Source organism: Akebia trifoliata, chromosome 11 (genome assembly GCF_017979445.1).
Source record: "Akebia trifoliata isolate Shusen 1 chromosome 11, ASM1797944v1, whole genome shotgun sequence".
NCBI lineage: Eukaryota > Viridiplantae > Streptophyta > Magnoliopsida > Ranunculales > Lardizabalaceae > Akebia > Akebia trifoliata.
Genome location: NC_141385.1, coordinates 25,486,997 through 25,559,085, shown reverse-complemented (window position 1 = coordinate 25,559,085; position 72,089 = coordinate 25,486,997). Strand labels below are relative to the sequence as shown.

At 36.8% G+C, this 72,089-nt stretch overlaps 1 protein-coding gene across 10 annotated transcripts; it reads right to left on the bottom strand.

Annotated features, from left to right (window-relative positions):
* Positions 1–12,906: 12,906 nt before the first annotated feature.
* On the bottom strand, positions 12,907–71,613 carry LOC147391166 (tRNA-specific adenosine deaminase TAD2-like). 10 transcript variants are annotated; one of them, XR_015182586.1, is made up of 11 exons: positions 55,460–55,821; positions 55,063–55,158; positions 53,477–53,561; positions 46,253–46,357; positions 33,036–33,073; positions 31,007–31,118; positions 21,623–21,782; positions 21,435–21,531; positions 20,565–20,751; positions 14,467–14,570; positions 13,152–13,187 (listed from the first exon to the last, which is right to left on the bottom strand). XR_015182586.1 is itself a non-coding variant. In XM_086457619.1 (10 exons), the coding sequence occupies exons 4-10, from the start codon at positions 46,316–46,318 to the stop codon at positions 13,156–13,158; spliced, it is 609 nt and encodes a 202-aa protein (XP_086313745.1). In that variant the 5' UTR covers positions 53,477–53,561; positions 55,063–55,158; positions 55,460–55,820; the 3' UTR covers positions 12,907–13,155. The 10 variants fall into 10 exon arrangements, 2 of the variants coding, with proteins under 2 accessions (XP_086313745.1, XP_086313747.1); XR_015182585.1 differs by having other exon boundaries at positions 46,253–46,318; XR_015182588.1 differs by having other exon boundaries at positions 53,477–53,505.
* Positions 71,614–72,089: the final 476 nt, after the last annotated feature.

Genomic DNA, 72,089 nt, shown 5'->3' with positions numbered 1-72,089 from the left:
CTTATGATTGAGTTATAAAAAGGCTAGAGACTAGAAATTGCTCATTAACATGTTTTAGGTAGATCCACCTCCAATGGTGTTTTAATTCATAAGTTTACTTGCTTTTAATTTCATTTACTTTAGTTTATTTTCTAGCAATTTTACATCTTCTTATAAGTTCAAAAATACAAAGAAAAACAATTTTAATTCCTTTTAGTTAATTTGAATTTTATTTTCTTAGCTTAGCTCTATTCCTCCTTTCTCTTGGGTTCGATCCCCTACTTGCCCCACAAGTAAGGTAAAACTAAGATTATTATTAACTCCGGTGAGAAGAACAACGATAGTCTCATCAATGACTCATTTTATCCAACTTTTGATTCAAGGTAAGGGAGTTCATTTTATGGAGTAGGGAAGGTGTTAAGCACCCTACTCCATCCACCATTGGTGGTAACCTCGAACTCAGTCCATCTTGAAAATAAAAATAAAATAAAAAAAATAATCAGAAAATCAGATATGTGCCCTCAAGTATGAGGGGTTTTGATATTGGTTCAACCCATTGAGGGCACCCTTATTGAAAAATGGACCCTTTGATGGTTCAAATCATGGTGGTGTGTGTGAAGGTGTGTAGAAAATGATAAGTAGAAGAGAGTTAGAGGGGTGTTCTTTTGTCCAAATCCACCTTACTCCTTTGTTGACTTTCTTTGCCTTTTCTTGATGAATCCCTTTGACCTTCTTGGATTTGCTTGAGAAGAAGTTGAGAATTGAGGGTAATGGAGGTGAGTTGAGAGTTGAGAGTTTGAGAGTTAAGTAGAGAGGTTTTTTTTATAGAGTATTTTTCTCAAATTTTCATTAGGTAATGAGAGTTGAAAATGAGGGGGGTTTTATAGAGTTTGGGAGTTATTTTTAAGGGTAAGATGGGGTGAAATGAAGAGAAATGATAGAATGGTGTGGGGTTTAAAAAAAGGTAAGGATAAATTAGAGATAATTGAAGGGCATTTGTGTAAGAATGGTAAATGGGTTGTTTTACAATCCAAATGAGTTGGATCTTTCAACCTATTTGGGTTGAGTATTAGATGGAATAAATTAAATGAGAATGGTTGAGAGGATGAGATTGTGTAAGAGAATAATTAATTGGTGAAGTGAGTTGAGGGAATGGGATTTTAATTAAAATAAGGGTGGTTAATGATATTTTGGAAGGGTGTGGGAGATGATGCCATGTGGCAAATGGGGAGGTGATGAGATTGGTTGATTGGTGATGGTGGTCGTTTGATTAAAGAGAAAGGTATGGGTTAGTTTAGTAATGATGGTGGGAGGTATGAGTTGAGGTGATTTTGTTGGAGTGTTTTAAGGGAAAGTGTTGGGTTGAGATGTAGGAGACATGGGTGGTGATGTGGGTGGTTGATGATGTTAGAGAATGGTGATGGGGGTAGGTGATTAGATGAGGGAGGTGAGAGGGGGTGATGACATGGGTCATTTTTTTATAATAGATTGTGATTGGTTGATGTGGGTAATGGGTTGTGGTTTAGATAATAAATTGGGTATGAATAATGTCTTGTGGGCTTTGTAGTGTTGGGCTTGGGTTGTAGGTTATTTTGGCTTTGATGGGACTTGTTTTGGGTTGGATTTTTTTAGGATGAGTAGGTTTTAGGGTTTAGGTGATATGAGATTAATTTTAGGTTAGGGGGTAAGGTGAGAAATTGGTTCTTGGAGAATTGAGGGTTCATGGGCATTGAATGGGCTTAGGGTGTTTACGGACTCGGAGGCGGAGCGGTGGAAGTAGATGAGGGGTAGGCATCCCAAGTCTCACATTTTTTAATTTTTTAATTTTTTAATTTTTTAATTTTTTTGAGATTTTGCAATCATCGGTTTGATCAGAAATGCCACATGTTGGCAAATTGGGCCTTTTAGGCCCATGAGAGCGTTTATCGAGCATTTGGGTATTCTTGGATACATCGGCGGAGCGGTGAGGATTGGTCAAGTGTAGGATAGCTCAAACCCTTTTGGTGGGTCCCTTAGGTCATTGGGAGGTCTTAGGGGTCTCGGTTCAAGCAAAATGTCATTTTTAATGTTTTGGGCCCTGGAGGCCTGTTGGCCAATTTTGTCGAAAAATCTGTATTTTGAGTGGAGTGGGATAAATGGGAGCATGTTGAGTCATTTTCATGTGGGTCCATTAGACCCTTAGGAGGTCTTAGGGGCTTCGATTTGATAGAAATGCCACATTTTAAAGATTCGGGCCTTCAAGGCCCATTGGCCAAGTTTATTGGGGCCCTTTCGAGTGAGGGCTCGTTCAAATTGGGGTTTCTACACATATCATTTGGATTTAAGTTGAATATAAGGGTAGATCCGTATCCAACTGGATCTACTCGGGTCAAGGGACATCAGCCCATGTCCAACCAAATTTTTTATTCCGCTATTCTCAAAGGAACCAACCTATTAAATTTGTATTCAGATCACTTGAATTTTGGATAAAATTAGACCCATTTTGTGCCCTAATATTAACCAATTTGTAGTTTTGATAATTCTAAGAATGCATTGATTGTTTAAATAACCTTAGTTTTAGAGAACATAAATTTTGTATGGATCCTATAGATTCTTTTATTTATTTATTTTTAACTCAATTATGTTAAAGTAACACTTTAGAGAATACGAGAGAGTTGGAAGACACTTAGGGCCTATTTAGATGCAGGAACCAAAAGTACTTAAAATAAAAGTACTCTCTTAAGTATTGTCAAAAGTACTATCTATAGGAGTTGAATAAGTACTGTGCATTTGGAAACCAGTTATGAGAAGTGTTGTCAGAAGTACTTCTGACGAAGTTTTGTATTTGAGAATTATTTGAATTCTGGAAAATGACCAGAATACTTTTATAAGTACCAACTACTATTTTTCGTACTATATCTCTACTAATTATGCCCTAAAATACATGTTACGAGTTATTAACCATAAAAAATCCTATATTATCATTTTGAACTCAAATTATAATTAACTGTTTTACAAAATTTCGATAAAAACTCCCTTAGAAATTGAATATATGAAAAAAAAAATTGTAGAAATATTACATGTAACAACAACTATAATAAAAATACATGTTGCAACAACTAACATGATGTTCAACAATTATAATAAAAATAAAATGTATCTGTTGAAGTATGGCTCAAAATCAATTAGCAGTCCAGGTGTATGTGTTTTTGGGTTAGTCCAAGGTAATTTGGGTTGGGCTTGTAACTTATATAAGTGGCCCACTTATTTGGTGCTTCTAAAAGAGGTTTTATTTTCTTTTGTTGCAATTCCAAGTCTAAGTCTTTACTAAATCAGAGAGTAGAGAAAGAACGAAAATTCAAGAGAAGAGAGGTTGAAAGGTTTGGGAAGCTTGAGATCTAGAACAAGGTGAGGCTAAGTGATAGATGTGACTTATTGTATCGATTTGTCCCATTTTCTTCATAGTGAAATCGAGTTTCAACATTCATACTTCCGTGGATGTAACCTTTGGGTGAACCACATAAAATCTCGTATTGTTTCTTATTCTTTCTTTGTATGGTTGTTTATCTTATTTGCATTTACTACTATTAGTTAGGTATGTGCCATTATCAAACGAGATTTTAGAAGGTGTAACATACAAGGTGTTGGGTGAAATACCTAATAGGTATTTGATCAAATTACTAAGTGAGCTTCACAAAGGTGTTCATGTACATAACAAGTGGTATCAACGCCTGGGTTATCTAGGGGGTATGCAATAACGGAGAAGGGTAAAATGATGTTCAAAAATTTCGGTTGGATAAAGTTTTAGGTAAAGCCATTTGGTGGAAAATCAAACTTTACATTATGGTAAAAGAAGACAAGGAATATTCTTATCCAGCACTTTGTAATTGTATTTGGGACATTGAAGGGAAGTCGGATAACATATCCAATGAAATATGAGAGGTGTTGGATTTAAAGGCTATTAGTTCCATTGAGTTGTATGTTTTTGATGAAATCATATACAACGTCATGAAAGAAAAGACCATAAAAAGAATATGGGATAAACTTGAAAAGCTTTACATTGGGAAGACTTTGTCTAACAAGTTACTTTTTAAGGATCAATTCTATGGCCTAAGAATAGAGGAAGGACAAGACATTAAGGAGCACTTATGCATGTTCAATAGATGTTTTAGTGATTTTTTGAAGGTAAATGTCAAGTTTTTAAAAGAAGACAAATCATTGCTTTTGTTGAGATCACTTCCTAATTCCTTCAAATACTTTCAGACTACACTTATGTTTAGGAAGGATACTTTCAAGTTTGAAGATGTGGTTCAAGAACTTATCTCTCACTTGACTATGAATAAGTCAAGTGAGAAGGAAGTTCAAGAGGAATGACTCATTGTAAAGAGTTCAAGTGAGCGGGGTCGAACACAAGAGAAAAAAAAATCTAAAGGGAAGTATACTAAATCAAAATCTAGAAGTAAGAAAGAAGTGGAGTGCTTCTACTGCGGGAAGAATTGATAGTACAAAAGAAATTATAAGAAATATAAAATGAAAGTAAAAAAGGGAAGAAAGTCAAGTCAAGCTTCACGGCAAACATCACATAAAAAAAAGATGGGGAGTTTTTAGTGGTATCTTCGGGTAATCTCACCTCTAACTCTTGGAGTTTAAATTTCTGGTGTATTTTTCATATGTCTTCTAATCGTGATTGGTTTGACTCCTATGAACCTTATGACGGTGGAGATATTCTAATGGATAACAATGTGGTATGTAAAGTCATTGGAATAGGTACCATGAAGATAATAATGTATGATAGGGTTGTTAAAACCTTAGGTAGCGTGAGGCATGTGTCAGTATTTAATAAGAATTTGATATCCTTAGGCACACTCGACTCAAATGGGTGTTCATTCTTGACAAATGATAGAACACTTAAAGTGTTTAAGGGAGCCATGGTGATAATGAGAGGTGTGAAGTTTAGAAATAGTCTCTACAAAACACAATTCTAAGTGAAATTGTAATATCTATGAAAAAAATTCTAACAATGATGAAATTAAACTCTGGCACTTAAGGCTTGGCTATATGAGTGAAAAAGCAATGCAAGAGTTACATAAGCTACAATTGTTAAAAGGTGTTGAGACATGCATGCTAGAATTTTGTAAGTTTTGTGTAATGGGAAAACAAAGTAAAATATCATTCAAGGTTGCAAACAAAGAAATCAAGAGTCAGTGGTTGTTAGACTATATTCATTCTGATGTGTAGGGGCCCACATCTACTAAATCTAAAGGTAAAGCTCGTTACTTTGTCACTTTCATGGATGATTTTTCAAGAAGGTTCTAGTCTACTTTATGAAGGAGAAATTTGAAGTCTTTGGCAAGTTTATGAAATGGAAAGACAAAGTAGAAAATCAAATAATTGAGAAGTAACAATGGGGGTGATTGGTAATTACAAAGATAACAAAATTTTGAAGTTTTGCAAAGAAAAATGCATCACAAAGGAACTTTACCATGATGAAAAATCCTCAACAAAATGGCTTGGTCGAGAGGATGAATAAAACTCTCATGAAAAGAGAGAGATGCATGAGGTTACATACGAGATTACCCGAACCATTTTGGGCGAAATCGGTTAACCATGCTTGTTATTTGGTTAATCGATCAACATCAAAGCTACTTGAATTTAAATGTGCCAAAGAGGTATGGATGAGAAAAGAAATTGACTCTATATTGAAGGTGTTCGGATGCAAAACATATGTTCTCAATCCTAGTGATAAGAGAAATAAATTACAATCAAAGTCACATAAGTACATCTTCCTCGGATTCGAGATGAGCATAAAGGGATTTAAGCTTTGGGATCCGGTAAACAAGAAGAAAATCTTTAGAAGTGATGTGTTATTTGATAAAAGTTCTATGCTCAAAGGAGAAGTAAAGAAATATGATGGTGAAAAGTCGGTTGTTGGTGACAAGATTATTTTTACTGAAGTTCCTATTATCACAAAGAAGACTATAAGAAAAGAACCTCAGATTCAATTTGAGGTGGGTAACACATCCCATAGGCAAGAACAACAACAAGAGAAGATTCATGATGAATCTTCTATCATAATACATAAAATGCCAATGAGGACCATCAAACCACATTAAAAGTTTAGAGGGGAGGATGATGTGCATTTTGTATTACTAGCAAGTGAAGGAGATCCAATTACATTTTAAAAAGCTATTAAGAATAAATAAATAGAAGGTTGGATGGATGCTATGATGGAGGAAAAAATCTTTTCACAAGAATTATATTTGAGAGTTAGTTCCTAAGCCTAAGGAAAGAAAACTTGTTGGTTGCAAATGAGTATTTAGGAAGAAAGAGGGAATGCATGAGAATCGGGTATTAAAGTTCAAAGAGGTTGGTTGCAAAAGAGTATTCACAAAGGGAGGGTATTGATTTGATAAAATCTTATCTCCGATAGTGAGGCACACATTCATACAGATATTGCTGCTATGGTAGCGCATTTCGACATGGAGTTGGAACAACTTGATGTGAAGACGTCTCTTCATGGGAGTTAAATGAAGTTATTTATATGGCTCAACCGGAAGGGTTTATTGAAGTCAGCAAGGAAAATCTTGTTTGTAGATTGAAGAAGTCATTATATGGGTTTAAGCAATTTCTAAGGCAATGATACAAGTGCTTTGATTCTTACATGTTGAAGATTAACTACAAAAGGTGTGCATATGATTATTGTGTTTACTCCTATGTGTTTGATGAAGTTACAATTATTCTTTTGATGTTGTATGTTGATGATATGCTCAACATGCAAGAATATGATGAAGGTTTATGAACTCAAAACACTATTGAGTAGGGGGTTCAACATGAACGATCTTGGGACGGCTACCAAGATTCTTGGGATGGAGATAATGAGAGATAGAAAATTGAGAAGTTGTGGCTGTCTCAAAAGAAGTACATTTACAAGGTGCTTGAGAAGTTTAGTATGCTTGATGCTAAACCAGTTTCTACTCCTTTAACTTGACACTTTGCTTTGAATGCAAAACAATGTCCTTCCATCGATGTCGACATAGAAGAGATGATGAAGGTTCCATATGCAAGTGTCGTTGGGTATCTCATGTATGTTATGGTATACACAAGACTCGATCTTTCTCAAATTGTTAGTGTGGTTTCAAAATACATTGCAAATCCAGGTAAAAAGCATTGGAAAGTAATCAAGTAGATTTTTCATTATTTGAAAGGCACAAAAAATAAAATAAAATTGAGAATAGTATTTGCAAGAGAACATGGGGTTGCTAATGTGGTTGGTTATGTGGATTTCGATTATGTTGGAGATCTTGACAAGAGGAGTTCCACCGCGGGTTATGTCTTTACATTAGCTGGAGGTTCAGTTTCTTGGAGATCAATGATACAAACTACAAGTGCATTGTCCACTATCGAAGCGAAATATATGGCTATAGTAGAAGCATCCAAGGAGGCTACATGGTTGAATGGCTTAGTAAACGAGTTGGGCTTGAAGCAAGAATCAGTGAAATTCAAATGTGACAGTAAAAGTGTTATTTGCCTGGCCAAGAATCAAGTGTTCCATGCTAGAATGAATCACATTGATGTTAGATTCCATCGGATTCAAGATTGGGTCAACTCAAGGGAAATCAATGTTGAAAAGGTTCATACAGATGAGAATGCTTCAGATATTCTCACTAAGCCGCTTTCAAGGGACAAGTTCAAGCATTGCTTGAACTTGCTCAATCTCATTACTTGTTAAGATTAGAGGCCACCTCCTCACTTGAGCTGTATGGAGAAGTAAGGTTTCTCATCAAGGTGGAAATGTTATAAACACATCGAGGTTCCAAAGTTTCCGAAGGTTGAAAAGTTTTTTCGCCAATATAAAAATTGTTGAAGTATGACTCAAAATCAATTAGGCCCGGTCCAAGTGTGTGTGTGTGTGTGTGGTTTGGTTGGGATTGTAACTTGTGTAAGCGGCTCACTTATGTGGTGCTTCTAAAATGGGTTTTATTTTCTTTTGTTACAACTTCAAGTCTAAATCTTTTCTCAAGGAGAGAGTAGAGAAAGTAGGAAAAGTCAAAAGAGGACAGATTGAGATGTTTGAAAAGATTGAGATCTAGAAGAAGGTGAAGCTAAGTGATAGAGGTAACTCCTTGTATCGATTTGCTTCATTTTCTTCACAGTGAAATCGAGCTCCAATACTTATATCTCCTTGAACGTAACTTTTGGGTGAACCACGTAAAATATCGTGTTGTGGGTACTGTGTTCTTACTTTTTTTTTTTTTTTGTGGTTGTCTATCTTCTTTGCATTTGTTATTATTAGTTGGGTTTATCTTTCATTGTCATTATCAAGCAAGGTTTTGGAAGGTGTGGCATATAAGGTGTTTGGTGAAATACCCAATAAGTGTTTGATCAAATTACTGAGCGAGCTTTACAAATGTGTTCACACACACAACAATATCAACATACATTTTATTTGGATGAAATTAGTTTTTTAGAGAATGGGATAAGAGAGGCAGAAGTGAACACCTCCATTCTATCTTTGTTGTTGACTACGTGAAAGAAGTTTAATGGGAGAGAAGACTCTAGAATTTTCTATCTAAAGTTAATATAATAAACGTGTTTTCCTCCCATGTAACTTGGGCAAACTGGTAGTATAGGCTCCCTTCTTTGTTATATTTATCTTAGAAGGTAAAATCGACATTAGACACGTGATGTAAATAAGACAAACATTGGTCACATGAATGACTTAATACGCATATCGAGGCATTGATTGATATATGTTGAATGAGATTTATTTTGTTAAGAATGTAATCTTATCTAGAAATAAAAAGTCTCCTAATTGGTTAGAAAGTATCTATTTCTAGATAAGGGTAGATTTGTAAAAAATCATGGATTGTTTTACTTTCCTTTTAGGGTTTGACTTATTTATTTATTTATATAAAGAGAGCTATTAGGTAGAAGAAGGGGGCTCTGAGTAAGAGAGAAAAAAAGTAAAGGAGGTTAGGTTTTGTAAATTTTGTATTTGCTTCAAAAATGGTGGAATGGCTCTACGGAGCCTGGGGACGAAGTCCAAATTTGGGACGAATCCTGTGAACAAATCTTGTTTCTTGTTTTATCTTTCATTTTACCTATTCTTTTATGATTTTTGTGTGATTTTGATCATTCGTGTGCATCAATAACAGTGAAAATTGATTGTTAAGGGTAAATCTTGAGAAATCGACGGCATCCGAGATTTTATCTCTACAAATTGATGTTGTCCGTGAGAATTAAACAAAGAACCACGATAAGCCATATGGGAGGGTTTTTGATCGGATTTTGTCAAGGGACAAATCACGATCAAATTGGGGGACTGTTGACGCAGTCGTGCATGGTTGAAGTCTGTAGAAAGATCAAAAGGGGGGTGGGCTGCTCCTGGTTCATGGTTGCTTCCCTCTAACGGAAGGGGAATATGATCTGGAAAATAAATAAAAAGGGTATTTAGGCAATACAACCAGATTCAAAAAAAGGTGTTAATGGCGGTCCAAAGACAGTACATAGAGTTGTTGTTTCATAAAAGAGAAATCAACAAACAAGATGGCCAGACACTCCCATTGACGAGTTGGTGAGTCAGGACTAGGAACTCATAGATTGGGTTGATGAAACCCCCACATCAGATCAGTTTTATCTATTCATCTCTTTTGTTAACGGTGATCGATAGCATAATACTAGTTAAAAGGGGAAGTTGGGTGTGTATGAGCATACACAAAAACGTTTTTGTGTTTGTAGCCCATTTCAAACTTGCCAGCAAAATGAAGGTAAACTTTAATTAAAAAGATTATCTTGAAATGTAATTCAACCACAGCAATTCTTGATGAGCATAAAAGCTTCACTGTAGGTGGTAAAGCCTAAAAGAGTTAAAAAATAAAATAAAATAAAAAAGGTGGAAAGGTTAATTAGATGTGGATATGAAAAAAAGCATATGATTCCATTGACATGATTTCGAGGGTTTAAATATAAAACAAAGGATAGGATATGATTGGTTTGTGAAACAAGCATGAGATAGTTGATATTGCCAAGGACTAATAGATAAGGGTAGGTTTACGAAAAGAACTTATGCTTTAAAGGGTTCCTAACCTTTGGGTCAAACTAAATCCATGTTGCTGTATGACAAGATAGGACACTTAATGCTGCGTTACAAAGAACATCTTTAATCAATAAGGAACATTTTTATTTAAATAAAAAGATTAATCAAGTCACAAGATTGCATTGAATCAAATTTATTACTTAAGATTTTGATCGAATAATATATCTCACTAGGTTAATTAATTGCTCGGGGCTTAATCATGTTGAGTTAATTTTTTGTTAGTTGGGTTGATTTGACAAATAAGGTTGACGGCTAATGACCACGTTATATTATATGCATATGCAATTATTTTTTGTTGGTGTTGCTTAAAATATGCAAGTTACAAGAAAAACATTTAGCAAACTAGACTCGTTGATGAAGTCTAATTCTCATTCTAAGAAAATCTCACACGATTAAGTTTATGCCTCAAGTGATAAAATCGTCCTAAATAGCGATGGGTCCAAATTGATCAAGTTTCTGTCCTGAGTGGATAGAGATTATGAGTAAAAGAACAATCATGAGTGGTTTAAGGGTCTTAAATGATTAATATTCTGAATGACAACTTTATAATAAAAGGATGAGGGCCTTGAATGACCAATGTCTCAGTTGAATACTTTGTCGTAAGTGACTAAAGATGTTGTGAGTGACCATAAGGTTCTGAGGGACCATCATCCCCTTAGAGGAAGTGAAAGGAGTAATATTTTCATAAAGTAAATTGAAGATACGAAAATAATGTAATATTCTTGTAAGTAGATCTCGGCCTTACCAATGTTCGCTTATGGGAAGGGGTTAACTGTAGAAGATAAAATTGGTATTAGACACATGGTCTTAATAAGACGAATATTGATCATATAGAAGATTTAATGTGTATCTCGAGGCATTTATTAGTATATCTTGAATTAGATTTACTTGGTTAAGATTGTAATTTTATCCAGAAATAAAGTCTCCTAATTGACTAGAAAATATCTATTTCTAAATAAGGGCATATTTGTAAAGAATCATGCATTGTTTTACTTTCCTTTTAGGGTTTGACTTTTTAATCCATACAAAGAGAGTTATTGGGTAGAAGAAAGCGGCTCTGGGTAGGAGAAAACAAAATAAAAGAGATTAAGTTTTGTAAATCTTGTATTTGTTTCAAGAATAGTGGGAATGACTCTACAGAGCTTGAGGACGTAGTACAGATTTGGGACGAACCCTGTGAGCAAATATTACTTCTTGTTTTCTCTCCCTTTTTTTCTTTTATGATTTTTTGTGTGATTTTGATCGTTCATGTGCATCAATAGTAGTGAAAACTGATTGTTAGGGATAAATCTCGAGAAATCAACGGCATCCAAGATTTTCCCTCTACATTTTTTGTTGTTTTTGTTGTTTTTGTTTTTTTTATTTATTTGACTTTGGAGATAAATATTCTTTATGAAGGAACTGATGTTTGTTTGTTTGTAATAAAAACGACTTTAAAGAACTTGGATCTCATCTTGCTTTTTAAATTTTGACAGAACTTTTAGCTGAGAGAAGATGACTAAAACCAGTTTCTTTGGATCTAAACCCATAAATTCTCAATTGGGTTTTGTTCATTCGTGTTCTTTTTTCTTGAATTGAAGTTGTTTTAGGCTTTGATGAAGGTTATTGTAAGTGGGTCTAGACTGAATTTCTCTATTGGTTTCTATCTTTTTTAGTAAGTCTGAATTGAATTGAAGTTCTTTTTACCGGTTTCATGATTTAGTGGGTAAGACTCGGTTTTCTCAGTTGTTTTCTTGTTTCTTTATGTGTAGTTGTCCGTCTATTAGGATTCAGTAGTAAAGGTGGGATTTTGGATTTATTAGAGGAACCAATTATAACTCTATGGGAAGTTAGATTTGGATTCCTAAAAAAACACACTTTCGATCTGACAATGATCAACTGTGTTGGTAACATGAAAAAGAGTTAGACGATTATCAACAACGACAGTGTTCCATGGGGAAGACAATCCATAGAGTTAAAAGCACGAACAGAGTTGGAGGATGATCAACAGCGACATGTTCTATGGGGAAGATGATCCAGTTGAGAAGATGGGTTGCAAATGATGAGACCACAGAGTTGGAAGCATGACCAACTCGCTTGATTTGATCGGGGACAAGTGGGTAAATTGCAATATTGATGAGGGGCAAACTTGTCCCAAAGCTGTTTTTTCACGGTGTTCAAGTCAATTCAAGTGCTCTCTATTTCGAGTAGTAGTTAAGGTGGTGCTTGTGAAATTAGGTTCTCCCCCTCTCCACCGCCCAAAAAGTTGCTTTTTTCCTATTGAAATTCAACCAAACGAACATGCAAGGAATCAGAAACACTTGGAGAAGTAAATCCAAATGCCACCTGGAAGGTCTAACACTTGTCCAAGGGTGGAACACCCTATCTAAGCATCCTAGTTCACTTTTTCTCTCTTCTCAAATCCAAAAACTGTGGAAGTGAAGTTTGAGAAGTTGATTCAGGATTTCTATTGAAATTATAAATTCCATTTGATTAGATGAAAATTAATTTACAAACAAAAGATGTAGAATGTGCTTTGGTCTTCGGAAATTCCGAATTAAGAGTGCAGTGCTAATTCGTAAATGGTTTTGAAGATTTGGGTCTAATCGTGCATGTAGAGGAAGGTTGGTTATTAATGTTTTGGATAAATATATTTTTTTTTTGGGTGTCGTGGGAAAGTAGGGTAGTGAGGAAGTCTTTTGGTGGTGGGGATTTGGGTTATATATATGAAATGTGCAGGTTGGGCCAAGCTGAACCTCAAAATTAAACGCACTACCGTGTGTGTGTGTGTGCAACAGGCAGCTGGGCCTCGTAAGGCAGTAAATCCTGAACTACTTTTTGTTAAATCCAATAATAAAATAGCCCTAAAAAAATTGTTTAGTACAAAAGTTAAAAGGCTTAATTATTAGTATAAAATCATAACAATTAAAATTCAATGAATAATAATCCTACACATAAATCCATATAATAAAACACAACAGTGGGCACCATTCTCTCTATCCCCCACATAAAGGGGGATTGGGATTTAATGTTACTACAAATCTCGAGGGAAACTCTATAACTCTATTCTCTCTTCTCTTCTCTTCTCTTCCTTCTCTTTAAACTTCATGGTCTTTCTTGTTCTATACTCGAACTGGCCTATGAGGCTTTGGTGCTGAAATAAACACATAATGTAGACATTTCAATCAATTAGGGATTACTAAAGAAAGAAAGAAATGAATGAAAAGCTTATCTAATGTTCATGTTTCAAAGATAGCTGGGTATGATGGGATGCACCAAGCCAAACAATCTGAAGGCCATTTCATTAATCCTAACCTTCACATTTATGGGCAGCTATTGGATTTGGTCATTACCTCTAACAATCCACTAATCACCATCTAATAAACAACATTCTTTTGAAGGTTGGCAGATTGTGAGTATTAATCACAAACCACAAACCCGCTTGCCAATAAAGATAAAATAAAAATAATAACCTTCTTTCTTTTGGAAGGCTGAATGAGGTTTGCCATATTTGAAGTGACATTTTTTGGATATTGCCCAATCCATTCAAATGAGCATATGCAAAGACAAGTACGTAAACTGGAATTGATTCACATAAAGCACACATTTTGCGTTGCACAAGTGTTTTCAGGTCAAACAGACTTATACCATTTTTTTAAGCCTAAAATGTGATCCTTTGGGTAAATAGTGCTATATAAGGAGATTTTTACTACATTCATAACTATTTTTGCTCCACTTTTCATCCTTTTATAACTTCTTTCTGTAAGAAAACCACCCTGATTGCATTTAAGAGGTATAGAGAGACACCCATAACTGTTAATAGGAATTTTGAGGTTTTAGACAAGGTGGTGAGCCCAGAGGATACATGCATTTCATCACCACCTCGGAATCGTCCCATGTAATAGTGAGGCAAAAACATGCTTATTTTGCCTCTTTACCCATTTAGTAGTCCTTTAAATAATGGCTGAAATTCATAAAGGGAAAGCACATCACATGGCGTGCTATAGGCATGCCAAGGCCAACCACTATTTAGTTTCCAATACATATCTACAGATGGCCAGGAAGACTAAAAAATATAAATGATACTAAAACGAAAAACTATAAATTGAAAAGAAAGGAACACTTTTGACAACTAACCTATTTTTACCCGTAAGGCACTTATGTCTCTTAACGTCTGGAATTGAAAATGCCAATAAGCATGATTTCCACCTCTTAACAGAACAGAAATTTACAATCATAATGGCTGGTAGATATACCAAGTGCCTTCTATTAATTCAAAGAAATCAATATCACAGATTCTGAACCAAGTGTTGCAGTAAACTAGATTTCATATGGATTTTGGTAGTTACCATAAATGTATATCCTTAAAGCTATGTAAATAGAAGTTCAAGTTCAGAACATGAATTTTAAGAGATTGCAATGCAAGCACATACCGTTGGGGTTCCCTTGCTCATAGAAACTTCGTAAAAGAGAGACAGCTTCTGATGCCATTATTCCTCCTATACATTTGAAATTCTTCCCTTCCAAAACCTCATCGCTGTCACAAGAGAGAGAACTTCAAAAGATAACTAAAAATGGAGATTAAAAATTTAATTTCTAGAGGCTTGCATGGCTACCATGACTTGAGAAATACTGGCAATAATCTAATTGCTTTTTTAGTCATAATTGTTTAGTAGTAATATATATATTTTTAATTTCTTCTTTGCAAGGGCTTTTATGTCTTTTGACTCTTTTAATTAATATAAATTCCTGTCAAGCTCTCACAAAAGAGAATTGACAGAATTCTTCTCAAAATTCTTCTTGGTACTAGCCTAGAGAATCCAACGACCCTCTTTGGGTTCACCTCTCTAGGTAGTGGGATCTTGAAGTCTCCTTCCTCCTTTTTCCTTCTTCGTTCCTCCCTCCATGAACAACTCTAGAAGTTTTTGAGACCTAATAACCTAGTAGGAACTACGTTAGAAGGTCTCCCCTTCGGGGGCTCTTTTTTTCTTGTTCATCTTTCCTTGATCGCATGTTGCAATAGGGATTCTATCTTTGGTTTTTTCTCTCCACATGCTGCAATAATATCTTCTGCGTTGTGCTTCTACCCTACGATAGGGTTTCGATCTGTCATAGTTGGTTTTTCTTGCCTGTGACTAGAGTTTCTGTTTGTAGGAATGCCTCTTATTGCCTGCGATAAGCTTCTTGGGAGCTGAGTATACCAGCAACAACTACATAACTACTGTTGAGGGTGCAACAGTAGTAGGTTTGCTAGTACAGGTGGTTTTTGAGGATCTGCAACAACATAACTGCTGTTTGGGGCCTGCGATACAGTTTCTGGACTGTTCGAGGGTGAGACAGCAGTAGGGCTACTTGTACAGTAATTTCTGGACTGTTTGAGGGTGAGACAGCAGTAGGGCTACTTGTACAGTGATTTCTGGACTGTTTTTGAGGGTGCGACAACAGTTTTTGGACTGTTCTGAGGGTGCAACAGCAATAGGTATGCTAGTACAGGTGGTTTTTGAGGATTTGCAACAGCATAACTGTTCGTTTGGGGCATGCGATACAGTTTCAGGACTGTTTGAGGGTGCGACAACAGTAAGGCTACTTATACAGACTTGCAACAGGGCTGTATGTCCTAGTGAGGGCTTGTGATACAGTTTCTAGACTACTGGTGAGGGTGTGACAGTGCCACTGCCCTCCTACCTGTGATTTTTTTTTTTTACACACTGATCTCCCTTCAAGCCAAAGTCACAAGTAATGACGACGAATCTAGAGTCTAAAGATTCTAATATGACTCTTGGGGCAAATTTCTCAACCCAGCGTATCACCACTTCTCTATTAGATGGTCGAAATTTTCAATCCTAGTTTCGGTCTGTGCGTCTTTATTTGCACAATAGAGGTAAAATCAGATAGCTTTTGGGTACCATTACTAAACAACCCCTCACTGACCCCAAATTTGAACAATGGGAAATCAACAACTACACTATTCTTGGGTGGTTATTTAATTCCATAGAATAGCGCATTTATACCATGTTTATGTATCATGAGTTTGTCATGGCCTTGTGGCCAGGAATGACTCAAGGATTTATGAAATTTATAGAGACATATCACAGGTTACCTAAGGGACTCAGAGTGTAGCTGATTACTTTGATTTTTTTCAGTCTCAGTGGGAGGAACTGTTCCATTATGAGTCTATAACTGAGTTGTTTGGAGAGGCAACTGGGTATGTGGTTAAGAGGATTTCTCGACATCAGATATATCAGTTTCTTATGGGTTTACGTCTTGAGTTTGAGACACTTCGGACCTAGGTTCTTAACACCAACCCCTTACCCTTTCTGTTTGAGACATTTGCTACCATTGACAGTGATGAGCGTCATCATCGTGTTTTCCCCTCTCAAACACCAGGTATTCTCTCTGCTCCGACTATAGATCAGATGACTTTAACAGTCAACTCAAATTTCTCCGACTCTCGGACCCCGGGATCAGAGAGTCGTGGTAGTGGCAAAGGGAATGGCCTCACTTGTAGTCATTGTGGAAAGACAGGTCATGAGAAAGCCTGTTGTTTTCAGCTCTATTCTCATTTGATACCATGATCTTCTTCAACTCTATCTTTGGGATAGTCTGCTTCTTGTGCAACTATAATGGAGTCATCATCCATTCCTCTCACCGATCCTCCTTCCTCACTTGGCACAATTGACTTGCAACAACTACAGACTCAGATTGTCATTATTGTTCGGGATCAGATTCATGTTCACACTCACCCCTCATCAACAGTGGCCTCAGTTACTACGCCTTTAGGTGCATCCTTTGCTTTCCATATCACTCAATCTGCCTCCCTCTGACCTGGGTTATTGATTTTGGTGCCTTTGATCACATGACTGATGAATCTAGTCATTTTATTTAATCTACTTTTCCTACCACTCATAAGGAGGTTTGCTTTGCTAATGGATCTCTTACACTCATCCACAACAAGGGTACCATCCGTTTATCCTCTAAGATTTCACTAGACTCTGTGTTTCATGTCCCTCATCTATCTTTTAATCTTATGTTTGTGAGTAGCATTACTAGATTTCTAAATTGCTCAGTTACCTTTTTCCTACTCACTACAGTTTTCAAGACTTAACTTTGAGCAGGATTTTTGGCAAAGGGCATGAGAGGGATGGATTGTACTTGTTTGGATCTCAGCATACTGTTGTTCCAGTTTTTGTACTTCCTTCTCCTGGGAGTTACATGTTTTCTTCTCAGACCCTAGATTGATGCATGCTTGCTTAGGACATGACAATTGTCAACACTTATGCTATTTATTTTCTACTTTAAAAACTACTTGTAGTGAACACAAATTTCAGTGCTCTGTGTGTGAACTTTCTAAACATACGATTTATATTCCTCGCATGCATCGATTTAATGCAATATTTGATTTAATTCATTCTGATGTGTGGGGACCTCCTTTATTATTGCTTTTAATAGTCATAGATACTATGTTACCTTTATTGATGACTATTCTCGCTGTGCTTGGGTTTATCTGATGCGTTTTCGTTCTGAAGTGCTTCCTACTTTTGTCAATTTTCTTAAAATGATTCAAACTCAGTACAATATTATTGTTAAATCTCTTCAATCTGATAATGGGGGAGGGGAAATATATATTTGATGAGATTCGTTCCCATCTTCACGAGCATGGTATGCTTCACCTCATGAGCATTGCTCGATGTCTTCTCCGAGGAATGCATGTTCTTAAGGCATATTGGAATATGACAGTCTTCACTGCGGCTTTCCTTATTAACCGCGTCCCTAGTCGCACCTTAAAGGGACAAGTGCCTCTTCATGTCCTTTAACATGATAGTATACTTTTCCCATTACACCTCGAGTCTTTGGGTGCATGTGCTTTGTTTAGGACAAAACTCCTAATCACACCAAATTGGATGACAAAGCTATTTGGTGTGTTTTCTTGGGTTACTCTTCTATGTCAAAAGGGTATCGATGTTATGATCTAGTTTCTCATCGGATCACTCTCTTGATGTTACTTTCTTTGAAAATGTTCCATACTTTCGTGCCACATCTTCTTTGCAGGACCCTTCTACTTTGTAAGACCCGTCTCCTAACAACTTTCTCCAGTTTTTTCTCCATCTTCGACAACACTTAAGGTCTATACTCATCACCCTTGTCCTCCTCCACCTGTGCCAACCTCCTCTTTGGATTTAGGTATATCCTTTCCTAGTTCTACACCTATACATGTTCTTACCCCTTCGATTTTTTATTTACTTTCCTATTGCTATTCACAAAAGTAAGTGGGGGTGTGTGACTGATCAACCTATTGCCCAATTTGTTTCCTATCAAGGTCTTTCTTCCTTTTATCAGGCCTATCTTGCGGCTACTGATTCTATTCGGATTCCTCAGTCTGTATTAGAGGCTTTGTGAGACCCTCAATGGACTAGAGTTATGACTACCGAAATAGATGTTTTGCAAAAAAATAGTCCATGGGAACTTGTTACCATCCCATCTAGGGAGCGTACCGTTGGGTGTAAGTGGGTCTTCACTGTGAAATATCTCGCCGATGGGATTGTTGATTGGTACAAGGCACGCCTTGTTGTTAAGGGGGATTTACACAGACTCCTGAAAAAGATTTTGATGCCACGTTTGCTTCGGTTGCCAAACTTTTCACTATTCGCCTTCTTATATCTTTTTAATAACATGTAATTCCTGCCATTACACCAACTTGATGTGAAGAATGCTTTTCTGAATGATGATTTGACTGAGGTTATTTATATGGACCTTCCTCCTGGGTTTCATCTTCAGGGGAAGTATTTTGGGAAGGTATGTCATTTCCTTAAAGTATGGCCTGAAGCAGTCCTCAAGAGCCTAGTTTCAACAATTTTCTAAAGTTATTTTATCTATGGAGTTTTCTAGATACCACTCAGATCATACTTGCTTCATGCATCGATGAATGGATGGTCATTGCACTATTGTCTTGGTTTATGTGAGAGATATTATTGTGACTGGAGATGATGCACAGTGGATTAAAAGAATTAAACCGTTATTGGGTCGTGTTTTGAGGTTAAGGACTTGGGTCTACTCAAGTACTTTTTGGGGATAGAAGTGGCCCACTCTCGCCATGGTATTTCGCTATCTCAGCGTAAAAACGCACATTAGATCTTCTTTAGGACACTGGGATACTTGGTTGTTGTCTTACTTTCTCTCCTATGGATCAATCATCGTCTTCAAGTTGATTCTAATGATCTTTTATCGGATCCTTCTTCTTATCAGAGACTTGTAGGTCGTCTGATTTATCTAACACTATACCGAAGTTGTCTTTTGCCCGATCAATGTGATCAATCAGTTCATGCATACTCCGTGTACTTCTCATCTTGATGCCGTTTATCGTATTCTTCCCTACTTGAAGTCACATCCTAGTCTTGAGCTTTTCTACTCTTTCACTGCTCAATTGCATTTGTCTTGTTTTACAGATGCTAATTATGCTAGTTCTCTCACAGATAGGAGATCCATCTCTGGTTTCTGTACTTTTTATGGTAATAATCTTATCTCGTGGAAAAGTAAGAAACAAAATGTGGTATCTCGTTCTTTTGCTGAAGCTGAATATCGTGCTATGACCCTTGATATATGTGAACTAATTTGGCTTTGATTTTTGCTGACAGAGTTGGGATTTCATGTTTTTGGTTCTTCTAGTTCGCCTTGTGATAACATGTTTGCTATTATGCTTGCTTCTGACTCAATTCTTCATGAAAGAACTAAGCACATTGAAGTTAATATTCACTTTCTCAGGGAGAAAGTTCGATCTGGTGATCTTCAAACAATCTTCGTTCCTTTTTCAGATCAACTTGCTGATATGCTTACGAAGTCTATTAGTCCGTCTATCACTTATTCTCACATTGTCAAGCTGGGTTTGATATATTCACCCCAGTTTGAGTAGTATTGAAAATAATCTAGTTGCTTTTTTAGCCATAATTGTTTAGTTGTAATAGTTTTTTATTTATTTCTTCTTTGTAAGGGTTTTTTTGTCTTTTGACTCTTTTAATTAATATAAATTCCTGCCAAGTTCTCACAAAAGAGACTTGACAGAATTATTCTAGAAATGCGAGAGAACATTTCAAACTTTTGAAAAGATACGAGGTTCATAACTTACAAACCAGAATTGGGAACTAAATGTTTACGCTACTTATTCTGACTTCTAAAAGGATTTCCCTTTTGCACAACCCAGATTGATTTTGTAGATAAAAAAGCTAATGGAAGGAAGTATTGAAAGAATTTGGTATTTAGAACTGAAAAAAAATGTCCATTTGAAAATATTGGAGAGGCCACATAATTCAAAATGTGTTTTTTTACAATGTAGGGTGTCCCAACTTCCTTTGGAAGTAGGAATAATCCCTTCGGATATGACTAGCCACCACAAACTGGTGTATCGTGTATAATCACGAGAGGAGAGACTCAATCCCATGTAACGCCCCCACCCTTGATCAAGAAACAATATCGTCTGTTATGGGTTTCCTCTCACGGCTTTAAAACGCTTTGTTACAAGGTAAGGGAGTTGGACTACCTATAGCCTAGAATTTCGAGCGTTCCGTAGTCGACGTGGGACTAACTTCACCCCCTCCCTCTTATTCCACGCCGCAGCCACGAGCCCAACCATCTGTGCTTGATCAACCACGGGTCCAACCAGTAGCGCACTGGCGAGGGTGTGATATTTCATGACCTTGGGGAGAAAACCCAAGTTGCTCCACCACCTAGTAGTAATTAGTAAGAAGCTTTGAATCAATTTACCAACTTAGGAAGCTTGCACTCTCCAACTGAAGAAAGAGGACTATGTTGTTACGAGCATTAAAAGATTTCAATTGCTTTATCATGTGTAGGAGTGATAAAATGGTATTGCAAGTGCATAACGAGACTTGCCTCTTCCCCAAGCATACTAGTCCAGATGCCCTATACAATAAAATGCTGAAGAGAAATGCCATGGAATGTTACAACACAGTTAGAAGTTCGACATGGGATATAAGAAACAGTTCATTTGTCCACATCTTAGAGTTCCCTTATCTAAAACAGTAAGTTTTGACAATATACAAGTATTAGTTTAGAAAGCATTATATATTAATGATCAAAATTTACAGTTCAATCCATTCCTTGGAACATTTTTTCAAACTTTGAGACATAATTTTTTTTCTTCAATCTCCAATTAAATTACTTGGAACCCATGAGGATTGCCTGACAGTTGCATATTCAGGATAGTACCACCTATATTTCTGGTGGTGGCCGCTTGTGTGTGAGGGGGGTGTGTGTGTGTGTGTGTGAGGGGGGGGGGGAGGGATCCATTAAACAAAAATGCTGAAAATAATATGCAACAAGAATAACTGGAAAAAAGACTAAAAAAATGAGCCAATAAATGACAAGTTCAAAGTAGCACAAAGGTTACCCAGAAAGCTGGTCAGAGCTACTTGAATGTAGTGACAAGATTGATCCACAGCCTCCAAATTTATCATTAGCACAGCCATAATATACAGCCCTTATTCCTTAAATAAGATTAAAAAAATAATAATACTAACCCAGCATCTTAATTAGAGAAATTAAAAGTCATGATGCAATAGGGTTGAATGAGCAAACCAAGAATTGATAAGGCTGCTGCACACATTATACATGGTTCACAAGTGACATAGAGATCACATCTTGAAAATTTGCTTTCAAGTTCCGTCTCTGAAGGTCCAATCTTTTGCCACTGTTCAAGCAGAACATCGATGGCTTCCATCTCAGCATGTCTTGTTGCCTGCATGTGTAAAATCAATAAATCGAAACTGCATAATAAGCTTAGCTATGAAGTAAGAGATGGAGAAAATGACACATCTGTGGATGAGGGTTTTCCAGCCATCAAACTTGTGCAGATCATCAAACAGCTACCAACCCAGTCGCAGACCACTCAGCAGGGCTATGGTGCTGTGTAGACCACCAAACAGCCACCAACCCAATCGCAGGCAGCCAAAACCGCACCTATTGCTGTCGCAAACCACCAAAGCTGCACCTATTGCTGTCGCAGAACCAGAAATACTTGCCAGATGCTGTTGCAGACAACAAACAGCACACTAGTTACTGTCGTGGATTACCAAACTGCTGTCTTGTACTGTTGCAGGCACAAAACTCCACCTCTTGTTGCTGTCGCAGATCACCAAGCAGTCCAACAAGGGTAGAAAACCCTAACGATCCTTATCGCAGGCTAGGGTAACTCTAGACAGGCCTATCGCAGGCAGAAAACTATATCGAGGGGTAGAAACACAGCACATAAACTCTATCGCAGCATGTGATCACCTGCATGATCCTTATCGCAACACACGATTAAGAGATCATGAACCAAAATAGAAAAAAAAAAACTCCCGAAAGGAAGACCTCCTAACAAAGCTCTCGCTAGGTTATTAGGTCTTCAAGATCTAGAAGGTTGATGAGAGAGAGAAAAGAATGGGAGAAGAGAAGAGAGTTCAAGGTCCCAAAAAGAGGAGTCAATGGGTCTTCTAGGGCTTTGATACCAAAAAGAATTATGGAAAAGTAATTGTCAAGTCTCAATTTGAGAGCTTGGCAGGAATTTATAATAATAAAAGAGTCAAAAGACAAAATTGCTCTTACATATAAGAAATAAAAAAAACTATTACTAGAAAACAACTATGACTAAAATAACTAGATTATTTCCAATATTTACCACACTATAGAATGAACTCTACTGAGCATGGAGAATTAAATAAGCCAATTGACGAGCTTATAGAAAAAGGGTTCATCGGAGAGAGTATGACTCCATGTTTTGTGCCTGCCCTCCTTACATCTAAAAAAGATGGTTCTTGGCAAATATGTGTGGATAGCAGGGCAATCGACAAGATCACCGTCAAGTATAGATTTCCAATACTCAGGCCTGACAATATGTTGGACATTATAGCAGGTGCCATTATCTTTTCAAAGATAGATCTTAAAAGTGGCTACCAACAAATCCGCATCTGTCTAGGGGATGAGTGGAAAATTGCCTTCAAAACAAAGGATGGCTTGCACGAGTGGTTATTCATGCCCTTTTGGGCTAACTAACGCCCCAAGTACCTTTATGAGGGTTATGACACAGGTGTTGAGAGATCCTTTAAAGGTACGTTCCTAGCGGTTTACTTTGACGACATTTTGATTTATAGCCTCTCAAAAACAACACAAGACCACTTGAAACAAGTTTATAGTGTTTTTAGGAATGAATAACTCTATGCTAACCATAAGAAGTGTTCGTTCATGTCCAATCAAGTTATTCTTAGGTTTCATAGTTTCCTCTGACAGGGGTGTCAACAGATCCCGAGAAAGTCAAAGCCATAGTGGAATGGCACAAACCATGAAACATTCATGAGGTTCGTAGCTTTCATGATCTAGCTACATTTTATAGGCGTTTCATCATAGGATTCATTTCCATTATGTCACCATTATGGATTGCATATGCAAAAGGGAATTCAAATGGACGAATGCCGCAACTAAAGCATTTAAGGAGATCAAGTCAAAGATGACTAAAACTCCTGTCATGCGTCGACCCAACTTTTCAAAAGTCTCCGAAGTAGCCTGTGATGCTTCAGGGGTAGGTATTAGTGGAGTCCTAAGCCAGGAAAATCACCCAATTGCATACTTTAGCAAGAAACTAAATGATGGAAAACAAAAATACTCCACCTAAGACAGAATTCCACACGGTAGTCCAGTCCTTGAGAGATATTGGAGACATTATCTATTGCTGCAAGAGTTCGTTTTGCTCTCAGACCATGAAACTTTAAGATATCTTAGCTCCAAGAAGAAATTAAACCCAAGTCATACCAAGTGGGTTGAGTTTCTACAAGAGTATCTTTGTACTTAAACACAAAATAGTAGTTGAGAATATACCTACGGATGCACTAAGCTGCAAGGTTGCAGTATTGCACTCCATGAGTGCAGAAGTGATTGGGTTTGAGCAAATTAGAGATAATTATTCTGTAATGTTAAAAAAATAAAAAAAATAAAAAAAAAAATTGACCAAGTCAACTAAGGTTGACTCAAGTCAAGTCAACTATTGTTGACTAGTCAAACAACTTTGACTAAGTCAAATTGACTAAGATATTTTTAAGAAATTCTAAAAGAATTAGAATTTTTGTAATATCTAGATATTTAAAATATCTAGATATATTTATATATATTTTTTTTAAATATCAAATAAGATATTAGCTAAATTTTTGTTTGATTGTTTCATTTTTACACAAAGAAAGAAGAGAAAAGTAAGAAGAAAGAAAGAAGAGAAAGAAAAGAAGGAAGAGAAAGAAAAGAAGGAAAGGAAAAGAAAGAGAAATAAAGAAAAAAGTAGGCCCTTACAACTATTTATAATAGTTTTAGTAAAATATATATATATATATATATATATATATATATATATATATATATATATATATATATATATTGCTGATTTTATAGTTGTAAAAATTGAATTTGTTTTGTTTTTAAAACAATTTTGATTTAGTAATTTTAAAGTTAAAGTTGTTTTGTAAATTTTTAACAACATGCATATTCTTTATACATATTTATATTATTGTTTTTTTTTATAATTTTAAAGCATGCTAGTATTTGTTATTTTGTTTAAAAAGAATTATTACATGTTTGTAATTGATTTATTCATGTTTTATACGTAATTATATATGCTAAAAACAAAATACAGCAACTATGAAAGTTGCTATTTTTGTATTAAATTGACACTATGTTTGCTAGATAGAATATAAAAAAAAATGGTTGCTTTATACGTACGTTATACGTGTTTATACGTACGTTATGCATATTTATACGTATTAAATATAAAATACAGCAACTATAAAAGTTGCTGTTTTTATATAATATATTACTATGTTTACTTTAATTGCATGCTCAAAATATTTGTTATTTTATACGTATTTTATAAGTACTTAATACGTATTTTATACGTATTTTGTACTTGTCAAAAAGAAAATACAGCAACTATATAAGTTGCTGTTTTTACACACAATACATATATTTTGTTCACATTTTTTATAAACATACATGATTTTTGAATAAGTTAAACTGGTGGACAGTTTACTTTAATCATTTTAGTGATGGATTTTCAAGAAATGTTTCTAATTAAAAGTTGGGTAGAAAAGTAATTTATTAAAATAAAAATGAGAACGAGTTCTCAATTGAATGTCGTGCTTTTAAAATACCCAGTTAGTGAGATGCTTCGGCGTATGCCGTATAAGACACGAAAATGAGAGAAAAGATGAAGTGATGCTTCAGTCATAGACTGTGTAAGACACGAATGAGTGAAATGCTTCGACTAAGGGTCGTGTAAGACACGAAAGAAAGAAAAAGAAAAGAGAGATGAGATTGTACATTTAAGAGTGGACTGGGTATTTAAAACACGTGTATGTTTTATTTTCATTACGTTTTGAAAAGAAAATAAATACTTATATGTAGTATTTTAGTGATTTATTAAAGAGATTGTGAAAACCTATAAAGAATAACATGTTGTGACATTTCCCGAATGATGTGTTATTCTAGGATAACAGTTACGTTGTTTGAGTTCTTATGTATTATGGGATGCATAAGAACACAACATCACAACAGGAATCCGGGAGTTTCTTTTCTATCTTTAATAGAGAACAAGATGTAGATAGTTGTATGATTGATAGAGAATATCGAGGATCACATGCACGTCAGATTGGCATAGATGAAGATGGCTAGTTAATGATCATTAATAGTCTAGAGTAGTCAAGAAAGAATGACCTACTTGATTTGGCCCGTTTCTTAAGGCCTTGGTCAACGGCCAACCTGAGCCGGAAAACAGTTACCCAAATTATGGCAGAGGCTGGCCATAGAATCAGGAACTAACGGTGGGGTTCCACACTGGTGAAGTATTGAAATAATCGTATTTTGACTGAGATGTTCACATCAGTCATGACCCTCAACTCTCTATTATAGTACTCTATTATTTGATGATTATATTATGAACAATTGTTTCTTCAGATTTTTAAGTGTTTTAATTTCCTACTAAATTTTATGATATCGATGTTCAATTATTTTCAACTATGTGTTGAATATCAAATATGCATGATTTATGAATTCTTAGAATGTTTAAACTACATATAGATGCTGTTATTTAGAATTGTAAGATTCCCCTATTGGGTAACTCCCCTGTTACTCACCCCTACGGCATCACAAATTTCAGGCGCACCTGGTTTAGGTGATCCTTCCGAGGAGGCTCAGTGCCAAGGCCTTATAAATGATCAGTTCAAGCTTCCAGGAGTGGAGCATGGGTATTACTAGTAATAAGTCTTAAACTAGAGTTAGGTTTAAGTCTTTAGCTATTGTTTTTGGTTATGTAATTATGAACACTATAGTATGTCATTACTGTTTTATGTATATATGTCAAGTGTTTCTGATGTTTGAGGATACGTGTCTGTTCTGTTGAGCAATGATCAGGTATGACATATAGTTATATTATTTGTTGTTCAAGTTTATGTATTGATTATCATGACATGGGTTTTATATCATGCCTCAGAATTCAACTTGGGAATCATGGGGATTCGGGTTGAGTTTTTGGGGCGTGACATATTCCATGTGCCCGAATTTCAGGGAGTTATATGCGTTATTCTTAGGAAATCAAATTAGGAGTAATAGATAGTTTGTTTTACAAGATAGATTTCTGTTCAAAGATAGTAGACTATGCATTCCCCGCACATCCTTATGAGACTCTCTTTTGGGAACTCTACACAAGTGGAATGGCCGGTCATTTTGGCTGAGACAACAAGACCATTGTTCTGGTTGAGGATCGTTTCTATTGGTCAAGTCTCAAGAGAAACGTAGCAGCTAAGATTCCCCGTGGCAAGACAAAAGAAGCAAACCACGGGTTTGTACACCTCTTTGCCATTGCCACATTCCTCGTGGCAAGACATCAACATGGATTTCTTACTAGGACTCCTAAAGACTATTCGGAAACACGATTCCATATTTGTGGTAATGGACTGTTTCTCGAAAATGGCTCTCTTCATTGCTTGTTCCAAGACCTCCAATGCATCTAACATAACAAAGATTTTCTTTAAGGAGGTAGTTCGTTTACATGGGTTGCCAACGACTTTCACCTCTGACTATGAAATACAAATGCCCCCGACTATCCTTGTTAATCATTACTCTGATCCCGAAGGCCAATGTAATAGGATCAGAATCCTATGATGTTATCCCATGCTAATGTATTTAGAGCGTATGCCTGCTTTAAGCACTCTAATTTCTTCAAAGTAACAACACTGAGGGCACGACTCGACCCGACCAACTAAGGCTAGGAGCGTATCGCCGGCAGAAGGGATGGGACGACCGGTGCACACCCAAGGGCGGACTGGCTGGCCCAACCCAAAGTCCAATTAAGACCTTTTTAGCTGCAACAACTTAAATATATGCTATTAGAGCTGGAATTACCGTTGCTGGCACCAAACTTGCCCTCCAATGGATTCTCATTAAGGGATTTAGATTGTCCTCATTCCAATTACCAGACTCGAAGAGCCTAGTATTATTATTTATTGTCACTACCTCCCCATGTTAGAATTGGGTAATTTGCGCACCTGCTGCCTTCCTTGGATGTGGTAGCCGTTTCTCAGGCTCCCTCTCCAGAATCGAACCCTAATTCTCCATCACCCGTCACCACCATAGTAGGTCACTATCTTACCATCAAAAGTTGATAGGGCAAAATTTTGAATGATGTGTCGCCAACACTAAGGCCATGCGATCCATCGAGTTATCATGAAATTTGTGGCAATAGAAAGTTTCTCGAAAATGGCTCACTTCATTGCTTGTTTCAAGACCTCTGATGCATCTAACATAATAAAGATTTTCTTTAAGGAGGTAGTTCGTTTACATGGGTTACCTAAGACCATAGTGTCTGATTGGGATGTTAGATTCATGAGTTATTTTTGGAAGACATTGTGGCACATGATAGGCACCAGGCACCAATTTTCATCAGCATAACACCCATAGAAAGATGGTCAAACTGAGTTTGTTAATGAGCATCTAGGAAATTTATTGAGGTGTTTAGTAGGAGAGCATGTTAGATAATGGGATTCATTACAATCCATAGTTTAGTTTGCATATAATAGTTCCACTTAGGACCACAAGCATGAGTCCATTTGAAGTTTTACACGAATATAAACCTAGGAAGCTTGTAGATCTTATACCCATAGCAGTATCACATAGGACTTTTGAGTTAGCAGAGACATTTGCACATCACATTCATGAATTGCATTCTAAGATTAGAAAGAAAATTACTGAGCAATGCACAATATAAATTATTTGTTGATGCACATCGTGGGTTTAAAGAATTCCAAGTAGGTGATTCAGTAATGGTTTGTATAAGGCTATAGTGATTCCCACAAGGAGTCGTGAAGAAGTTACAAGCAATGTTGCCCCATTCAAAATACTCAAACGACTTGGTCCCAATGCGTATTACATTGATCTTCCGACAAACATGTGGATTTGTCACACCTTCAATGTGGAAGACTTAGTTCACGGCCCAATGACTGAACCTAGTAATCCTTACTCGAGCCATACCCTTTATCCTACCCTAATAATCTCAATTTCACCTGACCATGCTAGACCTACTACTGATTTAGCCATTGAGCTCTCACCTGACCCCCAAATACATACCATCCCAATTTTCATAGCCTTTACCTTCAATAACTATTTTGCCTCGCATAAATGAAAAAATAGAGAATATCTTGGATCACCAAGTGGTCTCCACCAGACATCGAAGTTATAAAAAATACCTTGTTAAGTGGAGAAACAGTTTGGATTTGAATAACACATGGATTATAGAGACAGTTATAACGGATTGATCCAGACATATTGGAAAGGTATCACAATTTTATCTCACCATAAGCGAGCTCTTCTCAGTTGAGAGGAGTTGATGAGGACATCACAAGCATACCCTTCAAAGTACTCCAGAGGAGGGCAAGACATTTAGAGTCGTCGTGGATAGACAGAGTATAAACATGAAATTTATGGACGAGCACCATTTCATGAAACCTTCTCATTGGGTTATAATATTTCATGCTTTTATTTAGGTTATGTTTAGGAGAGTCTATTTTAGTGTTTAGGAATAGTATTTTGGATTATTTTCATGTTCTATTAGCATGTGGTGTTAGTATAGGTGTTTAAGGGCAATTTGATAACTTTATAGGGATTTTTTTAATGAGTTTTCATAGGCTGAAAATTCAAGACAAACAAAATTACGGGATTGGGACATAGATGGTATGTTTTGTCTTGTTTTATTTAAATTGTTTAAATTTTATTTACAACCATTGGATCTTATTATATTAGTTGGATGGTTGAAATTAGATTTACGGTTGAGAGAACATTATAAGAACATGTTTATTGCTGTAATTTTCTCTAATAATGAAAGAAATAAGATTGAGCTTTGATATTCCCAACAATGGGTGTGGTGTGAGACCATTTTGGAGAGAGTCCAACAATGGGTGTGGTGTGAAGCCATTTTGGAGAGAGTCCAAGGTAGCATTCTTCTTCTATATCGATTTCTCTATCGAGGTAGGTATTTACAGTTTTCTTAATATCTTCTTTCCCACTTTCTCTTCTAATTTTCTGTTTTCAAACTTTGTTTTATAGGCAAAAGATTTTTATTAATGAAGAAGAAAAAAGAATGCACAAGGTCTTCGAGGAGGACCACCGAAAAAACAACAAAGATGAAAACAACAAGGAAGAAAACTAATCCACAATCAAACTACAAACATGATCCCATCTAACAAAAAAAATAAAAAAATCCCAAAAAAAGACCCCTCTAAAACTCTTGAACATCTTTCCCCAGAAGAAAATGAGCCTTAGCCAATCCATTTTATACCCCAAAACCCCATTGAAATTCCTTCATCCATTGAAACCTAATCCTAATACCGAAAAACCCCCCTACCTAATCCTCCCTACTCGAACCGCATTGTTCCAAACCACTTTGAACCCTTTTTTTCTTTTCAAGTTCTACTTGTTGTCCAGCGCTTTAATAGCCACCCAAAACCTAATCACTTTCCGTTGTTTTGCCTACAACTTCTTCAAACCTTCTTAACTCGTTACCCAACAAATCAACACTACTTATTTGGGTATTTTGTAGTGAAATTGAACTTAGAAATTTATTTTGAGCATCTAACTAAAACCCTAGGCTAGAGGAAGACGTGTCTTCCAATGGAACAAATTGTTAGTACTTGAACTACTATTATTGTGGGATTGTGATGAACCTTGGGACTATTTTTTTATTGTCACTTGGATTCTCTTGCATCTATGAATGTATGAGCTCATGATTTATGTTTACATTGCTTACATTAATTAAGTCTGATATCAGATTCATCATCTTATGGTAACATTCATAGTCCTGCATTAGGGTGGACCCAACATTTATGAGTTAATGGACTAGTAAGAGTGTCACATGGCATGTAAAAGACAGGGAGTAGCAACTCCCATGTGCTCGATATCCACACTCTTTCATTAATTGGGTCAAGGTCGAGTGTTCAAGTAGGCAACTCATTTTTTTTCCAAATCGAAGGAAGCATGTTGAATATACCTCATTATGGAAGAGCATGCTCACTAACTATATTATGATTTGAATATCAAGTAAAGTTCAGGGCCCATTTCAAACTATATAGTGGCAAATCTTGAAAGTACCATTTAATTATCTCATAGAGTTATGTGCTTCTTGTACCCTGCTACAGGCAAAACTTTCCTATAACATAGAGTTAAGCATTTCTAGTATTGGCAGCAACAAATTTTTAATCGAAATGGATACTTTAGTCAAATAGATAAGCCTAAGTAGATCTCCGAAGAAACAAAAAAATAAACGAGAGAAGTATTGCAAATAGTTATTTGGCATGATAGAAAGCAGAACAAAGGAGATGGACATCGAAAGTACAAACAAAATGATTACTAAAACGAAGAGAGAAAATGATATAATTAATTATCTGGCTTATTAACTACCAAAATAGTCTTCCATGAAGATAAACAAGAGGTACCGGATCGTACATTCCGTGTCTCAGTAGTTCGGTTTTTCCCCCAAGCAATGACCTTATCATCCTCAACAATCACACAACTGGCCAATGAAATTTAAAGGTTAAATGTGGAATAAGCCAACATCACATTTTTCTCATATCGAACTAAGAAAAACATCAAAAACAGAAGATTAGACATATTCTTAAACACTGATCCTCAAATTAGTATATTGCTCCCATTAAGGCATGCATTGTAACTTATAAACAAACTCTCACCAAAACCCCCACATAAAAAAGAAAGAAAGAAAAACATGGTTACTTTTATAATTTACCAATAGAACTTCACGGATTCACCATCGCCAAGTTTTAAAATCTCATCTCGAGGCAATGCTTTGGTCAAGAGAAAACTGAAAGGTCTCCACTGAAACGTTTCAAAACATTCTATGTTTCGGGGGTCCATGTCTTGTTCCAGTCCTGATTGAAACTGGAATGTTCAAACAAAAGATGTTGAAACGGAACAAAAGTTTGAACCGATCATCACCACTCTAGCATTATCCCAACCATTTTATATGAGTTACACAAATCACGTTTCACCATTCCATTCTATTCATGGTCATGTCCTTAAATATATGCATCCAAATCCTCTTAGCACCTCAAAACAAGTCCTTTTCATTTTTCCATTTTTGTGTGTTCCCCTCCTTTTTAGAGCCCCCGACTACCGAACAATGGCTTCAATGATAATCATTGTACAAAACCAAACCATCCAAATATTCTCCCCTATTATGCCATCTATTGGTTATATTCTAGTTTCCTCCTGCACTCATATCTGAATTTATTTTCCAACATGCCATTCATCCATCTCAATATCCTCACTTTGTCAATACCCATTCTATATATATGTTTCTCAATTGCCCAATGCATGGCAAAGGGAAACCATCTCAACATAGCAAGACCACAAGTGTCAGTGGCAACTACAGACCAACTTTAGAAAACCCAAGAACAACCTTTGAGATTCTCTAGCACCTGCCTGAGGATTGGAGAAAAGTCCTCCAAACCTCCTGAGAAAAATTGCAATGGAAAAGAAAATACACACCATGGATTTGTCACTTTTTTTACACATGAAAATATATATGGCAGGATGGCCTTCTTCCCGTTAGATGATCGATGGCTAGAAGAGATGTGGTCCAAAGAACAAAATGCCACTTTGGAAGGCACAAGAGCCCAAATACATGTTGGTAAAAGGAAGGTGCGGGGATCAAGCAAATGAGCAATTACCTCATAAGGATCTTCGAGAAAACTCAATATCTTATTGGTCTACATGGGTTCACCCCTTAAGCAAGTAAGAAGCCAAGCCATGTACTACAACTTTCAGATATGGTATATGTCCTACAATTCCCTCGCTAGCCCTAAATTCCACAAAATACCAATATCATATCTAACGCAACAAATGAAACAGAAGTACCCTAAAAAATCAGATATGGTATATGTGGATGTAAAGGCATCTTCCTAGAATCTAACTTTGTTACCTAGGGCAACCATGAACTTAGATACATGGTTTGAAATCAGTAGATACTTTGAAGACAACCTTCCATAAATCCAATGGTGTGACAAAGAAACTACTTGCTATCCCACTAAATTTCACACATCCATACAAGGAGTCCATGTGGTACAAGGTTGTACCAAATGATGCATGTTACATCCTACTTGGGAAACCAAGGAAATATGATTGAGACACAACACATCAAAGAGCTAAGATCACCTGCTCATTTTAGAATAGGGAAAAAAATCACCTTCCCCCCCTTGAAGGATGAGGAATTTGAGAAAAAAGAAAACAACGGAGAAAAAATGGTACAGAATAGAAAATTTCAAATCCACAGGAGCGTGTAATAAGATTGTCTATTAATCAAAAGATGCTACGACTTAAAAACTTCAATATGATACCCTCTAATGGAAATTTTCTCAAGGATCTTGGAGGTACATAATAAGGAAGATCAGAAGGGAAATTATGATAAGCTTACCCAATAGGCACTTCAAGACTGTCCAAGGCAAGCTTTGCCTGTGAAAAAGCCAAGTGTCAAAAGCAAGAAAAACAAAACTATCTTAGCCTGAAGACAATATAGTAAAAATCAATTTAAAAAAGAAGAAAAAGGATGTCATAATAACATAACAAATATTAACTTTTGCATTTGAGTCACCTTCGACTTGTTTCCGTCAAAATAGCATTCACGCAGTTCAATTGCAAACAAACCATATGTCTGAATTGGATATGTATCAGAAGAGTTTGTGGTGGGTTCATGCTCACCACATCATGCAAAACAACCACATTTGGCCAACAGGTAGATAGGGAGTTTTTGGTGTGGTTATACCACGTTCATTGTGACCCCGAATTGATATAAATGACTAATTAGCTTGTTTATCCTACTTGTTTTTTAGCTTAAAAAAAAAACTAAAAAAAAACAGCACATTTCAACAAATATAGATCAAATTGATGATGAACCAGGCAACCACAGCTCAAACATTGACTAATACTAGCAAATCCAAATATATGTAGGTAATAACAAGTTAAATTAAAAAATACAAAAAAATTATTTCAATTAAAATACACTAGCTAATCCAAATATTGTATCTTATTCATTAGGAAATGTATTTTGGTAAGATAAGTGAGTTGAATTCATAAATTTTGAAATCAGAATTCATAATAGACTTGACCAACCTTCCATATCATGGCAGAAGCCAGCACAAACGACATGCTGATCCGTCTAAACTATAATGTTGTTGTCGATGACTAAATTAATTAGTATTTTCAATTCTGCAAATACATACTCTGGACGACTAAATACGAAATGGAAGCTGAAGTTAATGGAGAAAACGATTATTGGGACAAAAATGTTGCAGGTGTTTGTCAAAGTCTGCATGAAATGGGATAAGATTACAACTCAAAAAACCAGCTCCTAGTTTTTGAATAACCCAAATCGATATCAAGCTGATCATGTTTTAGAAATTTAAAAGGAAGTGGAGGCAAATGAACCCAGTGATGATTTTAGGGGCACATGAACTGCCAATAAATACTCAAAGGTGTTCACCAAACAACAAAAATGACTTATCCCAACGATTTGGGGTCGTCTAAACGAATGATGTAACTCTGTTCCACTCTATTCTAAACCAAGTCTTCTATTATTGTGAGCGAGTTCATGTATGCTTCCACTATCTCCATCAATGTTCATTTAGATCATCTTCTCACACTTTTAGGACCCCCTTTAACTTGAATACTTCTTCTAACAGGGGTTGAAATCAACCTTCATTGAACATGCCCAAAAATTCACCAACCCATCATGGCAGTTCACATATCAGTGGAAGCAACCACTATCTCAAAATGAAAAACTGTTATATTTGTACAATATCGTCAACACGCTGTCCCCTCTACTAATGAGGCAGCTGAACTCAGCCAGTCACAAAATGACACATGGCACAACTCTGGATAAGGTGACGAGAGATATTGGCTGCCATGCACAAGATACCACATAATCACCTCATCTTCGTACATACCAGATCAACACAGTGGCCACTTATTCAAAAAGAAAAGGTCCATCTTGTTAACCAACCTACTCCAAAAGACTGATCTGATGGAGAAGGGGAGAACTATGAATATAAGAGGGCCACAGGGCTTAATTGGGGTATGACACACCCGAGAGTGGAGGAAAATATACACTCAACACTCCTCACCCATAAGGGTGGAAAGATTCGAACCCGCGACCTATATGAACCTAGCGCTCTGATACCATGTTAACCAACCAACTACTCCAAAGACTGATCTGATGGATTAGAGAACTGTGAATATAAGAGGGTCACGGGGTTTAATTTGGGGTATGACACCCAAAAGTGGAGGAAAATATACACTCAACACATCTAATACATAGGGGCTTCTACCCCACATGTGAGAGATCAATTACTTTTTGTTTGAAGCTCCCCTATCTTAACGAACGACAAAAACATCTAAGGACCCGTGGGTTCACCCATCAGGTTTACCTAGCAAATGAAAAGTGAACACCTGTTCAGCCAGAGGTTTCAACAAGATCCAAATCAAAAGATTTGGACAAACTGGAAGGATGGCTAACAACAAAAACATGACCACAAATAGGGATGCTAACAAAAACAACTTTCTTTAGGTTCAACTATGCAAAAGGATGAGATGAAATTGACTACAAAAAAATTGCATCCTTTTGGTTCACCTAAAAGCGGACGTACTTTCTTAAGTTGACCTAGAGTTTAATGGCTAAAAATGACTGATGTTGCCAACCCCAATATGTGGCATGAAGCATAGAACAATAAAAAAGAGGTCAGTTATGGACCCCTAAAAAGCATTCATATTTTTTCTTTTAGTGCAAAAAAGTTGAGGATTTCGTTGATATTTCAATTGCATTTTTGTAAATAACTTTGTGATATTTACAATAACGCCATCAAATAATAAGAATGAAACCCCTTTCTTTTTTACACTAGACTAGAAGACAAAATAAAAATGTTGTTTTATAGGGATTTATGGAAAATACATGGTTGTCAAGATTTTTAATATCTCATTGAAGTATTGGACGTTAGCACATTCCTATCTATGTAAGAGAATGCATGTGTGGGACTTCCTTTGGGGATGGGTTATACTAGCAAAGATATTTAGGAGCCGGTGTTAGAAAAGATGAGGAAAAAACTTACCATGTCGAAAGCCAAGTTGTTGTCTAAAGGAGGGAAGATCACCCTTATTATAAGTGCATTGGCTAGCATTCCCATCTATACTTTATCCTTATTTTCCTTGCCAAGGAACGTGGAGGTGCAATTAGAAAGAATTTGCCGAGAGCTTCTGTGACATGGTAAAGACGGAGCGAGAAAACATCATCGGGTGAGATGGGACAAGTTATGTTTACCTAAGAAGAAAGGGGGTTTGGGGATACGCAAGTTTAAATTTATGAACTCGGCTTTGTTGGGAAAATGGCTTTGGAGGTTTGAGGAAGAAAAGGAAAGTCTTTGGAGGAAGGTAATTGTCGATAAGTATGGTGTGGAAGAAAATGGTTGGGCAAGTGGTTCCGTGAGAGGTGCACTGGGGTGTGGGGTGTGGAAGGGCATCCTTAGAAGACTTACGATTTTTAAGAACAGGGTGAAATGTAAGGTTGAGAGTGGGTCTAAGGTGAGATTCTGGGAAGACTGGTGGTGTGGGAATGGCCCTCTCAAGGATTCATTTCCGGATCTTTATAGGTTATCCTTGAAAAAGAATCAAGTAGTTTCTACGTTTAAGAGTTTTGAGAATGGCATGCTAAACTGGGATTTTGGGTTTAGAAGAACTTTTAATGACTGGGAGGTGGACATGTTAGGGAAGTTAACTTTTAGGGTGGAGCGTAATTATGTGCAAAACTCTTCAAAAGACAAGAAAGTGTGGGTTGGTACTCGGGATGGGAAGTTCACGGTTAAATTTTTGTATGATAGCATTGCTCTAAGAAGTACAGAGGTGTTCCCTTACGCATTGATCGGGAGGGGGGGGGGGTAAGATACCTCCTAAGATATTAGTTTTTATTTTGTTGGCGACGTTAGGGAGACTTGCAACTCTAGACCAGTTGATCAGAAGAGGTTTCATTTCACCAAATCAGTGTTGTATGTGTAGAACCCAGGCGGAGACGGTGGATCACTTATTTATCCATTGTCGGGTGGCACATCACGTTTGGTCACACTTTTTGTCCTTATTTGGATCAGTGGGTTGTTTCCCTAACTCAGTAAAGTCGACTCTGGATTCGTGGTTGGTGTGGGGTGCATCTTTCTCGTCTTCTAAAAGGATTCTATGGTTCTTGAGCCCATTTGCAATTTGTTGGGGGATTTGGAAAGACCGCAATTGTTGCATCTTTGAGGGGAAAGTCTCCACATTGGAAGGATTAGTTCTTTCTATTTTGGAGCTTTTGTTTTTTTGGAGTAAACTTCACAGGGATTTCAAAGGGGTCTTCTTTGAAGATTTTCTCGTGCGTTGGGATAGGGTTTGTTCGTTGCCGCGAGTCTAATCCGCCGGTCACTTTTATTTGTTTTCTTTAGTTGTCTTGTTTTCTTTTCTTCTGTTGGTTCTCTTTGTGTTTGGGTTGGTCACCTCGACCACCTCGCTCTCTTTTTTCAATAAATTTATCTTTATCGATCAAAAAAAAAAAAAAAGAGAGAGAATACATGTGTGATATAAGGTGTAGATATTATTCTATTTGATAGCTTCTTGTACAAACAACGATTGTATAGAATAAAAAAGAAAGTTGGAAAGTTAGAAACTATAAAAAAACCAATATTACGGGCTTCAACCCATAGCTCAATTGGTTTGACAACGTTGCAAAGCAACTTTGAGGTTGTGGGTTCAAGTCCAGCTTACCCACCAAAAAAAAAAAAACATAAATCACAACATCGATCTAACCAAGCTAATGGATGAAATCTACAAGCAAATGCTCATTTGATAAGGGAAAAAAAGGGGGCGAACTCCAAGATTTAAGCAAAAATCCTAATCTTTTAGAGAAGATTAAAAAAATCCTAATATTTTATTCAATAGTTCAGAAATGTCTACTTGTCTCATATGTAGGGAAACTAACTTGGCCTTTCTCAATATAAAGCTTTATACTTAATTTTTAATTGAAGTAAAACTTCCCTATTACTAATCCATCATATTTCCCATTTCTCGAAAGTTAAATCAATGAAGAAATCCTGAATCATGAATCTAATGGTGAATTCCGAGATCTTATTGGTCCTTTTTTTATCTCATCCAATGATCATAAATATCTTTCCGAAAATCATTACCAACACGACCATTTGGGTTGTAAGGCCTTTATTGCACATGACCAAACCATCTCAATTTTTCCTTGGTTTAGCGTCTATTGGGACTAGCTACATTTTTACAAATGCATTCACTTCTAATTTTAACTCTTTGTTCTTCCCATCATCCATCCCAACAGCCTACTACATTCAATCTACGAACATGCTTCTTGATTGTCCAACATTTAGCTCTCTAAAACATTTAGCAGGTCGTACTACCTTTTGATAAAATCTTCCTTTTAGATTGATTGAGATGCATTGATCACATACCACTCCAAAAGCACAAATCCACCACAACAATCTAGCTTTAATTCTGTGGACAACATCCTCCTCAATCTCCTCATCCTTATGAATAATAAAACCAAGAAAATAAAAAGGCCATTTTGGGGTTTTATTTTTTTGTTTTTTTGTTTTTTAATCATCAATTTAATGGGCCTTCCCTTCTATGGGGATCATTACTAAATTTGCACTACACATACTACTTTTTATATTTTTTGATATGTAAAAATTTTCAATATGAGGGTGGTCGAGAAGACCAACCAAAGAGAAAAATACAAGACTCGACACAAAACACACAATTAATTACTCTAAAGATATAATACAAAGCCAATACTGATGACTCGAGATATCTTGAAAGAGAGCATGACACAAGACAGTGAGGGAATCTGATTTGAGTGGTTTTGGCATTGGGTTATGGATTTGGGTGACAATAGGCAAAGGCGGTTTCCAACATTTCAATTGGTAATATGTTGAAATGTAAAACACAATTTTCTAATTACAACATTTTGAAATTACGATTAGAAGAAGGTTTAGGATATTTTGTTGGGGTTAAGTGATAGGATATATTGGAAATAATAATCTTTACTGTTTTTTTATTTTTCTCTTCTATTATTTCTTTGTATAGGGCATTTACTTCCATTTACTCTTTTATTAATATATATATATAGACTTAGACAATTACTTTTCCACAATTCTTCTTGGTACCAGAGCCCTAGAGGACCCCTCTTTGATTTTTTGGGATCTTGAAGTCTCTTCTCCTCACTTCTCCTCTCTTCTTCCTTCACTAACACCTTTAGATTTTAAGACCTAATAACCTAGCAGCAACTTTGTTAGAAGGTTTCCCCTTTGGGGGCTTTTTTTTTTATTCGTATTCCCTTAATCGCATGTTGTGATAGGGATTTTATCAATTTTTTCACATGTTGCAATAGATTTTTGTGTTGTGCTTTTGCTCTATAATAGGATTTTCCGCCTTTCATAGGCTGTTTGGTTCGATTTCTACCCTAAGCTAGGGTTTCTATCTGATATCAATTTGTCAAAGTACCATTGAGTGCCTTTAATAGGGTTTCTACCCTTGCTGCTACCATACGAGAGCATTGTTGGGTGGTGCGATAGGACTGTTGGGCTATGTGAAGCCTGGCGACAACAATATAGTGTTGTTGGGTGATTTGCGACAGCAGCTAGGCCTGTGTTGAACCCTGCGACAGCAACTAGGGTGGAATTTTGTGGCCTGCGACAGCAGCATGGTGCTGTTGGGTGATCTGCAACAGCAACTAGGGCTGTGTGGATCCCTACGATAGCCACTGGGGTGGTGTTTTGTGGCTTGCGACAACAATAGGGTGCTGTTGGGTGACCTGCGATAGCAACCAGAGCTGTGTGGAGTCCTTCATTCTGCTATTTGGTGATCTACAACAGCAACTCGGGCTGTGTAAGGGACTACAACAACAACTTGACCCCTTTTCTAACCCAAGATAGCAACAAGGGAGCTGCTTTGTGGTAATTTCAACTTAGCTCCTTGATAATATTTCGACTACAACAATTTTTGAGTGTTTGGGACCACAGTGATCTCCCTTCAAACCAAAGTTCTAACTACTTTGTTTGTAGTAAGCAATGACATCACATCAAGAAACAAAGGACTCCAACACCATTCTTGGAGCAAACCTCTCAGCTCAACACATTACTAGTGCCCTATCAGATGATCAGAATTTTAGTCCCGATCTCGATCAGTTAGACTTTATTTGGGGAGTAGAGGAAAATCTAGATGGTTTTTTGGGCACTACTAATAAGCCACCCCTTACTGATCCCAAAATTGAAAAATGGGAAATTGATAATTGCACTCTTCTTAGATGACTTTTTAACTCCATGGAGCAGCGCATCTACACCATGTTCATGTATCATGAGACTGTTTCTTCATTATGGTCAACCCTCACTCAGACATGTGCGCATGCTTGAAATAACTCGAGGATCTAGGAGCTTTATCGAGACATTGCCCAGGCTACCCAAAGGACTCAGAGTGTAGCTGACTACTTTGGACTCCTTCAATCTCACTGGGAAAAACTCTCTCACTATGAATCTATAGCTAAGTTATCAGCAGAGGCAGCTAGGTTTGTGGTTGCTAGACACCAGACATACCAACTTCTCATGGGTTTAAGTCCTGAGTTGGTTTAAGTCCTGAGTTCAAAACACTTCAGACACAGATCCTTAACACCACACCCTTATCCTCTTTATTTGAGACATTTGCGATCATTGATAGTGATGAAAGTCGTTGTCATGTAATTCCCTCTCAGATTCAAACTCCTAGCATTATCTCTGCTCCAGCTACAGATCAGATGACTCTAGTAGGGATCTAGAAGTCGAGGTGACCATGGTCGTGGTAAAAAGGGTGGTCTTACTTGTAGTCATTGTGGGAAGATTGGCCATGCAAAGGCCCGCTGCTTCCAACTTTATCCCCATCTATTGCAGTCTTCTACCACTCCCTCTTTGAGACAATCTGCTCCTCGTGTTGCTGCTGTTGTGGAGTCATCATCAGTTCCTCCTACTGATACTTCTGTTTTCTTTGTTACAAATCAACTCCAGACTCAAATTGTTGCTATTGTACGGGATCAGATCCATGCTCAGACTTACTCATCTTCGATTGTGACTTCAATTACAATGCCCCCAAGTACATCTTCTGCATTTTATGTTACTTAGTTTGGCTTTACTCCTCTGACTTAGGTAATTGATTCTGGTACCTCTGATCACATGATTGGCGAGTCTAGCCATTTTACCTCTTATATTTTTCTTACTACTCATAAGAAGGTTCACCTTGCTAATGGGTCCTTTATTCTTATCCACAGTAAGGGTACCATCCCCATATCCTCTGATTTTTCTCGACTCTGTGCTTCATGTTCTTAACCTATCTCTTAACTTTTTTGTTTGAGTAGTACTACCAAATCTTTAAATTGCTTCGTAACTTTTTTTCCTACTCAGTGTATTTCTCAAGAACTGACTTAGAGGAGGATTCTTGGTATGGGGTATGAAAGAAATGGGATGTACCTGTTTGGATCTCAGCCTAATGTTGTTTCAACGTCTGTGCTTCCACTCTCTAGGAACCATACTTTTTCCTCTAAGATTTCAGATTTATGGCATGCTCAATAAGAACATGCTAATTTTCGGTACTTATGTTTCTTTATTTTCTACTTTAAAAACTTCTTATACTAGACACAAGTTTCATTACTCTGTGTAAGTTTTCTAAACACACGTATTTCTTGTATTCCTTGCATGCATCGATTTAATACATTGTTTGATTTAGTCCATTCTGATGTGTGTGAACATTCTCTTGTTATTGCTTTTAATGGTCATGATATTATGTTACATTTATTGATGACTATTTTCATTGTACTTGGATTTACTTGATGATTTCTCGTTTTGAGGTACTCACCATTTTTGTTAATTTTCTTAAAATGATTCATACCCAATACATCACTGTTAAACCTCTTAAATCTGATAACGAAGATGAATATATTTCTTATGGGATTCAATCCCATATTCATGAGCATGGTATGTTCCACTAGTTGACTTGTCCCTATACTCCTGAACAGAACAGAGTGGCAAAATGCAAGAATCGCCATCTTATGAACGTTGTTCGTTGTCTTCTTCGAGGAATGCATGTTCCTACGTTATATTGGAATATAGGGCTGTCCTTATTGTGTATTTTCTTCTTAACCGCGTTCTAAGTCGTACCTTAGTTGGACATGTTCCTTTTTATGTTCTTCGACCTGATAGCACTCTTTTCCCTATAACACCTAGAGTTTTGGGGTGTACTTATTTTATTCAGGACAGAACTCTTCATCGCATGAAATTAGATGACAAAACCATTCGTTGTGTTTTCTTGAGTTACTCTTCTACATTAAAGGGGTATCGCTGTTATGATCCCCTTTCTTATCGTGTAATACATTCTTTGGATGTCACTTTTTTTAAAATGTTCTCTATTTTCGTGCTACATCTTCCTTGCAGGACCCTTCACCTTTGTAGGATCCCTCTCCTGCAATGCTATCCTATCCATTTTTTTCTCCATCTTCATCTTCTTTTCAGGACTCTTTTCTTTTGCAGGATTCATCTTCATCTTTGTCGCTTCTGAAGATCTACTCTCGTCGCCCTTGCCAACTTCCTCTTTGGACTCAGGTATACCCCCTTCTACTCCTACTCCTTCTATTTATGACTCTCACTTGCCAATTGCATTTCACAAAAGTAGAGGTGTGTTATTGATCATCCTATTACCTAGTTTGTTATCTATTAGGGACTCTTTCGTTCTTATCAAGCCTACCTTGCTGCCACTGACTCTATTCGAGTTCTTCAGTTTGTATCAGAGGCTTTGCAAGACCCTAAGTGGATTGGAGTCATGACCGCTGAAATGGATGCTTTGCAAAAGAATTACACTTGGACGCTTGTTCCCCTTCCATTTAAGGAGTGGACTATTGGTTGTAAATGGATTTTCACTGTGAAGTATCTCGTGGATGGCACTGTCGATTGATACAAGGCCCACCTAATTGTTAAGGGATTTACACAGATTCTAGACAAGGATTTTGGTGTTACATTTGCCCCTGTAGCTAAACTTTTGTCCGTCTCCTTATCTTTTAGCTGTTTGTCATTCATGGCATTTTCACCAGCTCGATGTAAAGAATGCCGTTCAGGGGAAGTATCCTATGAAAGTTTGTCTTCTCAAATCTTTGTATGGCCTGAAGCAATCTCCACAAGTCTAATTTCAACGTTTTTCTAAGGTCATTTTATCCATGGAGTTTTCCAGATGCCACTCAGATCATACTTGCTTTGTTCGTCGAGGAATGGATGGCCATTGCACCATAGTTTCGATTTATGTGGAAGATATTATAGTAACTAGAGATGATGGACAATGGATTGATAGGTTAAGATGTTATTGAGTCGTGCTTATGAGGTTAAGGACTTGGGTCCCCTCAAATACTTCTTGGGGATAGAAGTGACTCACTCTTGCTGTGGCATTTCGTTATCTCAGCGCAAATACACATTGAATTTTCTTCAGGACACTGGTATGCTTGGTTATCATCCTGCATCATCTCCTATGGATCAGAATCATCTCCTTCATGCCGAAACTGGTGATCTATGATCTGATCATTTTTCTTATCAGAGTCTCGTAGGCCACCTGATTTATCTGACTAACACGAGATCAAATTTGACCTTTGTGGTTAGTGTGGTCAGTCAATTCATGCATGCCCCATGCACCTCTCATCTTGATGTTGTTTATCGTATTCTTCACTATTTGAAATCTCGTTCTGGTCTTGGGGTTTTTTAGCCCTTCCACTATTCAATCACATTTATCTTGCTTCATTGTTGCTAATTATGCCGACTTTCTTATAGATAAGAGATTTTACCTCTAATTTTTGTACTTTCCATGGTAGTAACCTGATCTCATGGAAAAGTAAGAAACAGAGTGTGATTTCCCGTTCTTCTGTTGAAACTGAGTATCGTATTATGACCCTTGGCCTTTGTAAGCTTATTTGGCTTAAATCTTTGCTAAAAGAGCTAGGCTTTCTGGTCTCTGGCTCTTTCACTTTGTTTTGTGATAACAAGTCTACCATCATGCTTGCTTTTAACTCGGTTATTCACGAAGGAACCAAGCATATAGAGATTGATGTTCACTTTCTCAGGAAGACTTTGATCTAGGGCTCCTCAGCCAGTCTTTGTCTCTTCTTCAAAGCAGCTTGTTGATATGCTTACAAAGTTTGTTAGTCCTTCTAAGGGGGAGTATTAGAAATAATAATGTTTACTATTTTTTATTTTTCTCTTCTATTATTTCTATGTAAAGGTGTTTACATCCATTTACTCTTATATATATATATATATATATATATATATATATATATATATATATATATATATCTGCCAAGCTCTCATAATGAGACTTGACAATTACTTTTCTACAATTCTTCTGGGTATAGGGTAGATTTGAATAAGAGATTAATGAAATAAGGATTCAAGAAAATGGAAAAAAATTAGGAAAAATCAAGATTCAAGAACCCAAAACTTAAGAAATCAAAAATCAAGAATTCAAAATTGCTTGAAAAATAAAAAAACACAATTCATGGGTTGGTTTCTTGAAATGATTAAAGGGTTCTTGATGGTTTCCTGATTCCTGACAAATAAATAAATAAAATATAGAACAGATGGACTGAAGAAGAGATAAAGGATAAGACGAAGATTAAAGAAAGAAAAAAAGATATTTAAATAACACCCCAAGCGAAATAAGCCCCTACACCCCCCCCCCCCAAGCGAAATGCAAAATGTGGTCTACCCCTTCAGATTTTCATTGACCCGATCAAACCGTTACCAACGTTTATTTTGTTGACGATTTACGGTCTGAATACCTAAACTACCCTTATAAAATTTAAATTACTAAATTGCCATTGTTTTAGTTGAAAAAATAAAAAATCAAAGCAAATCTCAACCGTGGGATTGAAATATTTCACAGCATTAGATTAAAAGAAAACCCAATTTCATCTTCTTGAAGAAGATGAAGTTAGGGTTTTACAATATCTTACTAGTTAGGGTTCGTATTGTTATTGTTGGAATGTTCTCAAGAATATTAGGGTTCTATTCCTTAAACTCATTACTTTGAAACCCTACCATTAACATCTTTGAATCTGATTTCGATTTTGGGATAGATTTTGGTTAAACAAGTTAAAGATCTCATGTTTCATGGAATGGGTGGAGGTTTCAACTCTCATGTGAGCTCTTTTAACCATTTTGTCCTCAAGGCATAAGTTTTTGTGAAAAAAATCAAGAAAAAATATTGTTTGTGTTTTTGACTGTGAAGGGGTAGAACTAACATATATATTTACAAGAAAGTGGGTATTACTAATTTCATTTTCTTCATTGTTTCATATTTTCTCTTAATTTTTTTATTTTTCCCTAGTTTTTTTTTATTTGTTTCAATGTTACCCATATGGAGATTCTAAGCATTGGGTCAAAGAATTCCTTTCGGATGAGATGAACACATTGATATTAGGTTGAAAAATATGAAATTGAGTTGAAAATAATGAGAGATGGTTGGAAACGATGAGATTAAGCTTCAAAATAACAAAGTTTAGGTTTAAATCGATGAGAAATTGGTTGAAATTGATTAGAGTTCTCAAGGTTATTATTGTCTTTAGAACGATTGGATCGAAGACATTTGAGTTGCTTTGATTGAAGAACATTTTCGTAATTTCAACACAAAGGTATTTTTGACATTTCACCATCTCTGTTAACTGACTATTCTTTTTTGTTAACGATTTGACTAGGTCAACGATAGTCAATGGGGGGTAGACCACATCTTGCTTTTCGCAGGGGACTTTTACTAAATTAACTAAAAAAATTTATAATCAACTTAGAATCACCCTAATGATTTACATGGTATCAACCACATTCAATGCACTAATTTTGTTTATTCCATTCATCCTCGGTCAATAAACCCTTATATAAGCTATAAATAAAGAAAATCAACTAAAAGTCCTAATAAAACTAAAATACAAAATAAAATCTCCTAATTTTAACTTTCTCTCTCCTAATTTTTTAACCCTAATAAACTTAAATAAAAGATAAACTAAAGTTATTAAATTGCCCCTAAATATTACACTAAGACTATGGGTCGATAAAACATGAAAATAACCCCAAAAACATAAAAATAAAGCTCTAAAATTGCTCAAAACTATAATATAAAAAAAAAAAAAATCTAAAGTATGCTCAAATGATAAAATAATAAATTTAGACCCAATTAAGTGAACACCTACAAATTTTTCGTCGGAACTCTTGACCGTTGAATTGATTTGCATTCCACATTAAAACGCATCTAAACTATTTGAAGATTACATCAAAAAAATATCAAACAAAGAATTGATAATGAAATATTATTAATTGATTGCTCTTATTTATCGAAGAATCGTGAATTCCTTTTTTTCCACAAACCCCAACAAATCACAAAAAACACGATGCTCCAAAATGAATTCCGTAGCAGTCGCAAAGGATCTACCTATAACTAGCCAACCATCTACAAATAACATACAAAAATGACCTACTCAGGAGTATACATTCAATGGTTGCATAAAGGAAATCCTTACAACATAAACTTATTGAATAGTTTACACAATACCTGTGTTATTGCAACCTCCATAAATGCAAGAGTAGTTGGTAAATTGTCTTCCTCCTCTGAAGCCATCTAAAAAGCAAATAAAGAAAAGATGTCATCCATATTGTCCTGTAATTGAGAAAACACAAAACAAATATAACAGAAAATCAAATCACAAATTTAATATTTACAATGTAATACTTATGATATGGATGTTCTAATAATTTATCATTTGCAATTAATCACCAACATGCATTATCTTCGAAAATAATTGTTCTCAAGTAAGCAAATTCCATCAATCAAACACATCCTCAATTCAAGAAATAAATAAATAAATAAAAGAAGTCTAGTGAATTGTGAAAAAACGTGAAATCTGACAATTAAAACAAGAAATCCAAAAGTCAGAATTAAACATAAATCCTAAGGAAAAAAAAAAGGAAATCAAACCAACACAAATCCTTCATCTCTTCATTTTTAACTAAGACTCACAACTCCCCCTTTAATGTTGTTGAAGGATAGAATAGTTATTTTACTATTCCAATGTATATGTAAGTATTTTTATTAATTGTTTAGGGGTATTTTGTCCTTCTAAATAATGATGTTGTAAATTAAAAAAAATTAGACTCAAGAATCTCTCTCCATGAGCTCTGATTTCTCCCATTCTTCTTCTCATCTTCTCTTCTAGATATAAATTTATTTTAGATTTCCACTTGGTATCAGAGCTGAAAAAAATTTAAAGGGATAAAAATAACCCTAAACAATTAATAAAAAATACTTGCACACATTAGAAAAGTAAAATGACTATTATATTCTTTCAACACTCTCCCTCAAGTTGGTGCATAAATGTTATAGCCATACCCAACTTGCCCAAATAGTTATGAACCTGAATACTGTTAACTTGTTTGGTGAGAATATTTGAGAGTTGATCTTCTATTTTCACAAAAGGCGTGCATATGATCCTAAATACAATTTTCTCCCTAATAAAATGTTGATTAACCTCTATATGATCGGTCTCGTCATGTTGGATTGGGTTATGAGCAATACTAATAGCTGTTTTGTTATCACAATACATCCTCATTAGACCTTCCACAGAAAAGCCAAGCTCTTGAAGAGAAGTACTTAGCCATAACATTTCACATACTCCATGAGCCACATAAACCTGAATTCCGCCTTTGTACTTGACTAAGCTCCTACATGTTGCTTCTAGCCTTTCCATATAACTAAGTTACCACCTACAAATGTATAATCTCCTAGCATAGACCTCCTATCATCTAGAGATCCTTCTAAATCTATTTCAGTAAAAGACTATCCTCTTGTGCCCATTCTTCTTAAATAACAGACCCCTACCAAGAGAAGATTTGAGATGTCTCTGTGGGCATCAAAATTTTAAAGAGGCCCTCATAAATTTTATAAGTCAAAATAAAGTCCTTAACCTCACAATTAGGCCCACAAGTCTAAATTGGGGATCTATTAGTCGGGACGGGCTTCATATGTTTGGGTTTGGGTTTCCGTAGATAAAGCCCATGATCTAAACTAAATCAAGTGATCCACATATTAAATATTGGGCCTTATACCTAAATAAATGAGTTTGGCCCAATAATAATCCATAGAATCCTTAAATGGGATTTGGACAAATTTAGCCTTTTAAATAAATCAATTAAACCTCTTTAAGTTGGGGGTATAATTGGAAAGCTAAATTATCTTTAAGTCTATAAATACAAGAGCCTCTCTCATTGAGAGGGGATCTGAATCACTTTCTCTTAGAAGACAGAAGCTCTCCCTCTAGAGAAGAAGAAGCTCTCAAGCCCTCTTCCAGAAACAAAGCAAAAGTTCTTCAGAGATCCGGACTCCGACTAAAGAGAAGATCAAGCATAAGGCCCTTCTCCGGAAGCCAAGAAAACCTTCTCAATCGATAAAGAGCGAAGCCCGGAGAGAAGAAAATCTACAGAAGCCTCTACAGAAGATCAAGCACAAAGCAAAGCCACTATCCAAACCAACCTTCTCAGCCGATAAAGCGCGAAGCTCGGAGTGAAGAAAAGCTACATACATCGTCACTATTTTTTTTGTACTTGACTGTTAATCAGAGGAAACACTGAGATCTGTATCCACTATTCATCAAAAAATCAATAAAATCATTTTCGATTATTTTTCACGAATCTCGAGGTAGATCCGTTAGAAATTTATTGTCGACAAATTTCTGGCACGCCCGGTGGGACAATCTCAACCTCTCATCTTTCAGTCAACTGCAAGAATATCACCTAAAGCATCGATGGCATCTCGCAACGTCAACGCTATTGCATCTGCCGATACTGAGAAAGGTAAGAAAATCTTTTCTTCCAATCTTGAATCTGATCAGGTTACTAGTCGCGATCATCATGTGACACGAACAATGACAAAGACTGGTGGAATCAAGCTAGTGGAGCCCCTCCAACATCACTCCAAGAAACGTGCCACAAAAACGGCACTTACCATGAAAGAATCGTGGGCGGACGTGGTAGAAAACGACTCGTCAGATTCTGGATCTGATTCGAAGTCAAGCGAAAGATCGTCTAGATCTCTATCGATTACTTCTCCGTCGCAAACTCACACCTCTATCAGAGCAGTGATGACAGCTAGAGCGCTAACGATGGAGGAACAAGTTGCTCAGATGGCAGACACCATCAACAAGTTAACAAAAGCAATGGAAGACAAAGACATTCAAATTGCAACTCTCGCCAGCCGTTTGGAGCAGAAAGACAAAGAGAATGAGTCGAGTGCTGGACCCTCACGTCCTCCAGGATTCACCCCTGAAGCATACATGGCTCCGCACGAAGAGGAACAACGAGCAGACTATTCTGGTTCACGAAAAGCTATTAGAGATCCACCACAAGGGTCTGTTGCCTCGCTTTCTGTTCAACAACTGCAAGCAATGATTACTGACACCATTCGTGCTCAGTATGGGGGCATGCCATAGTTTTCATTGGTCTACTCCAAACCTTACACTCAACGCATCGAACAAATGCGTCTTCCGACAGGATATCAACCACCAAAATTCCAACAGTTCGAAGAAAAAGGCAATCCAAAGCAGCATATTGCCCACTTCATCGAAACTTGCAACAACGCCGATACATTCGATGATTTCATGGTGAAACAATTCGTTCGCTCCTTCCGAGGCAATGCATTCGATTGGTACACCGACTTGGAACCCAACTCAATAGATAGTTGGGATTAACTTGAGAGAGTGTTCCTTGACCGCTTCTACAGCACTAGAAGAACAGTGAGTATGGTGGAGCTCGCTGCTGTCAATCAAAGGAAAAATGAACCGGTTATCGAGTACATTGAGCGATGAAGAAATCTTTCTCTCAACTGCATAGATTGACTCTCTCAATCTTCTGCTATCGAGATGTGTGTTCAAGGGATGCACTGGCAACTCCTTTACATCTTGAAAGGAATCAAGCCACACACTTTCGAAAAGCTAGCTACTCAAGCCCACGACATGGAACAAAGTATAGCTGTGCATCAGACTCCACGACCAAGCGAGCCTCGAAGACAAGAAAAGAAGGATGGCAAGTCCTTCAAAACTAAAGAAGTCTTGTCTACCACCACCAGCAAACCTGTCAAGATTACAGGTAAAAGAAGAGAAGATCAACCACGAGCTGATTCAATACAAGAAAAAGGAAAAGCCTGGAAAACTCTCAAAGAGCTTGAGGCAAAAGAGTACCCTTTTCCCGATGCTGACGTCTTGGGCATGTTCGAAGAGTTGCTGAAATTAAAGCTCATTGAACTTCCAATGCCCAAACGACCCGAGGAAGCAGGTCGCGACAATAATCCGAAATATTGTCGCTATCATAGGGTGATTAGTCGCTCGATTGAAAAATGTTTCGTCTTCAAAGAGAAGATTATGGATTTGGCACGTCAAGGGAAAATTGAACTTGACTGTGTTGAAAATGTTGCTACTTCCAACATGACCTCTGTCACTTTTGGATCTTTTGATCCAATACTCTTGGCAAGTCAGTATGCTACGCAGACTCCATCTCCTCAGATCACCAAAATTTTACCTAAACCATCACAACTCATATCCGTACATTCTGATGTTGAAAAGGCCCATCCCACGCTGGGGGCAAGGCCATATCAAAGAAAAATCACCTTTCCCACTTCACTTCAACAAGGATCACAATCTCATTCGGTTTCAAAATCAAAATTAGACATCTCAGAGTCTGCTTCAGCTGATGACGAAGGGTGAACAGTTGTCACTAGTCGAAAAAGACGCCCTACATATGTGCCAATTCCTTCTATCTCGAAGCCAAAGAAAAAGAGAAGAAAGTCAAAACCAAGTACGGGGTCAAAGAAACGAAATAAGGCAACAAAGAAAAAAGCTTTCCGAGTTCCACCCGTAGACCCTGAAGACATCTTTCAACAACCTCCCCGTGTGCCGGTTACTCTTTTAGAATTCTTACCAAAGAAGCTCTTGAAGGAAGTCTGCACAGTTTCATGTCACCAAGTAGAAGCGAAGGTGATTGAAGATGATATTGATAGTAGATCAGAAGAACATCCTATTACTTCCTGTGATGGAGACCAGAAACTTGAGAAAGACAATAATACCTCGAAAACAGAAGATTCGCAGGTCGACTTGGATTTGTCCAGTGAATTTCAAAAAGTTCAGCTTACTCCAAAGAAAAGCTCAACTGATTCAAAACAGGAAGTTCAACCTGACCTAGATCCACGACAAGACAGTATGTGTATGGCCACAATTACCTTCACTGATGAGGATCTCCAATTGGGATCTCGACCTCACAATAGGCCGCTTTATGTCACAGGTTATGTGAGGGAGAATAAAGTTCAAAGAATTCTCCTAGTTTGTGATTCTGCGGTGAATATCATGTCAATTCGTACCATGAAACAAGTTGGGATCTCGTCGGATCAACTTGCTCGCAGTAAGTTGATGATCCAAGGCTTCAACTTGGGTGGTCAAAGAGCTATCGGCATGATAAGAATCAAGCTTTCAATCGCAGATTTGGAATCAACAGCGCTCTTCCACATGATTGATTGTAAAACTTCATATCACTTGCTCCTCAGCACGAGCCTAAACTGTTTGACATTGCTCCCCAGCACGAGCCTAAACTATTTGACAATGCTCCCCAACACAAGCCTAAACTGTTTGACAATGCTCCCCAGCATGAGCCTAAACTGTTTGACAATGCTCCCCAGCACGAACCTAAACTGTTTGACAATGCTCCTCGGCACGAGCCTAAACTGTTTAGCAATGCTCATTATCGTACGAACTTAAACTACATGATACTCCTGACCCGCATGAGTTAAAACTGTGAACGGTCCAAAAAAAAAAAAAAAATTTGAGCTCGCTAGATTGAAAACCCGAGAGGGCGATCTAGACAAAACTTAGAGCATTATCCATCTGAACTACGTTATGGTTTGATCCCATTTTGGGTACGTAGGCAGCCTGTAAAGTTACTTCAGGTTCAACCACATCAACAAAAAAAAGTAAAAAAAAAAAAAAAAAAAAAGAATAAAAAGAAATCATCATGCTCAATAATACTCTAGCGTTAGAGTTTGGCCAATTGACTGTACAAATAGTTCGTCGCATGGTTCTTTTAGCCAGTTGATGTTTGTCAGTCAATTGACGTTGTGCACTTTTAAACACTACTGATGAACAACTAGTTTAAAGATTGGCCAACCGGCTGGACAAATGATTCATCGCATGGTTTTTCTAACCAGTTGACGTTTATCATCCAATTAGCGTTATGATGCTGCTAGTCAGTTGACGTTGTGTACTCTTAAGCATTACTGATAAACAACTGCTTTAAAGATTGGCCAACTGATTGGACAAATAATTCGTCGCATGATTTTTTCTAACCAGTTGACGTTTGTCAACCAATTGACATTGTGATGCTGGTTGACGTTTGCCAGCCAATTGGCATCATCCACTCCTAAGCATTATTGATAAACAGTTGCTTTAGAGGTTAGCCAATTAGCTGGACAAATAGTTCGTCGCATGGATCTTCTACGTTCATAAAACTTGCGTACCGTGATTCTTTTAACCAGTTGACATTTGTCAGCCAGTTGACGTCATCCACTCCTAAGCGTTACTGATAAACAGTTGCTTTAGAGGTTAGTCAACTAGCTGGACAAATAGTTCGTCGCATGGATCTTCTATGTGCATAAAGCTTGCGTACCGTGATTCTTTTAGCCAGTTGACGTTTGTTAGCCAGTTGACGGCATCCACTTCTAAGCAGTACTAATAAACAGTTGCTTTAGAAAGTTAGTCAACTAGCTGGACAAATAATTCGTCGCATGGATCTTCTATGTACATAAAGCTTGCGTACCGCAATTCTTTTAGCCAGTTAATGTTTGTCAACCAGTTGACGTCATCCACTCCTAAGCGTTACTGATAAACAGTTGCTTTAAAGGTTAGTCAACTAGCTGGACAAATAGTTCGTCGCATGGATCTTCTACGTGCATAAATCTTGTGTCCCGTAATTCTGCAAGCCAGTTGACGTTTGTCAGCCAGTTGACGTCATCCACTCCTAAGCATTATTGATAAACAGTTGCTTTAGAGGTTAGTCAACTAGCTGGACAAATAGTTCGTCGCATGGATCTTCTACGTGCATAAATCTTGTGTCCCGTAATTCTGCAAGCCAGTTGACGTTTGTCAGTCAGTTGACATCATCCACTCCTAAGCATTATTGATAAACAATTGCTTTAGAGGTTAGTCAACTAACTGGACAAATAGTTCGTCACATGGATCTTCTACGTGCATAAATCTTATGTCCCGTAATTCTGCAAGCCAGTTGACGTTTGTCAGCCAGTTGACGTCATCCACTCCTAAGCATTACTGATAAACAGTTGCTTTAGACGTTAGTCAACTAGTTGGACAAATAGTTCGTCGCATGGATCTTCTGTATATACAAATCTTGTGTCATTTGATTCTTTTAGCCAGTTGACGTTTGTCAGCCAGTTGACGTTGTCACTTCCTAAGCACTACTGATGAACAATTGCGCTAGAGATTGACCAACTAGCTGGACAAATGGTTCGTCGCATGGTTCTTCTACATGTACATTGTTTATCATGCAATACTTTTAACAGTTCAACATTGGCCACCGTTAAACAGACTAACAGATAAATGTTCTAAAAGTTGACTGATAAGGATTATAAGTTCTCAATTTGTAATTCTGGTTACAATTCATAAGAAAGGAAATGCGAGGATGACAAAGTTCAAAGAAAATATATGGGAAGAATGACTAAGATCCATACCTTCCTGTGGTTTCGAAGCTGTAGTCGAGCTGCAATTGACCAAAAAGAATCAGATCTTTGTATCAATATATTGGTAATCCTGGATCTGTAAGGAAAAAAGAAGTTCCAATGAAATTCATTCTCAAGTTCTGAATCGTGAAAAAAAAAGCAATACCCAATAAAGAAAAGAAATCAAGTATGGCAAAGTAATCAAAATTAGAATCAATTCAAGAAGGTTATGCTCAAGAACTTTATTCATATTGTTCAACAAATCTGTTGAAAAAGAAAAAGGGTTTGTTATGCTTCAGCAGAAGTTACTGCGTCATGAGTAGTCATGTGATGTTTTCATTAAAAAAAAATTTTAGAATCAAGCTTCTTGTCAAATTATTCAATATTATTTGATTTGAATTGATCAATCAGGCAAAGAATCTTCTTTTCCCTCGATTATGATGATTCAAACAATGAATCAAACTCATCGAGTCTTTTTTTTTTTTTTTTTAAAGAGAGCCGCTCCCTCCAAAACCAACACAGATCTTTTGAATTACTGAAGAAACCGGATGAGTCGATAAAAAGTTTAAAGGTGTTGACTCCAAAAAGACCAAAGATATTAAAGTTTATCGGTGATTATCTTTTAAGAATGGCAATTCCCGTTGGTTTCCGCTTTCAAGTAGACATCCCAGACTGGACTTGTTCATCCAAGATGGATAATTCATCAAAGTGGTTAGATACCCGGATTTGGCCGATTGAAAACAGAAATACAAAAAAAATTAGTAGGGAATTGCCATCATCCGAGATCCACAAATTGCATCCAACAACACATGTCCAAGGAGAGGCTTCGGCTAAAATTTGAGTTGAGTTCTACTTTCTTTAGTTAGAAACTTCATGAGATGAGAGAAGTTGCTTCCAAGACATGGACACTAAAGGAACATGAAAGTTTCAAGAGACTTGTGAAAATGAATCTTGGATAAATAAATAAATAAGAATTTTATGAAGCTTGCAGTGATGTGCTTCCCTCATAAAGACAAAGAAAGCATAGTGAGTTAATACTTTAATGCATTCATCCTTTGTATGAGCAGGCAGATCAGATTGGCCTTTGTAGCGGTCGATAGTGATGATGACAATAAGGTCGATGAAAATGTAGACAAGTCTAAAGAATTAAAGATACTAGCTTCAGCAATGTTGATTCTTCTAGTTTAATTCAGTTATCAAATCTATCCTAATTTCAAAGAGGGTCCAAAAGAGACTTTATTTTGTTGATAGATGTGAACCTTTGGTTTGCTACAAAAAGTTGGTGTGTTCGACAAATTTCTAACAAAACCAGTCGATCCAAAAGGTTTGTAAATCTTTGTTCCTCAACATCCATTAATGAAGGAAGGAAAGTGAAAAGGAAATCAAAGAAATCACATCACAAAGTCAAATCTCTAATGTTTCAATCTATCCCATGAATAACCGTGGTTTCTTCGGATTTATAAAAAAAAAATTTGCTGAAATTCAAGAGTCTACAGACTCATACATTCATCTATGGCGTCAGCTTCAGACTTCAGAATCGAGGAACTTAGATCAAAATAAATTTTCTCTATTACAGATAAGAGAAAAAGAAGACGAACCAGTGCTGAAATCACGAAATCAGAGAGAGAGGCTATTAAAGTTTCGTATGAAATTAGAGGAAGACCTTGAGAGCTACTGCGACCAATTTGAAGATTCTGTTTCAGAAATCAGAGAATTCAATATCAATGACCTTTAATCCATAACGTGGAGGTCGCAGCCCCCGTTTTGAAATTTATTCTAAAAAAAAAAAAAAGAGAACCCAGTCTCAATCCTTTCTTCTTCATAAATGGAACGTCATCCTCGATTTATAATCCACAGACGTTTCACCCATTTCGAATTAGATTCAAATGCCCAGATGATTTGTTTGTGGGTAGAAGTTGCAGCCCCTGTTTTGGGCAAAAAAAAAAAAGAAACAAAAAATTTTAAAGAAGAAGAAGGAGAAGGAAGAGAGGTTACCTATAAGCATGTAACGCTCAAGAAAAGAATTTGTTGCTGCGAGTCCCTGCAAGAATCGATAATCCAAGTCGCTGAAAATCTCTTCGAGACTCAACCACGCCGGTAGCGGACGTATGCTCTACCTATAAGAGGAGAATCCTTCTTGAATCTCAGCAAATCTCAGCAAATCTCGTTGGATCTGTTCTTCTTGGACACGGCGGCTAGGGCAGATACATGAAGAAGAAGTGAAGAAAAGGAAGTTGAGAGGGTTAAACGACCAAGGTTCGCCGAAGTCGATGGTTTGATCGATCTACAAAGTTCCATGGCAGAAATCTCCCATTGCTGAAATCTGGAACGAAGAGAGCAAAGAGTCGGAGAATTGGGGTTTTTGTTTGGATACAAGTTCTATCGGCGCCCCAACTTTTTATATCGGCACTCCAATTGTTTTGTATACAAAACTACCGCTTACTACTCCTAAAAAAAATTAAAAAAATTAAAAAAAATTAAAAAAAAAAAAAAAAAGAAAATAAAAGCTTTGAAAATATTTTTTATAACAAGAGAAATTTTGAAAATTTCTTCTAAAAATTTGTCGACAATAAATTTCTAACGGATCTACCTCGAGATTCGTGAAAAATAATCGCAATTGATTTTATTGATTTTATTGATTTTTTGATAAAAAGTGGATATAGATCTCAGTGTTTCCTCTGATTAACAGTCAAGTACAAAAAAAATAGTGACGATGTATGTAGCTTTTCTTCACTCCGAGCTTCGCGCTTTATTGGCTGAGAAGGTTGGTTTGGATGGTGGCTTTGCTTTGTGCTTGATCTTCTGTAGAGCCTTCTGTAGATTTTCTTCTCTCCGGGCTTCGCTCTTTATCGATTGAGAAGGTTTTCTTGACTTCCGGAGAAGGGCTTTATGCTTGATCTTCTTTTTAGTCAGAGTCTGGATCTCTGAAGAACTTTTGTTTTGTCTCTGGAAGAGGGCTTGAGAGCTTCTTCTTCTCTAGAGGGAGAGCTTATGTCTTCTGAGAGAAAGTGATTTAGATCCCCTCTCAATGAGAGAGGCTCTTGTATTTATAAACTTAAAGATAATTTAGTTTTCCAATTATACCCCCAACTTAAAGAGGTTTAATTGATTTATTTAAAAGGCTAAATTTGTCCAAATCCCATTTAAGGATTCTATGGATTATTATTGGGCCAAACTCATTTATTTAGGTATAAGGCCCAATATTTAATATGTGGATCACTTGATTTAGTTTAGATCATGGGCTTTATCTACGAAAACCCAAACCCAAACATATGAAGCCCGTCCCGATTAATAGATCCCCAATTTAGACTTGTGGACCTAATTGTGAGGTTAAGGACTTTATTTTGACTTATAAAATTTATGAGGGCCTCTTTAAAATTTTGATGCCCACAAATGCCCCCTCAAGGATATGTTGTCGGATGCGTGGTTGGCAACAATGTGTCCTTGAACATTTTGTAAGGAGTGTGGACACTTTGGTGGAGACGGACGTTGTTGTTTTTTTTTTTTTTTTTTTTTTTTTTTTCAGGTACTTCTTTTCTCAAATCGGATGGAACTTCAAGATCCCCTGATTTTGTTAATGCCTTTATCTTTCAAACTTAGAATGTCCGATTTTGAAGTGGACAGCCCATTTCGAATTTTTTTATGGAACTCTCCTCGTGGTATTTTGAAATTATTTCAAGCCTTTATATTTTTACCAAAATCTGAAACACATCCTTGGTAATGCCATGTGTAATCCAATGGAGAGGATTCCTTCCAAAGTTTGGAGCCCTTGCATTTTTGCTAAGATCCGAAACACATTTTTTTTAGGCCCCTTAAAATAGTGAAACTCATATATTTGCTGTAGGTATACTTGGGTTGCATAGGATCATGCTCTCAAAAACATCTTAACTCAAAGTTGGTGCACCTGAGTTGTATAGGATTAGACCTTCCAAAATATCTAAAACCCAAGGCTTGTGTATATGAGTTGTATAAGATCAAACCCCCAAAAATATCCTTCAACTCATATTCTGTTGTGGTTGAGATGCATACTCAAGGTTTAATATGTTTGAGATGTATGTGAACAAAACATCTTCTCTTTGTTGTACGCAATATACCCTTGCTCCTTAGCTTCAACCAAAACTCTTCAAAAGAGTTCCCACAGTGCACGATAGCTTTGATTTAAAAATATTTATTTCAACTAAGAATTTAAAAGGTCAAAGTCAATTCAGATTTTGTACTTTCAAATCTTGAGATACCTAACATGTCGTTTCAATGAAAGCTTGCTATGGTAATTGAAGGCAAAACCAGATCGGTATTGATGGTGGTACAATCTTCAAACAATGAATTGATGCATGAGATTGAATCGTTGACAACATTTGCACAAGGTATTACCAACTATAACTTATGGACAACAAACTTCAATGGCGATGCAATAGGTTCACGATCCGATTGGTGATGTCCACAAAGAACAATATCCAAATAGTAAGTAAATCACCTCTTTTTTTTATTTTTTTTATTATTTAAAAAAAAGAAAATCAACTTGTCTTGGTCTTACTGTGGTACAGAAATGCACTGAACTATCTTATTGGGCCCCCCTTTTTTTTAATTTGTTGCTCTTACACCTTAGTGTTATTAGGCCCAATAGCCATGGACCAAACCTTAAAACAGCCACATTTGGTCTTGGGCTTGGCTGTAGCAAATAACACTGAATATAGGTTGGGGCTTCAATCAATTAATATTTGGGGTGTCAATATAGAGTTGGAGTCTAAGAAGTAAAACATTGGGGTACCAATATGAGTTGTATCCAAATTAGAATCCAAATCTTCCACTCCTTCTCTTCGTTCCCAGATTTCAGCGATAGAAGGGGGTTTTGTGGATTTCGATCTGAACCATTCGACAACTCTCATCTCTTTTGTTTTCTTTTCTTTCCTTTTTTTTTTACATCTCTGCACCCACAACCGTGTCCAAGAAGGAGTCCTTCTTTTACAAACCGATCAACGAGTTTGGGTGAAGTTCTTTTCACCACTTCCGTCAATTTCGACGAATTTTGGTCGTCTATTTCATCTCAACTCTCTTTTCTTCTCTTCTTCTTCACATTTCTGCCCCCAAAATCGTGTCCAAGAAGAACTCTTTCTTCTACAAATAGATCCAACGAGTTTGGGTGAGGTTCTTTCAATCCTTCTCAAACACCGATAGCTGATTTCAAAAGGATTCATCTCTTATAAATAGTGGACACGATTGATACTGGCGATAGCTAATTCTTGAAGAGATTTGCAACGACATACCAGTTCTTGGAGTGTTAATTCTTGAAGGGATTTACAGCAACAAGTTGGTTTCTTGAGCGCTACGTGTCTGTAGGTACCCTTTACTCCTTCTCTCATTCTCTAATTTTTTTTATATATCTGAACATGGTATCGAATGAGACATCAAACAGATCTTCTGTTCCCCGAGCACCCATGGAGCTACATAATTTCACATCTGATACTTTGTTGCTCTTATCTTTGTAAGGCAGCGAGTATGAGTGTGGGATATCAGCACAGAACTCCATAAATTGAACCTCATTGTTAATATAAAAGCTATCTGAAAAAAAAATTTATATTTTGGTTTTGATGGCTTTCCATCCTCTATTTTGGTGAAGGCGGATAGTTGAGATTTACTTGAATTTTTTTTTTTTCAGAACTTATGAATGAATCAATATTGAAACTTCCCTTTTTTTTACAGAGGATTACCAATATATTGATACAAAGATCTGATTCTTTAGATTCAATTGCAACAGCTTCGAAACTACAGGAAGGTATGGATCTTAGTCATTCTTCCCATATATTTTCTTTGAACTTTGTCATCTTCGCATTTCCTTACTTATGAATTGTAACTAGAATTAGAAATTGAGAACTTATAACCCTTATCAGTCAACTTTTAGAACATTTATCTGTTAGTCTGCTTAACAGTAGCCAATGTTGAATTGTTAAAAGTATTGCGTGATAAACGATATACATGTAGAAGAACCATGCGACGAACCATTTGTCCAGCTAGTTGGCCAATCTCTAGTGCAACTGTTTATCAGTAGTGCTTATAAGGTGACAACGTCAACTGGCTAAAAGAATCAAATGGCACAAGATTTGCATATGTAGAAGATCCATGCGACGAGCTATTTGTCCAGTTAGTTGACTAACCTCTAAAGCAACTGTTTATCAGTAATGCTTAGGAGTGGATGACGTCAACTGGCTGACAAACGTCAACTGGCTAAAAGAATCAAATGGCACAAGATTTGCATATGTAGAAGATCCATGCGATAAACTATTTATCCAGTTAGTTGACTAACCTCTAAAGCAACTGTATATCAGTAATGCTTAGGAGTGGATGACGTCAACTGGCTGATAAACGTCAATTGACTAAAAGAATCAAATGGCACAAGATTTGCATATGTAGAAGATTCATGCGATGAACTATTTGTCCAGTTAGTTGACTAACCTCTAAAGCAACTGTTTATTAGTAATGCTTAGGAGTAGATGACGTTAACTGGCTGACAAACGTCAACTGGCTAAAATAATCGTGGTACGCAAGCTTTATGCACGTAGAAGATCCATGCGACGAACTATTTGTCCAGCTAGTTGACTAACTGTCTAAAGCAACTGTTGACTAACTTTCTAAAGTAACTGTTTATCAGTAATGCTTAGGACTGGATGACGTCATCTGGCTGACAAACGTCAACTGGCTAAAAGAATCATGGTACGTAAGCTTTATGTACGTAGAAGATCCATGCGATGAACTATTTGTCCAGCTAGTTGACTAACCTCTAAAGCAACTGTTTATTAGTAACGCTTAGGAGTGGATGACGTCAACTGGCTAAAAGAATCGCGGTACGCAAGCTGTATGCACATAGAAGATCCATGCGACGAACTATTTGTCCAGCTAGTTGACTAACTTTCTGAAGTAACTATTTATCAGTAATGCTTAGAAGTGGATGACGTCAACAGGTTGACAAACGTTAATTGGCTAAAAGAATCACGGTACGCAAGCTTTATGCACGTAGAAGATCCATGCGACGAACTATTTGTCCAGCTAGTTGACTAACTTTCTAAAGCAACTGTTTATCAGTAATGCTTAAGAGTGGATGATGTCATCTGGTTGACAAACGTCAACTGGTTAAAAGAATCGCAGTACGTAAGCTTTATGCAGTAGAAGATCCATGCGACGAACTATTTGTCCAGCTAGTTGACTAACCTCTAAAGCAACTGTTTATCAGTAACGCTTAGGAGTGGATGACGTCATCTGGCTGACAAACGTCAACTGGCTAAAAGAATCGTGGTACGTAAGCTTTATGCACGTAGAAGATCCATGCGACGAACTATTTGTTCAGCTAGTTGATTAACCTCTAAAGCAACTGTTTATCAATAACGCTTAGGAGTGGATGACGTCAACTTGCTGACAAACGTCAACTGGCTAAAATAATCGCGGTACGCAAGCTGTATGCACGTAGAAGATCCATGCGACGAACTATTTGTCCAGCTAGTTGACTAACCTCTAAAGCAACTGTTCATCAGTAGTGCTTAGGAGTGGACAACGTCAATTAGCTAACAAACGTCAACTGGTTAACAACATCACAACGTCAACTGGTTAGAAAAAACCATGCGACGAATCATTTGTCCAGCCAGTTGGTCAATCTTTAAAACCAGAACATTATTGAGCATGATGATTTCTTTTTTTTTATTCATACTCTTATGTATCTCTACTCAATGTGACCCTAATACTTAACGTGACATGTTACTTTTTTTTTTAATAAGTGTATTTGGTCTCCCTTTTTTTTTATAGAGATGGCTAGAGACATTCTTTCCAAAGGTTTAAAGAATAAGAACTGTTCTAAACGGAATTTACCGCGTGAAGGTTGGGTAGATGATTCTGCAGATCCTTCTCAAAAGGGAAAATGGCTTTGTTTTTCCCATGTTATGATAGTCGATCGTTCAAGAAGAGGGAACATTTCATCTGTGGAGCTGAAGCTTGTTATGCACACACTGATGACTGGTCCTTTAAAGGTGCAGGATACAGAAAGGGACACATCACTTGATATGACAGCATTAAGTGAGTATCCTCCAACAGCTGACTGATACAGAGCGTCAGCCATCTTTATGTCATCCTCCACATCATGACCAAACTCGTAATTGTTCACAGGCTGTTTTGGCACAGAAAATCATGCAACATTTTACTCGATGGGGTTCAGATATTGAATCTCGAGGCGACATTCGATATCTTAGTGATTTTTGGGACTGGAGCTTGGATGTGAGCCATAAACTACAGAGCAGAAAGTCGATAGTTTCCCTTAGTGAAGCTATATTTGCAGCTAGTAAGGAGTATAGTCGTCTTAATGACATGTATCGAGCTTTATGTGAGTTTTGGTGTCCCGAGACTAACACTTTTGTTACGGATCGTGGGGAAGTTGGCATTTCTTTATGGGAAATGCAGAAGATTTGTGAGCTTTCTATCACGGATGAGTATTATGAAGAGGTGGTTCCTAGTTTTGATGAACTCATGGGTTACAACTGTTTTTCTAGGTCTTCCTCTTTCTTGCCAATATCTGTTCAAGGCGTATGCTTTACTAATTTTTGAAAAGGGGAGCAACTGTGTTAGCCATAGTGAATGACTTGATTTTTGGTACACCAAGGCTGATCGGATTTCTAATCCTCGTCTGACGGTAAAGTATAAGGAAATGGCAAAATCATTTTATTTTGACTGCAGTGGCTGTCAGCATCCCAGAATAAAATTACGAAGACCTTTTTCCTCTCGAGTTACTTTGGCTAAAGGAGGTCGTAAAGAGGGAGAAAATCCATTTATCAGACTTGATTTTCTTGTGAATCAGAATGTTGAAGATGAAACTATGACAGCTGCATACCTCTCATTGTGGTTGTGTCGTTTTGTTCTCCCTTATGAAAATGGTGATCTTATTCGTTTAGGCACTTTCAAGGTAGCAACATTGATGGCCTGGGGTACTACGTTCAGCTTGGTACCTCCACTTCTGTGTTGTTTGTACAAAGGTCTAACTCAGACCTATTGGGGTATGAAAACACAGAAAGTTGTAGGTGCTTCCACGAGTTATTGTCCCCTTCATTACTTATTTGGGTGGGTTGGACTTCATTTTCCTCGGGGAGTATTTGGCAGCATTGACGCTGACTTTGGACTCCGTATTTGGTTCACACAGCTGGTGTTTCCAACTCTTACTTTTATTGGGAAGATAGTGCTAAGAATGCAAGGAATCTAATTATCACCATGAATCCTAGTGATTTTAAATGGCATCCTGAGGAGATTTGGCAACCAAAAGGTCATAGAAGAATACGGACTGATGATGGTGATGATCCTTCTGAAGTTCAAGCTTTCATGATAAGTTGTCGTCCTGGATTTGTTATGTTTCGATATGGTGATGTTTGCGAAGTGGAAATGTATAGCCCTCACAGGTTTATTCGTCAACAAGGCTTTCGTCAACGTATCCCCGGAACTCCAATTCCTTTCACAAGATCTGTAGATGGGATAGAGCTATACAGTTTATGGTTGTTTTTGACTCCGACCAAAAGTCGAGTCAACTTTTTTATTCCTCCAAAAGTACAAGACTTGAACCGACAATTTGATAAGAGTTATAGGGATTGGTGGGTTCAAGATGTACTACCTCACTTGGATGCCCTTGATTTCTGTCTTCTTGAAGATAGCGTCTCCTTTCTGAACTTTAATTTTGATGAAAGAAAAGGATTTGAAGATCGTGAAGCACGTCATATTTTGCTTGCTACGCAAAAACCTTCTCGAAAAAGAAGAATAGAACACATACGCATTGATGATACGCAAAATGTCATTATGGAGTCTAGATTGAAATTGCGTTTCAAAAGAATACTATCAACGCCAGTGACTACTCAGACGGAACAGGCCAACATTGTTGGGGTAGATGTAGAACAAGCTGTTCAAAGATCAAGTCTTGTGGATTCTTTAAAGCCTGTTGCTCATATTGAGCCTAAAGATATGAGTATGACTCTAGATGATCAAGCAGTTGAAGCTGAGAATGATTTGTCTCCTAGGAAAGGTAATTTTACACACTTTTTTTCCTTTCGTAGAAATTCCATGCTTTTTTTGTATAATCTTTTATGATTTAATTGTTCTCGCAGAATCATCAATCAATATACATTCCATTGCCGATTTGTTCACCTCAGAAGATTTTCCAATCCTCATTGCCTTCTCGGGTATGGGAGATGTTTTGAATGTCAGTCATCTTAGTAGAGGGCTTTCGAAATTGGTTGATACTGAAGACCCCTCAAAGAGTGATGGGGACGAGGTTTCTTTATGTCCTCGTCAAAATTCCCATGGCACTTCATCAACTTCAACTACACATACGGCTCCTACCGCATTGGCTTTACCTACTTCTAATAAGTTGGTTGATTCATCTGTGATTATTCCGAAGTCACGTGGAATGCTTACTGTTTCTACCCAAACTCGACAAGCTTCTTTACATGATAGTGACATCGACTTATGCGTTCAACAAGCATTACATAGAGCTTGTGATGAATTTCTTCGATCTAGAGTTGAGTTGATGCTCATTATTGGCTTTTCCAACCTAAGAGAATGACAATCACTTCATATGCCTACCATCATTTCTTCTCTCAAGAATGCTTTCAGAACTGATCCTATGCCTTTTGCTAACTTCTTCGAATTGCTTATAACTGGAGTAGAAGCGTATCTTTCAAGACGAGAGAAAACGTTATCATCTTTGTCAGTAGATGATAGGGATCTTCAGCTATCTGTCTTAGATTAGGAAGCTCAGCTAAAACGTCAATCAGTGGATAGTTTACGTACGCAATTGACTGAAGTTAAAGATAAAGAAGTTGAACTGACTAAACAAAAAGTTGAGATAGAAATCGAGTTGACTCAGATCAGAGAAATGTTACCACAAGTCGCTGCTTCTAAAGAATACCTTAATACTCAAGTTCAGGAAGAGGAGGAGGCTCTACTTACTGTTGAAGCGGAGTGTACTCGCTTATCTAATGCTCCAATCATTGATGATGATGAAATAGTTGCTTGCGAAGCCAAGAGAGAGTCTTTGAAGAAGAAGTTTTGGAACCTTCTTCTTTATATTAAGTTTATTTATTTATTTATTTTTTTCACTTATTTATTTATTTATTTATTTTTTACTGTATAGGACTTAGGAAATTATAACATTATTTATTTCATTTGAAATTAATAAAATTCCCATATTTCCTTATACGAGTATATATATTTTTTTCTTTTGTTGATGTGGTTGAACTTGAAGTAACTTTACAGGCTGCCTACGTACCCAAAAACGGGATCAAACCATAACGTAGTTCAAATGGATAATGCTCTAAGTTTTGCCTAGACCGCCCTCTCGGATTTTCAATCTAGCGAGCTCAATTTTTTTTTTTTTGGACCATTCACAGTTTTAACTCATGCGGGTCAGGAGTATCATGTAGTTCAAACTTGTACGATAATGAGCATTGCTAAACAGGTTAGGCTCGTGCCGAGGAGCATTGTCAAATAGTTTAGGCTTGTTCTGGGGAGCAATGTCAAATAGTTTAGGCTCGTATTGAGGAGCAATGTCAAACAGTTTAGGCTCGTGCTGAGGAGCAAGTGATATGAAGTTTTACAATCAATCATGTGGAAGAGCGCTGTTGACTCCAAATCTGCGATTGAAAGCTTGACTCTTATCATGCTGATAGCTCTTTGACCACCCAAGTTGAAGCCTTGGATCATCAAATTACTGCGAACAAGTTAATCCGACGAGATCCCAACTTGTTTCATGGTACGAATTGGCATGATATTCACCGCAGAACCACAATCTAGGAGAATTCTTTGAACTTTATTCTCCCTCACATAACCTGTGACATAAAGCGGCCTATTGTGAGGTCGAGATCCCAATTGGAGATCCTCATCAGTAAAGGTAATTATGGCCGTACACATACTGTCTTGTCGTGGATTTATGTCAGATTGAACTTCCTGTTTTGAATTAGTCGAGCTTTCCTTTGAAGTAAGCTGAACTTTTTGGAATTTACTGGATAAATCCAAATCGACTTGCGAATCTTCTATTTTCAAAGTGTTATTGTCTTTCTCAAGTCTTTGATCTCTATTATTGGAAGTAGTAGGATGTTCTTCGGACCTATCACCGACATCATCTTTTAGCACTTCTGCTTCTACTTGATGACATGAAACCGTGCTGACTTCCTTTAAGAGCTTCTTGGGTAAGAATTCTAGAAGTGTGACTGGCACACGAGGAGGTTGCTGAAGGATGTCTCCGGGGTTTGCAGGCGGAACTCGGAAAGCCTTCTTCTTTGTTGCTTTCTTTCTTTTCTTTGACCCTGTACTTGGTTTTGACTTTCTTCTATTTCTCTTTGGCTTTGGAGTAGAAAGAGTCGACTCGTATGTAGGATGTCTTTTTCGACGAGTGACAACCGTCCACCCTTCGTCGTCAACTGAAGTAGACTGTGAGATACTCGACTTTGAATTTGAAGCCGAATGAGATTGTGGTTCTTGTTGAAGTGAAGTAGGAAATGTGATGATTTTTCTTTGATTTGGCCTTGCCCCTTGCGTGGGATGGGCCTTTTCAACATCGGAATGTACGGATATGAGTTGTGATGGTTGAGGTAGAACTTTTGGGATTTGAGAAGATGAAATCTGCGTTGCATACTGACTTACCAAGAATATTGGATCAAAAGATCCAAATGTAACAGATGTCATGTTGGAAGTAGCAACATTTTCAGCACAGTCAAGTTCAATTTTCCCTTGACGTGTCAAATCCATGATTTTCTCCTTGAAGACGAAACATTTTTCAATTGGGTGACTAATCACCCTGTGATAACGACAATACCTCGGATCATTGTCGCGACCTGTTACACATTGCCATCCTTCTAATCAGAATTTTTACAATCGCGATACTCCTGTTCTTCAAAGAGGGTTAAAATTTTTACAAACTTTTTGGGACTTTGTTTTATTTACCAAAAATTTGTAAAAGCCCCGTCAAAATTTTGATGCCTACAGTCTCAATATCATTGATTAGCTTTAGGATGTTGCAATTTGGAAATCAATAGGTTTTTGTGTTGTGAGCTTCAATAGATAGAGTGGGTTGATATATGTTGAGCATATTAGTATATTTTTGGTAGTACGTGTCAATATTTCCTTCTGTTATATATAAATAAAGGGAGTTGTTAAATAGAACTTTGGTTTTGTTTATGTATCATATTTAGTTATGATTCCGCTGTAATATATTAGAAATAGTGCTATTATATATGTTTATCATTGTATGGGAAATATCTCATAGCTCGAGATTCTAATACTTGATCATTAGGATGCGTGTTAGGATGTTGAGGCGTAACAGAGAGATAAAGAGGTGAAGAAAGCTTCGTACATAGAAAAAAAAAAAAAAGAGAATGAGAAATTGGGGCTGTCATGAGGCTGGATATATGTCGTTTTCCTATGACGCTAGGTGGGAAAATGAAATCTGACCAAGGGTGGACTTTTAGCTAGGCATGAATTGAATTTTCTATAAAGAGTGAGCAATCAAACAAAGAAAGATTTCATTTTACATGGATAAAAAGTATTTCCCACTCATTTGCCATGGGTAATTAAACATACCCTTAGATCGTGTATTACAAATTGTTTAACCTACCCTTGGGTTTGAAGCCTCTAGAAGGTAGGGACGTTTGGAAAATGATAGGATTTTGACTTTGGTCAATTTGACATTTGCTTGAAGGTTGACTTGACTTCGGCAAGTCCCTTTGGGCCCAAAACCAATTCTGGCCCATTAGGCACCCTTTGCGTTCGAAACCTGTAGGCACCCCTTGAGCCTACTTGATACACTTTGGACCAACTAGGGCCCCATCAACTTTGGATGGTTTTGGTGGAGGATAAAAATCTCAACCTATCACAAACTACCATGTTTCACCATCATGTCAAAAGATAGCCCCCAAGGGTGAAGCTCAGAGGTTGGTCAGAGGTTGTATCACAAACTACCATGTTTCACCATCATGTCAAAAGCTCGAGCTTAGTAAGGTGCCAAAGTCAGAAGGCTGGGGGATCAAATCAGGAAAGGTAAGGGATTTTGGTCAATCCAAATCCCAGAAAAACAAGGGTATAGTGCCCATAATGGAAAGAATATTGCAATGAACAAGTTGTTGGTAGAATATCCCATCAACAGAAAGTTCCTATAAAGGAGCCTACAACTTCTAAAAAGGGTAACATCAAATCATAGAAGGAAGATGCTCCAAATTCTCTATAAAAAGGGGGCCAACAAAATCAAAAGGCATGCATATTCTTCACCAAAGCTTACTCTTACCACTTTTTTTACTCGAACTGACTTGAGCGTCGGAGAGGTTCTAGTGCCCCCCCCCCAACAAGGAGCAATTAGAGTGAGTAGCCAAGGTGTCCTTGTGGCGAAGCGAATTTTTTGCTTCTATAGTTTCCTCTCCTTATTTATATATATATATATTTTTTCAAGGGCCAACTTTTTGGCAAAACATTTTTCAAAACATGAGTTAGAGGTTTTGGAATGGGCTGATTTTTTGTGAGGATGATCTCTACGGTGAGGAGATCATCCTCACCAAAAATCAGCCCATTCCAAAACTTCTAACCCCATCAAAAACAGTTTACAAAAAATGGACGGTCCACGATTTTTCAGCTTGTAAACATGGGTTAGAAGTTTTGGAATGGGCTGATTTTTGGTGAGGATGATCTCCTCACCGTAGAGATCATCTTCACGAAAAATCAGCCCATTCCAAAACTTTTAACTCATGTTTTGAAAAATGTTTTGCCAAAAAGTTTGCCATTGAACGCTACCCATTGTAGACACCCCATTTTTGCATCCGCCTGATTAATCAACTCGTCAACCCGATCGCAAGGATTCCCAATGATGGATGTGTATTCCATTACTTGATTTTGTTACCAGATGTGTTTCAGAAATCCGGATGAGGTATCTCGAATTGACAAAACCTTAGAAACCACGCAACGCTAGGAAAATACGACCCCAGAAACATAGAAATCATCATCTTGTAGACCAAAAAGAAGCTTCACGATAAAAATCACTAAAAATGATTAAATTATCAAAATACCCCTAACCTCAAAACAACCCTAGAGCCTACGTTACGCTTAGGAAAACCCATTCGAACATATAAAATGACAAATCGGAACCAAATAAATCATTTCACCAATTTTAACAGAATTTGACAAAATTACGAAAATGCCCCTCATAAAGTTCACAATCATTTCACATAAAAATTTTCATAAATGACACAAACCAACATTCTCATTGAATTCCTTACGAAAAAACGATTCTAAAACATCCTAAAACATTAAAAACTGACTTAAAACGTGAAAAGTCCTCTCCGGGGGCAAAACGGTAATTTCATAATTTTTATAATTAAAAAATTCGAAATTAATAAATAAAACATTAAATAATTAAATTTAAACATTAATGAAATTAATTTAAAATTTTGAGCCTAAAAAATCGATTAATCGGACTCTCAGGCAAAATTGTTGAGGGTTCGTGGGATATTTCTTTAAGGACCCCTCCATTTGGGGGTCCAAAGAATTAAAGAAATAATGGAGGGGCCTTCTCCAAAAATTAAAGTAAATCAAGCAAGACTAAGGTCAAGGTATTAAAGTCAATCAAGCAAGACTGAAGTCAAAATTAAAGTCAATTAAGCAAGACTAAAGTCAAGATATTAAAAGTCAATCAATTAAGACCAAAGTCAAAACATTAAAAGTCAATCAAATAAGACCAAAAGTCATAATAGAATTATAATTGATTAATAACTCTATCTAATAGAGTTCTAACTTAAAAACAATTCTACCTAAAACAATTTGAATTAAAACACAATTCTACCTAAAACAATTCTAATTAAAACACAATTCTACCTAAAACAAGTTAAACTAAAACACAACTCTAATTAAAAGATCTCTAATTAAACAATAACTCTATCCAAATCAACCCTAAAAAACATCTATAAATAGAGGTGCTCACACCCTATTTTCGTATAAAATCATAAACCCTAGGAGAAGTAGGTCTAGAAGCTCCCCTAGCCCCCCATAAACCCTAGTTTTGAAGCCCCAACTCCTTAGCTAACATCCCCCCTTTAATTTTAGTCTAGAAAACACCCAAAAGCCTTCTAAAAACACCCCCAAATCCGCAACGAATTTGAAGAGTTCAGATTCAAAAACAAGGAGATCCCTTGCCTCGGAGATCCAAAGACAAATCCGGAAACAGAACGAAGCAAGGGAGCACGGTACAAGGAGCTCTTTTTGTCAGATCTGAGGGAACAAAGTCCTTGCATCGGAAAGGTATTTTTTTTTTATTTATTTTTTATCTAGGTTTTAGCAATGTAATTTGCTTGGGAATTTAGTAGAGACCGGCTTTGGCCGGGCGGGGTTGGTGCCTAACACCTTCCAATCCCGTAACATGATCCCCGAACTCAGTTTTTTTTTTGGTTTTAGATTAGTTTTTATCCGTTTAGAGTCATTGATCGGTTCCTAGACCGTAATAACTAGGTGGCGACTCCCAAACCTCAAGGGTCAAAAGCGGATCCGCGCACCCCGCGGATCGAGGGCGCTTTCACCCATATATATATATATATAGTGTGGCGTTCGGCAGACAACGTTGGGAAACAAAATTTGTCCAATACAAGTTAAAAGTTTTGGATTTGGCTGATTTTTTGTAAGGATGATCTCTCTATGGTGTCAATCCAATCTAAAACTTCTAACCCCATCAAAAGTGATTTACAAAATAAAGGTAAAAAATCAATGGTCCCCAACTCTAAACCACTTTTGACGGGATTAGAAGTTCCAGATTACAGATCATCCTCATGAAAAATCAGCCCATTCCGAAACTTCTAGCCCATATAGGAAAAAAGTGTTTTCTCCTTAACATTGTATGCCGAACAAGACCCATATACATACATTGATTTTTTCATAGTTGCAGATCTTGGGGTCAACCTCACCACAGTTCTACTCCAAGGAAAAGTTTTAAGAATCAAATATTAGTCACCTAGAATCAATGGAACAATTCAAACCCATAGGCCTATGCAATTTGGGCTGTAAAATTATTTTTACAGTCATCATGAACCAGCTAAGAAACATTTTGAATAGCGTTAGAAATGAATCACGAAGTACATTCATTTCCAATAGGAAAATAGCTTATAACAATCATATAACACATGAGCTCATGCACTAATTATAAAAGGGAAAAAGAAGGCTAAGCAAAGTTTTATGACAATAAAATTGGATATGCAAAAAACATCCGGTAAACTCCAGTGACCTTTTATTGTAGCCATCCTTATAGCCCTAATTTTTCTAGACAATTGAATTGGAATTACAGTAAAGTGCACAACAACAGTTTCATACTAGTAGGTTACTAATCGATATATAGATTTTCCCAACAACATTGAACCATTTGGACAACCAAACCACAACCCAAAGAAAAACAAAATTGATTCTAAAAACAACAAGTCAATACCTCCCATTCATTCAGAAAAATAAGAATAGATGGGAATGAGAAGCAATAACTTGTAAACAGAGCTATACGATCTATGAGAGAGTTGTCTCAGATTTGAAGGTCTGGAGAGAGAGAGAGAGAGTTAATCAAATAACAAAAGAAAATAAATGGGAAAAAAAAACAACATAAAAACACTTTTCTTCAACTACAACAAAATCCTAAAAAGATAAAAGGGACAATTTCATTTGCAGAAACATAAAAATTACAGAACACCAAAAATTTTGAATTTTAGTCCAAATTTAAAACAGAACATGCATTCAGCAATGCAAGAGACTCATCGAAGCTTTATATAGAGAAATCAAAAGATGAACAATAGAAGACACAACGCGAGAGAGAGAGGGAGAGATAAAAACTGCAAGAGCTCAATACGATCAAAAGAATTAAAATCGAATGAAACCCTAAAATGATAGAGGAATGAAATAGAATATCAATCCAATACTTTGTTCTTAAATTATGAAACTCTAATATGATTGTAAACTATTGAAGGAAAGCTTCTATGGGAGATGTGAAAAACAGGCCATTGTTTTCAACCTCACCTTAACCCTTGCAAAAAATCTCTAATTTTCCCATTGTTCTGAAGATTTGAATGAATGTTAAAATGTATAAATCATGGAAGCAACCCTAGAAGAAAACATACCTAAAGAATGGCGATCTTTGAGGAAACTCTTGATCGAGTAGTGGGCACGACTCTCAAGTTTGATCGTCTGATCATAGAGTTGAGAGTTGAGAGAGAGAGAGAGAGAGAGAGAGAGAGAGAGAGAGAGAGAGAGAGTATAACTCTTGATCATGTAGGGAAAAAAGACTTCCAAAATCCTCGCATCAACTGAGTGAATCGATAGACAATATTTATAGTGTGACAGTAAAACCTAACTAAAATCAACTAATTAGGCCAGTCGATGATTTTGCATTTTTTAAGGTCGTTTTTGCCTATTGTGATGGTGTGTTTGGAAACCAAGAGCCTGCTTGGATACAAGAGCCAGAAATACTTAAAACTAAATTATTGTTTGAAGTACCATCTGAAAGAACTAGATAAGTACTGTGCATTTGGGAACTAGTTTTGAGAAGTGTTATCAGAAGTACTTCTGAGATAGTTTTGTGTTTGAGAACTATCTTGAATTCTTA

Bases quoted from the DNA above. Each gene is read 5' to 3' on its own strand.
- LOC147391166 (XM_086457619.1), bottom strand. From the start codon at position 46,318: ATGGCTTCAGAGGAGGAAGACAATTTACCAACTACTCTTGCATTTATG. The intron at 31,119-33,035 runs GTAAGCTTATCA...TTCATTGGCCAG, and splicing joins AGTCTTGAAGTGCCTATTGG to TTGTGTGATTGTTGAGGATG. The intron at 21,532-21,622 runs GTTTGCTCATTC...ATCTTATTTAAG, and splicing joins AGCAGCCTTATCAATTCTTG to GAATAAGGGCTGTATATTAT.